Consider the following 60,948-nt stretch of genomic DNA (forward strand, 5'->3'; position numbering starts at 1 on the left):
ATCCACCTGAAGACAACCAGAAAGTAAAGAACTATCTTGCAAAACACAGCTATCTACAAAGTTTTACTTAGGTCAATTGATTTCAACAGAATGAAGATGTTTATCTTCACATGATACTGTATCACTTACATGGATTTATTTTTAAATAAAATATTTCAATAGGCTGAGAATGTCCACTTCGTTTTAACTCAACAAATCACAGTGCTTCAACTTTCCACTTCAAGTCAGGTTTTGTGGGCTTCTTTGAAAATGTCAGAATGCACACAGGCCCAAAGAAAACATCACTTTTGGTCAAACGGCTATAAGAATTTTTTTTTTTTCCATTTTATGAAAAATGTCATCACATTTCTATATCCTTTAGTTAAGTAATCCAGTCCACATTTTCAAGTGTTAATGAGACACCTGCTTACAGCTACTTCGGTTCCTAAGATTTCATGTCTGATCCTCAAATCATACTGAAAATGGGATCTATGCTTTCAGTTTCCTTATAAAATACCTCAATTCAAGCAAGTAGTCTGATATACTAATTTACAGCTGTCTGATATACTAATTTACAGCCATAAAGATAATTTAAGTTCTCACTGATCATCAAGAAATTCCAGTTCCCTCTTTGAACTCTATTGGTATTTGGGATTAAAACTGTAGTTTATTATGGAGATTTTAATTGTAGTTATTACACAGCTGCCAATAGCTCTTAAAACCCAGCCATTCAGCTCGAAATTTGTTAGATGTCAACAGTTCACATGAGAGCCATCCTGGTTCCCTAACACAGAGCTGATTGATGACATAAGTAGAGGCAGTTTCCCTTGCTATCGTTTTTCCCCCCTTTTGTTACACAGGAGAAGCACACCCCACAGTCAGGTCAGCATTTCCTGAAAGGCTCCAAAGAGCCCATCTCTTAAAACAACAACTTCAGGCTTCAATCAGAAGCAAAGCACGTTTCATGCAAAGTTATGAAAAAATACACACAAAACGAACTTACTCTCATTGTACCACGAAGGTATCTGGCTTGATGCAAACCCAACTTCTTTTTTTTTTTTTTAAGATCAGTTCATCGTTTTAAAGAAAACAGTTTCCTCAAATTAGATGCACTTATAAAGCTTTCCAGAAAACAGAAATAGAAAAAAAAAAAAGTATACTTCCCATAACCTACCAGAATATTTGAAGAAAAGAGATTTCCTCATGAGATGAAGCTCCGTGCTACTCTTTGTTTCTGTTCATATGGAAACCTGCCTGCAAATGATAGCATTATTTTTTATTTTAACAAAGATTGGCTAGAACGTGTGCTGGCACAGCTACGCAAGCTAATGAAATAAAAAGAAGAAATTGCTGCCGTGCCTTTACAGATTTTTCCCTTCCCCTCCTTTTATTACAGTTTTCAGCAGAATATTAAAATCATACCATTTTCAACAAGAACCTGTGGCAGCTTAACTCAGAGGAAGATATTCCCAACCCCAAGCCAATGTCCTCTAGTCTGCCTGTTTTCTAACCCGTGGAAAAAGAAATGTGGCTGCTTTCTGCAGTCTCCTCCAAGTGTATATTGTCCCATTAATGTCTCTGAAAAGTTTACTGTAATCATGCAATGCATTCTGGATTACAGGTCTAAAGATTTAAAGTCCTTACACCGATAACTGACAAATCCTGTCGATTTCATTGTTATTAAGCTGTAACACTCAGCTGAGGAGTAGATATGAATAAAGATTCTACAACCTCACATGTCAGAGATGGAAATCCTGTCACACTAATGAAATACCTGAAGGATTCCATACCAACTGGCTGAGACCTACATTTCTTTTGTCATTACACCTCCACCAGCTTCCTTCTGTATATTGATCTGTTATCACAGAATTAGTTCAACAAGGGCTATTAGAAACAGCAACGAAATGTTTCACTACAAGTATTTCAACAGCCCCTAAAAGAGTAACAGCTATTCTACCGATGGGAAAGCATCTCCTTTTCCCAGCTGCAGTCAATTTAACAGGCAGAGTTTTCCAAGACTGGCATCATAAGAAAAAATGACAAGAGAATGTAATGCTTTCTTGCCTAAAAATGGAAGGAACTTAACACTTCCTTGCCTAAAAGAGGTGGCAGATATGAATTGGACAACAACAGCGGAAAGATCCTATAGGAAAGAATGAAACATGAGCAAATGGTGTCAGCATGTGGACATGGAGACAGTGAAAAAAGACAACTCATGCATGGTTTAAACAAAACTCCCATAGAAAAAGAATTTTAAGTGCTAGGTAAGAGCATGCAAAGGGGATTTTGGCAGTTTGACTCCCTCCTCTAGTATGTACCTTGACAACAAACAGCTTGACTTTGCATTGAAAGCATGATGAAAAACTCAACAGTAAAATTGGAGAAGCTGAGGGAAATGCCTGTGTTTTTAAAGGAAAATATAGGTAAGAGAAGCTGCTCAGATCAGCCATCCATTTAACGGTCTACATTGCCTCTCACAGAGGACACCAAGCACTTTGGAAGGTGTGAAAATAACCTGTATAGCAGAGAAATATTTCTACCCTTTGTAATTTTGATGGTCAACCTATTCCCTAAACCTAAGTTTGTATTTTATAATGGATATGCACAAGAAACAATTATCCTATTTGGGAAATGTTACATCTCTTCATTACCCCTCTGGATTTTTAACGCAGTTTTGACCCTCCACTGTTTCAAAATGCTTATTCTTTCATCTCCCCCCTTCTCAGAGAAGCCACACATTTCTAGCTGTTCAGGTAGTGGTTTTAGCTACTTCTGAAAGAGGACAACCATTTCTAACGGTTGCTCTTCTTTGTTAGTACTTCAGCTGGTTCTATTAAGTTGCAATCAAAGAGGACAAAGAAAAGTGCATTCCCTTAAAAATACTGGAAAATTCAAATAATGTCATTATCTTAGAGATAAGCCCACCAGGACAAGGAAACAATCATAGGCAGAACTCTCCCATGTTTACCGTAAGAGACATGTAGGCTGAGAGATCTACTTACACTACCCAAGGTCAGGCTCCTGCGCTTACCTACTGAACTATCTCCCTGACTCCATCTACATGCAGCAAGAACCACATTCCTTCTGGGAGTCCAGGGGAATTTACCTGGCTAACCTAACCATCTCACCTGTCAGATGCCCCCGCAGATGGTTGGGGCAAATGCTCCCCCAGACCACCTATTCCACACGATGATTTCGCTGAAGAGCTATGCATAAGCACCATTACACTAAGCCAACTAACTCATTTTACATAATTACAGTGCAGAAGACCCAGCTCAACAGAGGGAATGTGCCAGGAAGTGGGAAACCTCCTGACTTCGACACACCAACTTGCCTCCTCTAAGGCTAGTCCAGTGTCCTACTGTTTATTCATTTTATTTCTGACTTCGGCCACTTGTATGGGATTGCTGGACATCACACCACCTGTGCAGTGTAACAGTACCGTATGTCTCCAGCCAGCCCAACACACCCAAGATGCACTCGGCAGAAAACGGAAAGAACGTAACAAAACCCAGATGTTCTTGACACACCCTCCCCCCTTTTGGTTTTATACACCTGCTTCTGCTTTATCCCAGATATTCTACCTCAAAATGTATATTGGAACTCAAAATACAAGAAATGTAAGAACCAGGCACCAATCTGAGTCAAGAAGCTGCTTGCTAGCTGAGGAGTCATGCATACATCCATTATTGCAGGTTTAAAAATAGCAATCCTTTAAGCTATTAGAACAGCAAAATGTGGCATATGGATATAAAAGTAATCTGTGGATAAAAGAAAAAGATTATGAGAATCTATTGCAAACAGATGGTTAAATAAATAAAAGCATTTAATCCCAACTTCAAGTAGCAAATATTGCCATCATTATCAGTGATGTCAGAGCCAACTGCTCCACGTGGGATCTCGCTGCATTCCCTTCAGAACAGCCAGGCTCCCAGGCAGTGGGGTCTGCTCCAGCTGAGAGCCACACAGATTCCTAGCACTCTTTGAACAATCTTCAGCTCTTTTTTCTGCCCATTTTGTATCTCTACACAGTAAACCTCTCCAGAACAATGATCTTCCTTACTGTTCCTTACTTTGCGCAGTGGAAGTCAGGTTCAGCTGGGCCCCCAGTGAGCCTATTGCAACAGCAAGACACCAGATAGTGGCCCATAGCTGCTTCATTCTCCCTAATGGATTCACAGGCTATTTCAGAGGCCCTACAAGAACCAGCCTGGCTGGTCTACTGAAATGACGTACTAGTGCTGGCAATCAGCCCAGAAATTTTAAATATGGCACAAACTATGGCTCCAGTCCAGAGGGAAGAAAAAAAAAAAAAAAGAGTAAAAAACCAGTAAATATCTTGAAACTAGGACTCCTCCAGAATCTCATCTTAGCCTTCAAAATTAGAAGCCTAAAACTAAACACTCTGCACATATTGCAGCTACACAGCGAGGTTCCTCAGCTGTTGGCAGATCTGGAATTTCACATGACTCTGCCACACAGGGGCAGAAAGAAAGAATTTGAGGAGCAGATGTGAAGCAAATACCTTGGTCAGGACCTCACAGCATCCTTTTGCATTTCCCTCTTTTAAGAAGTGCACGCCCTTGCAATCACTGTTTTGATGTGTGCAGCTTTTGCTGGTTGGAGGCTCTACGCACTCCGTGACTTCCAGAGGAGACGCCCCACGAAATTCACTCCCTCCAGGCACACTCTCCTTTATAAGTGGGAAACTGTGGTTTAAGTAGTACAGCTACAGCCAAAAAACCCAGGCTGCAGTAATAGGATGGGCCCTTCTATATCCATCAGCGCAGGAAAAAAGGGATTCACAATCTACAGGGAATCCAGAGGAGCAGCTGAGGAGCGGCTTCCTCAGGTGCTGAACTGCACACAGAGGTCCTTATAGAGATGAGTCCCTAGTATCCAGCCAAAGGGAGACAAAAGTAAAGACAACTCACTGTAATGGGTAGGAAGACTTGCTTTTAGGCAATCTCCTTTTCCAGAGTAATTCAAGTTGAGAGTAATTCCCTGAGAACACACTCCAATAGAGGCTCATGCAATAGAGCATTTCTTACCAGCACACTTTATGGCGTGCAAAGATATAAACAAAGTTCAACCACTCATATGCTGAAGCACTGGCAAAACACAGCCCTTCCTCAGCCCAAATCCACACTGTGCATAACACTGCAGAACGCAGGCCATGCTCATCAGACAGGCCAGTCCTCAGCCTTGATCCGTTTCAGCCTGCAAAGCTGTCAAAACAAATCACAAAATGACCAGAAAATGCTTCCAGCATACCTGCGCAAGACAGCCCGGCTTGTGCAGTTTAAAAACTTCCTACACCAAGAGCCGGGATGTGAAAGCCCCCAGCAGCCCACTTCCTGCTGTTACAAACACCTGCTCAGCCTCACCTGGGGAACACTGTATCCACCACTGGGAACACGAAGAAAGCTTTCTAAGCAACACATCACTTTTTTCACCAGTGTAGCAATGACGTGACTAGATGAGGTTTCTCACACAACTAAATTATGGCACAGTCAGGCTACTTGAAACACAGGACTTGCTAAAAGGAGACGGTGTGCTGTGAAAGCACAATTTGCATTTCATTAGAGACAGATGGAAACATGCAACAAAAAAAAAAGTCATCCCATGAAAAAGGATGTTACAGGGATGGTCACTGCAAATTTTTTCCTTTGGAAAAGGGAAGCTCCACAAGGAGTTAAGGTAATGATGACACGATACTAGAAGAGGAACATTTGTAATGGGTGGCACTAGTTCTACTGTAACACCAAACCATCAAGTCACACTTCTCTGTTCCGTAGCTAAAATAGGCTGGACAAAGTACCTCTGCCCCACTATTCAGAGAAACATAGCGTCAAGAACACAGACACTACGGCTTATTAACACCTGTCAGATAACATGAGGATGTCACGCAGGTGGCTTCAGTAACTCCTGACAAATCAAATGAGAAAGAATTTTCAAACGATAATTTCCTACTGAAAACAACAGTCGGCTGTGTGATGGAAAGCAAATCTTTTCACACCTCTGATTTTATGTCTCCTAGGTAGAGTTCAAACGCACAGCAGACACAACATGGAAACTATTTTCAGAGCCTAGCAGCTGGATACATTTAGTCACCTTTTGCTACTTTTTTCCTGTAAACACAACTTTCTCAATAACTTTTCCCATTTATTCTGGAATGCTATCAATCTAATCAGGCACCAGGACACTTTGGATTTGTTTTATTTGCCAAATCACTTGGAAGAAAAAATACAGAGAGTATGTATGTACGAGGTAAACGGAAAAATTAAATTATTACTAATGTCATAGTGATTTATTGTGGAAGTTTTAAATGAATTTAAAAGAAAAAAATTATTGAAGTTCTTTCTAAGGCTTTGAACAGTATTAACTGCTGAATATCAACCTGTTTTTCTGGTACTGATTCTTTGTAAAGTATTGTGTCAGTCCAAAACATCAGTACAGTTGTTGTAACTGCTGCTAATGAACATTGCAAGTAGAGATCATCTGACAAGATGCCACAGCCAGAAGACATTATTTAGACCAGTCCGTGCCCTAACTTCATCGAAAATTACAATAACAATTTTTTTCTCTTTAATTCATCTATTCAATCTCAAAATGTCAAATCCCTCTGACTAGCTCCACACATACACTGTAACAGAACACCCGAAAGCAGTTTCAAAGCACACCAACCTGCTTTGTGCCTTTGCATCACGTGCGCACGGTCATTAAAAAACAGAAACACAAACTTTAAAATTCGTTACCAAGCCTATGCCATTGAAGCTCAGCAATGAAACTACAAACATTATGTATGTAAGAGGCGAGATGCAGTGCCTGCCAAGGTGATATTTATACTCAAAGTAAACAACCAGCACAGCCTAGATTTCCTAACGCGACAGGCTGTTCACAGGCTCTGATTTTCAGGTGTTGAACGCTCAGACCGCATACATGCAAACAAGCCACACACTTGTGAAAACACAACCGACACGCTCCAACCTGAAACCTTCATTCCAGGAAACAGAAAGGACCGGGTTAAACTGTACATCATGCTGTCCTCAACCATTCCTCTAATCTGGCCATTAGCACTGATATACCTGAGTTGGGGACACACATCTCCTTTTGCTTTGCTGAAGGGATGGAAAAATGTCTTTAGAAGGAAGAAGTGAGGAGTAAACAGAGACAAAAGATGAGAGCATTCGTGGGAACCATTTAGAATCATGTTGTTGCTAAAATAACCTTCCAATGAGAAGAAATTGGCTGCAAGTAGGTGCACACCTACAAAGAGCCACAAAACCTCAACACGGTTTGAAGCGGTTTTGCTGAAGGGAAGGAGTTGTAGCAACTGGCTTGGATTCTGAAACGTGTTTTGGGAAAAAAACAAAACAGACCAAAACAAAATCAACCACGTGTTCAAGATGTACATATCTGCAGAGAACATCAAGAGAGCCTTGGAGAGCACAACAGGGCCTGGACCAGAACCATACCTCTCCTCATGAAGGAGTGAGGAGTGAACTGGGAACCTGACTTAGGTGAGTCTCCTATTTTCCCTGTGCAGCCTCTACCAGCAAGGGACTCTGAGCTTTTGCTATTCCCAAAGGCAGGCTGGGTTAGGAAGCTCTTAACACCCCTCTTTCCACCAAGTATATTTATCTCAGCAAGTCCCAATGGGCCTGAAGCCAGCTACAACAAACTTTCTGGGCACTTGCGACTGTTATGAAATGGAGTGACTCAGTCAAGCTACATCAGAAAGAGAACATCTTTTATTTGTTCACAGAAACTTAATAAGCCAAGGCAGCAAAAAAGCCAAGTGTCAGAAAAGACACATCCCTACGTATCTTCACCTTACAAAGCCTAGCCCCTCTCTCTGACCTTAGGCATGTATAGCTATCCGGCTTGCTGTCTCCCCATAGAATTCCGACCGTTCTGCCTCCCTCCCCAGATCCATAGCTCTGTGCTTCAGAGACTCTCAGCCATCTGTCCGGTGATGCAGTTGAACGAAAGGTATCAGTGTTTATTTACCACCAGCATTTCCCCACTTATGTTCCCATTACCATGGTGAGTGGCAACAGAGACTGAAAGATAAGGTCACAACATAGCCTAGATATCTCCCACAAGCCATCTGGAAAAATAATTTCCTGAAGAATTCTCTGGCATGAATTTGCATTTTCTCTGTGACAAAAAGCCAACCTCAAGTCAGCACTCCGGACTCTTAACTGAGCTCCTGGGACATCTGGGAATAAGAACCATCCCTAAAAACCTTGAACCAAGATTTCTCTCCAGGAACTGGAGAGGAACTTCCCAATTCCTTACAGGTTATTATCACTGTTTCCTCTTCGGTCTGTGTCAGCCTCATTCTGTATCCTTTCAGTGTAGGAGTCCTGGTCCCTGACTGCTCTGCCAAGCACCCCAACATCACTTCATAGAAAGCAATTATTGTTTTCCATCTTTTGGAAACTTCGCAGCCTATCCTTGCACAAATTACAATGGTAACGTATGACAATGTATGTTGCATCTAAATATAATGTTTGTGAAGATGAAGCAGATCTCTTCCCTAGTTACTACACCACTGAAAATCAAATGTCAATCTGCGTGTCTTGGATTACTCATAGATAATGCAATTAGCATCACAGTACAGTTACATAAACTGTTAATCAAAAATCAAGACAGAGGAAAAAATAGGAGATGTCAAATGAACCCTGCAAAGAGACTCAAAGTACAGGCTGTCAAGATGGCACATGCTGAAGTGCTGCAGAAAAGATGAAAATTATTGTGGTATATGATTCAGGCCAACCTAAGAAGAAGGCTATCCACTTGGTGAAAACCTGGACCAATGCAGATGTTCAGCACGAGAGATTGTGTCCTGGGGACGGTTGTGAGGACACAAAGTATGGAGCACCAAAAAGTCTGAAACAATACCGACATACAACTCTGTCCTGTCTCAACAGAAGTCAAACTTCAGTCACTAGGACCTATCAGCAAATGGGATTTCAGTATAAGGTGACACTTCTGAGCATTAAATAGGATTATTTAAGAGATGAGAACACAAAGTGCAGTACTGTCAACGGTGATACTGCAGCCCAGCCTGGCATCCTAGACTTAGATGAATTATGCACCGGGCAAGACTGAAGCTTTTCACTTCTGTGTTATCTCCTGTATCACCTGAGACACCTCTGGATTAATTTTAAGACAGCTATTTTGGGATCTCTGTGCTACATGAAAGCAAAAGCTGCTTCATGTCAGTTTTAGCCTCGGAGACTGGCTAAAATCCAATTCTAACTGCAGCCTACGTGGAATCAAATGCACACTCAGGCCTTAATTTTGACTTGGGTATCACAACACAGACATCAGCTGGTTTTCCCCTGTGAATTGCAACAACTCCTCTACTGCTAAGTTTTGATGTCCTAGCTGCTTTCTGATCTGAAAAACAACACAATTTGGAAATTCTTCCCCTCTGTCTTGAAACACACTCTTGAAGAGCCTAAGCAAAAGGTTCATTTTAATCTGGATCACCAGCAAGATGCTATATGATCAAAAAATAGATCAAAATTAAGAAAAAAGACACAGTGTGCTGAGGAAAACAAAGATTTAGCTAGAAAACAGGCTGTATCGGGTTTGCGTAGCAAGGTTTTGCTAGCTGGGGGGCTGCAGGCGTGGCTTCTGTGAGAAGCTGCTAGAAGCTTCGCCTGTGTCAGATAGAGCCAGTGCCAACCGGCTCCAAGACAGACCCACCACTGGCCAAGGCTGAGCCCACCAGTGGTGGCGGTAGCGCCTCTGTGATAACATTATTAAGAAGGAAAAAGACCCTTGCGCAACAGAACTGCAGCCAGAGAGAGAAGTGAGAACATGTGAGAGAAACAACTCTGCAGACACCAAGGTCAGTGAAGAAGAAGGGGGAGGAGGGGCTCCAGGCACCAGAGCAGAGATTCCCCTGCAGCCCATGGTGAAGACCATGGTGAAGCAGGCTGTCCCCCTGCAGCCCATGGAGGTTAATGGTGGAGCAGAGATCCACCTGCAGCCCGAGGAGGACCCCACGCTGGAGCAGGTGGATGCCCAAAGGAGGCTGTGACCCCATGGGAAGCCCGCGCTGGAGCACGGTCCTGGCAGGACCTGTGGACCCACAGAGAGAGGAGCCCGCACCGGAGTGGGTTTGCTGGCAGGACTTGTGACCCTGTGGGGGACCCACGCTGGAGCAGTCAGTTCCTGAAGGACTGCACCCCATGGAAGGGACCCACGCTGGAGCAGTTCATGAAGAACTGCAGCCCACGGGAAGGACTTGCATTGGAGAAGTTCTGGAAGGACTGTCTCCTGTGAGAGGGACCCCACGCTGGAGCAGGGGAAGAGTGTGAGCAGTCCTGCCCCTGAGAAGGAAGGAGCAGCAGAGACAATTTGCGATGAACTGACTGGAACCCCCATTCCCTGTCCCCCTGTGCTGCCTGGGGAAGGTGGTAGAGAAAATCAGGAGTAAAGTTGAGCCCAGGAAGAAGGGAGGGGTGGGGGGAAGGTGTTTTTAAGATTTGGTTTTCTCATTATCCTACTGATTAGATTTGTAATAAATTAAACTAATTTCCCCAAGTCAAGTCTGTTTTGCCCATGACAGTAATGGCTGAGTGATCTTCCTGTCTTTGTCTTGACCCATGAGCCTGCTGTTCTATTTTCTCTCCCATGTCCAGCTGAGGAGGGCAGTGACAGAGCGGCTTAGGTGGGCACCTGTAGTCCAGCCAGGCTTAACCCATCACAACAGGCATAACTCAAAGGAAACTGCCCCATGTAATAGAAAAAGTGTCAGTAAGGAGCTGTAAATAATTCTTGACTGCTTTTCTCACTTCAGATCAAAACCACACTTCAATGTTTGGTTGCTTCAGTCCTAAGAGATCTGAAATGCTTGCCTTGAGCTACTGCTCACCATACAAATCAGTTCAATGAAAAAGACCAAAAGTTTAGTAGAAAGACATACCATGTGCTTAGGAGCAATGACTCGAATTGTGTCATTCAAGGAGGCAAAGATTACACTACAGCCCCTCACACTTGGAAATAAGCCCTCTTCGGAAAAAAAGACCCATGGAAGTAAACACATCATAAGGAAGAGCAAAAGCGCTCTCACTGTATTGAGGTGACCAGTGTGCAGCACATCAGAGCCTTTCCAAAACATTACTGTACATTCTAGGTCACCATGTGCAGGTTCCAATGCCTCTCCCAGGGTAAAAGTGTCTGTAAACTGGTCTGGAAGACAGCCCTGATCAACTTGTAGCTGACAGATATATACATCATTATGTTATAGGACTGAACACCAGCCTATGCAAGTAAAGTGAGGCAGTATGATCCTGTGCAAGTCATTTTCACTGTCTGCTTCTTGATATTTCCAACCGCAGCAAAAACAATAATGATGATGCACACTGTAATTATGGATTTAGATAAGATAGTGAAAAAGATCAGAAGTGGATATGTACTTAAGATTAAACCACTCTCTGTGGCTTCTTCACTTCACTGACTGTCATGGAAACTCAGCCAAGGAACTTTAACTAGACACTGGACTTAAAGACACCTGGAACTTGACCACCCAAATCCAACCCTAGCAGTGTAAGAATTAGCATAATTATTAATATGCAGAATACTACTCCAAAAATTTTAATGTGAAATATCAGAATCCTCCAGAAGGTGGAGGTTTTTCCCTCGCCACTGGGTACGTTATGATAGATATTGATAGGAAAAAGGATATTTACTTCAAATACGAAGGAGGGAAAAAAGTGCCAAGACTGGAGTTGCCCATGACAGTTGCAGTCAGAAAACAAGAAATTAAAGAGGCCTATACCAACGTGAGAGCTTTTAACATGCCACTGTAAATGCTGAAGTATCACATAGATAGATTTCTTGAAGAGTCAGATAATACTATCACAAACCACCTTAATGGTGGTGCACACTCAGCTGAGAGAAACTGTGGACAAAATTTGGTTCCAATTCTTTGAATTCACAGATACTTTTTAATTATTTAAAAAAAAAAAAAACAAAACAAAAAAAAAAAACAAAATAAAGGTGAAAACAAAACTCTTAAAAAGAAGCAGCAGGAAAGTGTTACTGAGGAGGTCAGTTTTGCAGTGGCCCTCCCAGCAGGTGATGCTCAGCTGATCAAGTGCGATTCCACCAGCACAAAATCATGCCCACCAGCTCACAGTCTGGGCCAGGGACTCCAAAGCAAAACACAGTTGTCACCTCAAGCTGACGTTCACCTAAATAATAGCGTTCAGCAGCAAGAAATAAGCACAGCAGATATATTTATTTCATGAGGACTCTGTGATTTGTCTCACCCCCACCTTCTCCCTTTCCTCGGTAACTCTGGAAAAGAGCTTACCCTTCCCTTGGACTTCCCTTGATAGCAAGGGACATCTTGTTAGATCTTTCCAGCAGAAGGATATTCTCATGGACCTAAGGTTCCCCATAACAGCAAAGGCTCACCTGTTCTCGCTGGTTGTCTGGAGAAGAGCACAGCATTCAATCAAGATGAAGATTATAATGGATGCAAGGACTCCCTGAAGACTTTCCCCTCACAGCCAATTCTCTCCTTTGCTGTTTTACAAAAGTTGAAATAGTTCAGTGGGAATGTACCAAAACCAAACTTCCATTAAAGATTTTTTAACTCTAGGATGGAACTCTGGAGGGAAACTAAAGAAATAGACTTAATCTGCTCTGTGAGTACCAGCGCTTCTGTAAAACAAATATGCAGTGATTAAGGATCTCACAGGACCCAACAGCTTTGAAACTCAATCTCATCCAATATAAATACAGTCCCATGACTCACCCATCCTCTTCTCTACACCTCCTCTGATTACATTTGAATCATGCATATTAGAAAAAACATCAAGACCGTACCATTAGCTGCACTACAAGTTGCAGAAGCAGAAAATTGCATGAAATGCCTATGCCTTTTTAATAATGATGCTGTTCTCTGCTGCAGATCACCTGGCATGCACAGTTTGGCGCTCTGAAAAAATAATGCAGTCACTCCCTGATTAAATTACTCCTGGAGTGGAAAAGACATTGAGCAGCCTGCCTGTTTCAATTGGCTGCATAGTGACTGAGCTCAATGAATATGGAGATAATTGGAAATCCTAGACCAATACAGAGGAGGAGGAGTATGTGACCCACATACAGGGCACGCTGGAGTTGCCTGAAAGTAAAATCATAGTGTTATACCAAAGAAGTGAAAAATCCTTGGTATCGGGGATAGGGGTTAAAAAACAAAGCAAGATGACTTCAGTAAGACTTCAGCCAGAGGGTTCCAACAGAGATGCAAAGGCTTTTCAAAAGTTCTTTACAGGCTGTCATCCTAGGAAAGAGGTGAAGCTGAGAATTTATTAAATCCTAATTCCTAACTCTAATCTAGACCTTTGTGTCTCTCTTGCTGTTGAGGTTTAATAGGTTTACAAGATTTCTAAGCAGTGGCCAGCCAAGTTTCTTTGACTTGGATTCTGAAGCTATGACCTTTTTAATAGTTCATAGCCAAAAAGATTCTAATCAGAATATAACAAATGGACAACTACCTTAGAAAAAGCTTTACCATCAGATGAGCCTGTTTTCACCAACTCAAGCAAATGAACTGCAAAGAAAGTAAGAAAATTACAGCCCTGCACTTACTGGAAAAAACCTGTAACATACCCCCCTTAAATCTCTAAAAAACCCCTACATTTTCCTTTGACATGGCTCACTTGCCCACCTGTGCTAACCAAGAACAACCAGCACCCCAGTGTAAGAGGTGCTTCTGGTGAAGCAGAAGTGGTCTGCTTCCCACATACTCCCTGCAGCTGGAGTAGAAGGCATGTTCAGGCATCCCATATAGCTCTGGCCCTCCTGGCACACGTACCACTCCCTGGAATTGCTGGCAAACAAGGGATGTTACAGTAACCTTCTTCAGCTTCTTCTACCTGGCTGTCATAGCAAAATGCAGATCCAGAACCAAGGGGGGAAAAGGAAGTTAAAACCACATTTGGACAACTGCACACGTACGTGCACGCACACTTCTGAACTCTTCTGGCCACATTTGAAAATTAGGGCTACTGACTCACTACAATACTTTTAAGAGGTTCTGGGACGTGCTCTCAAAACACACTTTTGCATGTTCTTTACATTTGCAATGATCTAGTTTCTTAGCATTGTCAGTTCCTAAGGATTTTAGAGTGAAGCTTTATTTTCCTTTCTCTAGTGCTAAGAAATTTTCCTTTCATTCCTTTAACATTACGTAAGTGCTTTTCATTTCCTGAACAATTCTCAGAGAAAGCTAGGATATTTCTGGAAAAGATTATTAATTCATTCATAAATATATATACTTGGTTCACTTAAGCATGAGAAAACTTCACCACTGGTTTTTATCTCATAGGATCACCTTACACTGTCCTGCAAATTGGAAGGTAAGTGACATGTTCTTCAGGCTGTTTTCTATCCCTGTGGCTCAAACAGATCTCTGCATCAGTTTCTGAGGTAGTAACCACCACTTTCATAAATGCATCTAGAATATTTCTGTTTCAATTTGCTAGGATTTGAGTCAATATTCTGATGTATTATATATTCCCCTCAGATATTTTTTTTTACTTAATAGCAGTCTGATGAGAAAAAAACAGCGCAGGTAACCTGATTCACAATACACACTACTGTATATTTTGCCAATAGCTTTTTACAAGCCTTCCAAAAGTTTATTTAAAACCTCTTCCCTGAAATCAAGAGGCTTCACCTTCTCACAAATAGAATAATAAAAAACTTCCTGTAAAAGGGTGTTTCAAAACTGTTACCTCTATTTTCAGAAAATTCTAACTGAAGAGGCATGGTTTTCTTAAATACTGGCTCCACATTAAAAGTGCATACAGGAAAGGCTGTTTGCTGTGCCAGAGTAAAGCTCCTCCTTTCTAAATCAATACAACTCTTAAAGTTTCCCACTGTGAAGGATGTCAGTACCTATGTGACCATCCTACGTGTTAAGAAAACATCAGTTGCAGGATACACAAAGGCAAAGAACCCAAATACAGACATAATCTGGACTGGGCGAGGTGAACTCTAACAGCCCTATCAGGGGTCAGGTGACTGGTTACAAAAGACAAGAAATCAAAATGCACACAAGGCATCCTTCATAACTGGAAGCCCCTTTGTTCTAACAGTGAGTGATTACCATTGGTCCCCGGCACATGCAACTCCATCTAACTCTGTTATGATCACCATGGCCAGCACTTTCACGGTTATCTTCTCTGAAGTAAAATCATAGGGGAAAATGCTGAAAAAACCTCTTAAATTATATAAGGACTAAAATCCCATTTTTAAGACTGAAATGTTCTGCCTTGTAAGCCCTCCCAGATGTAGCTGAAGTACCACCTTGGCAGCAGAAATGGCAGTACAGGTGACATAATGTCTCCTTACCTTTCACCACTCACATTCCAGCAAAAAATGCGAGTGAAACACAGACCAGTGACCACCAATGCTGGTCTGAGTAACATGTGAAAGTCATTGAAGCCATCCATTTTAGTGCATGTGCCTGGGAGCCCTTTGGAAATTCAATCACTCCTGTGGTTTGAATATTGTACTCTGTAATTCTTCATCAACACAACTTTCAAAAGCAGTGATCACTTAGTAAACCACGTCCAAACCAGTTACACATGGCTCAAAGTTTTGAAAATTAAGTAATCTGATTTCTAAATATGGCTATACAATATAATCTAGTAGGCAGAGCTCTGAACTGAAACGCAGGAGGCTTAAGTCCTGCTTCCAGTGGGCCATTGGCTCACTGGAAAGACTCTGGGTGAGTCTTTTCACCATACACAAAACAGGAACAATGAGAGAATTCCCTTAAAATCTGAGCAATATTACAAACAGATGAATAATAGGGATATGTGGCTGCAGGCTTTTGGCTTTGAGAATCTTGATCCAGTTTCTCATCCTGGAGAGGAAGAGAGGATTATTCAATTTAAGAACTGTCAACTATTTATAGCCTTAGCTATAAAAAAACCCCAGTTTTGCAGAAACAGCAAGCCAGAAACTTATTGCTGCCTCAACCCTCTCCAGTAGAAACAATTCCCAAGGGTATCTGCACATTGTTCCAAGGTTGCTGGTGTGCATATTGTTCCGTGTCTTCATGTCAGGACTGCTTTCAGTCACACAATGGAGAGGAAAAAGGAAAAAAATATTTTCCCCCCAGGATTTCACTTCACTAGTGTTTTTATCCCTGTTCTGTTATCCTTTTATTTCTGGAGGATGATGCCCATGTGCAAGTGCCTGGTTTATGTTTCTCTGTTATCAAGGCCATGCAACATGAAGACAATGGCTATTCATGTAAATGGAGGTGTAGCCCTCTTAGTCATAGGCACAGACTTGGAAATGAAAGCTATCATCACCTCTTCTATTCCATATTGAAGATGAAAACTTCCTGCAAAGTTTTTCATATTGTTTCCCCTCATCATCTTTGCTAGGTTTTGCCCATAGCTATCACTAGGAAAAATTAACTTAGTTGGATGTTCTTGTTACTTCATGCAATCCAGTTGTCCCTACTATGCTCATCCCACCTCTGCAAGCCCCTTCTCTTGAGCTGGAGGCACGCCACCAATTAAACTGGCAGAATGGCTGTATGGCTTCAATGGGGCAGCAGAACTGCAACTTCTTAGAATTTAGGGCAGACTGAGTTCTGTGTTCAGCTCTGGGGCCCCCAGCGTAAGAAGGACATGGACCTGTTGGACCGGGTCCAGAGGAGGGCCACGAAGATGATCAGGGGGCTGGAACACCTCCCCTGTGAGGACAGGCTGAGAGATTGGGGTTGTTCAGCCTGGAGAAGAGGAGGCTTCAGGGAGACCTTATAGGGACCTTCCAGTACTTAAAGGGGGCCTGCAGGAAAGGTGGGGAGGGACTCAACCAGGGAGGGTAGTGATAGGACAAGGGATAACAGTTCCAAACTGAAAGAGGGGAAATTTAGATTAGATATTAGGCAGAAATTCTTTACTGTGACGGTGGTGAGACACTGGAGCAGGATGCCAAGAGAAGCTGTGGCTGCCCCCTCCCTGGCAGTGTTCAAGGCCAGGCTGGATGGGGCTTTGAGCAACCTTGTCTAGTGGGAGGTTTCCCTGCCCATGGAGGGGGTTAGAACCGGGTGATCTTTGAGGTCCCTTCCAACCCAACCCATTCTATGATTCTGTGAAGATCCCAACAATGTTTAATCATAATGTACTCTTAAAACACTCCCACTGGCTTTAATGGTGCTTGGCATAGAACAGAGTTAGCATATTGCAGTTTACCCTAAAAACCATAGACTTGTCGATGATGAACCAGAAAAAATAATCCAGAACTGTAACTATTCTAAAACTGAGGAGCTAAGCTTGTGCCTTTAAAAAGAAAAAAAAAAAAAAAGCTATTGCTTTCCGTATAAGGAAAAGTACTAATTTTACAGTACTGAATATTACATTTCTTCCATAGGTTCTAGTAAAGGCAAGAAGCTACATGGTCTGGGTTACCTTTGACAGTCTACAGAGGAGATGTAAATTATCCGCAGTCCTCTCCTTCAACCCACGTAGTCAGAAGTGCCGACCCTTCAAAGCATGGACTCAAAATTAGTACTTCTGCTAAAAAAGCAAAAGAAACCTGCAAAGTCTCTATAGCCTCATAATTGATTTCTCTGATGCCTTCCAGTCACTAGAAACTTAACAGGCATCCATACAAAGAACATCACAATTAAGAATTCCAAACTCAGTGCCTGGAAGATCAGGCTGCCATGTCTGTTTCCTAATGAAGGTGTGAAACACCAAGACAGGTTTTCTGTACCCCTAAGCAGTTACTACTTATAGCTATAGCCTCAATGAGTAGTTAATGAACCAAAACAAGTGGAAACCTGCTATCAAGGCCCTAACTTTTGATGTTTTGCTGCAGCTGAGGTAGAACACAAGGAATAAAGTTCTTTCAGCTTGATCAACAGTCTCGTGGCATTTCCTAAAGCAGCTGGTCAAGATCCCTGGAGGCTGTGGGAGACTTTCAGTGTGTGGTATTTTTACCCAAATCTTTATTCTTGAGCCTAAATGCAATCAAGTCACAATGAAAGAGTCCCACTTGATTGCATGAATAAGCAAAACCACCGGGGTTCACTCAAGCCCTCCAGCAGCATGGCATTCTGCCCACGGCCTCTCTTCAGACCAAGACATGACTTCAGACATGGCTCCTTATTAGTACCATTATAACAGTGCTGAGAGGCCCTCTCAGAGGCTGCAGCCCCACAGTCTAAAACGCACACTTGATGAGACAATCTGGGTGAAATGTTTGCACCTTAAAGAGTTAGAAGGAAAGCAATTTGCCAAGTGCACCACAGATCCATTTCTCTCCAGCCCTTGGTCCTTAAACTCTTCAGTCCATGCCCCCCAAGTCTTCTGTCACATACTTCAGTGGGCCCATCCTTAAACAGAATCTTCTATCTTCTGTCAACCAACCTTCTGTCTCAGTGTCAGGAAAAAGCCAGTCAGAGCTCTGAACAGTGTTGAGTATGTTAATATACTCATTCGTAGAGAATACAGCTCACCATGAACATGTTGTTTTTCTGACAACTAAGTCCCAAAGGGAGGTGAAGATATTTGCTCCCTTTTTGACTAACCAGCCAAGTATAAGAAGGTAATGCATACAATAATAAAGTTATCTTTTGGTCTCTAATAACGAAATAATTAAGAATAATGATGACACCTTGTCCGGATAGACACATACAAAATGGGTTTGGGCACGAATGACTAACACCGCACTATCTGAAAAATTTTGTAGAAAAGATTGAATAAGAAATGAGACGTTCCTCAAGAATCGGAAAACGGCCTGAGGTATGCTCCCAAAGACGTGCTGTGATGGAGGCTTGCAAACAGGCTTTTTCCAATAGATGTGACCTGAAAGGAAGCTGTGTGTGAACCAGAAAACCTTGTCAGAAGAGGACCAAATCAGTAGGATGGGGTAAAAACTTTTCTAATATAAGCTAGGTATAAATAGATCAAGCATTCATGCCTCTTATTTTTTGTCTGTATCTTGCATAAGTGTTTCTAAGTGCATTGCCTATTTTAACTGTTACAAATAAAAGTTCTTACTGCATTTCCTCTTAGCCTGGCTTGAATTGTGCATGATTTAGACTAACTATACAACTGCTAGACTTTCCTTACTAAGGGCATGGCAATCCATATACCAGGTTAATAAAACAAGCGCCCAGTTAAACTGACCCGCTCAGGGCATGCAAGGAGAAATACAGCAAGCCACAAGCTCTGCCACATTGGCTAGGTAGAAAGCTGGCACCACAAACGTCAGAATAAATATCTGCCAGTAACTGTTGGTAAGCAAGAAGGATGGAATCCAGTAAGGTATTGCAGCACATGCTTCAACTCCAGAGATTCCAAAGAACACACCAAGGCACCCACATCATTTATCTTTCTTCCCCATTCATGCTTTCTGGCAAAGTAATGTCAGGAGAAATGTCAGCACATCACGGTGTGTTACTCACGAGATTCCCTTTGAGAAGCAGGACTGACTACCTCACAAACTAGAGATCAGAAGGGAAGGAATGCAGCCCGATACACATTCTGCCACTGACGGTGGATCAGAGATGGTATCTAATTTGTTGAGAAAAGAGTTCAGAAAACATGTTATATAAAGACTGCATTAGTTTATCATCCTGCTCTAATGTTAAGGTCTTTAAGGCACATTCAACTTGAGATAACTTCAACAGTAGGGAATAAGCTTTTTTTTTTTGGCAGTAGAAAACAGCTTGCAGACATAAGTTGTGTATTTGCACCGTGACAGGATATGGATTTATAACTCCCAAAAATACATGACAGAAAATGCTAAGAAGATCTGGTGTGATGTTGATTAAGGAAAGTTAAGCCTCGTTGGGTTTTTAAAACCACTTTTGAAAGAATTTATTAATTTGAGTATTATAAATGCTTATAGTAAATATTTTTTGCTCTATAAGATTAAAAATAGTTCACTGCAGCTTTGTAACTCTACCCTGTGTCATTCCCTACCCCATCCCAAGTGAAAAGCCTCTTGACCAACCACTAAAAGACAGATCTCTTGAATGCAGCCAACACTATTTGGAATTCAGACAGTGAAGAGTTCAGAGATGTGAGGAGCCAAACAAGATAGACTTAGAACGTTTTTCTAAATTAAAAATTTATCTGGACCTGCGGTACAACATGTCAGCATTAAAACATGCTTCTGCTTCTAAGACGTGCCACAAAGACTCAGAGCGATTGATTTAAATAACAATAAAATTATAGAAAGCATGTGTCGAAATCTTGAATTATAAATACTGTAACCTTGCTACAGAAAAGGGTAAAAGAAAAATTAATCTCCCTTCAATGGCATATTTCTTGAAAAGAAGTATAAACAAGAAGTAGTATTTTCTGTTTCCCCAGGCACTAATCGTAACTCACCAACAGTGGTATCCCATACAAATTCCATTTTCAATGCAGCTGCATATGGCCAGTGTTGCAGTGACACCTTTCAGCTGTACTGATCCTCATAAAGAATGATTCAACTTTTTAAAGCCATATACTTCCCGTAACAGGCAACATTAAGTGGAGAAGGAAATAGTCTGATATGAATCATTATTTTTCTATTTTATTTTGGAGGGCTGTTAAAAAAAGAATACACCAAAAATGCACTGTATATGTTCGAAAACAATTCTACTCAAGTTAAACATTACCATAGAAGTCGTCATCTTACAAGGAAAGTGATTCACAGTGGAAACAATTTGTAACTCAGTTTCACAAAGTTTGCATAAGAATTGCCTATCCAGGGCAAGAAACCCACTCACACACCTAATGTGATAATAGTAAAGGAGAAAACCAAAGCAATTATAAAACTGATCTAGGGTACACAAGCTAATAGAAACGTGCAGATATGTAGTAGATATTGTTGAAATCAAAATACAGGATTTTTAAGTGTCACATAGACAAGGAACAGCTTTCTGATAAATATATTCATATTTTATCAACAAGAAAAACAAATGGCAACAGGATAATCTTAGTAACTATACATGAAAGAAATACTGCATCTATTTCATATTTTAATTTCAGAGATAGGGAAAGAAGATATTGTCTTACCTCAAATATAGCTTGAAGAGAGACATTAACAACATGTCTACATCCTTTCTTAGTTCCCTTGATAGCAATCTAACAAGAAACACAAAATAGCAAATAACTACCTTCCCTGCAGACAGCGTCTGCCCAGGAGTAACATGCTTCCCATTAAACTGTGCTGAAAAGAAATGAAAAAAAAAAGTAACTCAAATAGACAATCCTTGTAAAATAAAAAGACAAGAACTTTATACTTTAAATTCACAGGAAGGTTTATTGCATTTTGAGGGAGTAGAGACATTAAGGAATTAAATAATAGAGACATAACTGTGATGTCACCTCAATTCCCAATAAAATATTAATTCGGTACATTTGTCTACAAAAGAAAGATGGTAAATACATCTGTGCAGAACTCAGCCAACGAAGACCTGAAAAGATTCCTATTCCAGTAGTAGGCACACAGGGGCTCACATGATACAACCTTGTTAACTCGCTTTTTCCTCCCAAACTAGTGCTTGCTAAAGCTACACTCAAATGTTAAATGCTTTGGTCAAGAGTTCATCCACTGACCTGCAATGAAAGCCTTGTGTTCAGCTCCAACATTTTCTAAAAGCAAAAAAGAAAAAAACGGTTTCACAGAATGAACTGTTAAAAAAGAAAATCCTCACATAAGCTTTCCCCGAGGGGGAAGAAATATCCACAAGCCTTAAATTGGCCAGGCGGATTTAAGAGGAAGCAAAAAAAAAAAAAGGCAGCTCTTTCTGTTGCGTCAAAGAGCCCACTGTGCAATAGGAACAGTGAACAGAGTTGTTAAACTGGCAAGCTTTTGCTGAAGACAGCTTTTCAATATGCTCTCAGCATCGTCTCCCAGGGCTGGCTGGAGACAGTCCCACTCCTCTCATATGAGCTATGCTCTTTCAAGAGGCCACCGCTCTGACGGACAGCTTCTATAAACACGCTGCTCAACTGGTTTGGCTGCACCTCACGGGGGTGATCACACGCACACACACACGTACCTGCGCTCGCGGGTCAGAACCGCACGCTCCTGGGGGGAAGTGCAGGCATATTCAAACTGGTGATCCCTGCCTCGGCTGCAGAGCAGGATGCTCTTGGTGACCGCCTGCCCGCTAAAACGCTGCTTTCTGCTTACACCATTCAGTATGCTGTTGGAAAGCAATTCTGAGAGGCGCAGTCCTTACAGGGGAAACCTCCAGTGCAATTCCATTGGGATGTTGTAGTCCAAGCAGCGCTCACTGGTTAAAGGAAATCAGTAGTCACATGCTGCTGACCAGCTTTGTGTTTAGGGCAGAGAGCTTGGATAGCCACCAGAGACTGTAGCTATGAGGGATGCGTTAGCTGTCCCTCCTGGGAACGACCGCTACGTGACTGAAGACATCTTCCGAGGCTGAAGCAGTGCAGCTACTGTGAACAGAGCAAGGAAACTGAGCGACCTGCTTAAACATGGATAAAGCCACGTTCATCACCACAGGCAGGGAATTACTACACAGATCTCTGCAGCTGAGGAGACCACCCTGCACCCCTTTTACGAGCCACGGAGACCCAGGCAAAGGCATTCAGAGCACATTTCAACCTACTCCAGTCTGTCTCTGGTCAGCTGAACTGCATTCTGGGCTTCGCTGCCTACAAAGGGAACCCACGATGGCTTTCTCAAAAGAAGGTTGCAGACAGACACCAATATCATTTAAGCTGAGTGCCACTCCAAGTGACGAGGCAATGCACACCTGCGAGATGGGCGCAGAAAGAGCCTGCAAGGAAGAAGAATGGGATTGGTAAGAGACAGGAATGAAAAAGGGGAAATATAAACCATGGAACGCACTTTTAGATGTGACCGCAGGACTAAGAGTGGGGACAAACATATGCAGCTGGTTAATTTAGGATTTCTTTTCTATTTCTACATCTTTCAGAGTTGCCACAGGGACATTATGAGCCTGAATACGTGGGAAGGCAGCAGGAGGAAAGGAAGTACATCCAGGAGATAAATCCTCCCTAACTATGCTCTTTCTCTACTAAGAAAACTTCTAGAGGGAAAAATTATTTCTTTAACTGCTTCTCTTCAAATCCTTCCAGGTGAAAATGAATTTCTGTCCTAAAAAGTGTTTTCATAAATAAGTTTCTGGATAAAGTACACCCAGTTTACAAGGGAAATACAGCATTTTCTAAGCTTTTAGCCCTGTAAACTGAATGCAAAGTCCTAGTTGTGCACCAAGCAGTGTGCTGCTCTATTATGCTCTCACCACACCAGACAACTCACTGTGTTTAAGCTCCAGCTGTAGTGAAACTGGAGTCCTATGAGCGTAGCTTTGGCCATATGAGAGTATTGTGATTAATAATTCTGTACCCGCTGTGTGGAAGATAATTACAATCTGGTTCAGTTTCCCAGATGTAAAAGCTAGGCAAGTATTTTAACACATCTCCTAATAATAGTACCCACTCCTAAGACTACCTAAATGTTTCCCCCATAAACACTGACTCCCCACTGTTCATCACTGCCTGATGAAGGAAACCGATCACATTTGCTCTTTGCTTGAAATAGATTTCTGGTTCATCTTAGGACCATAAAAGAACAGTTATTTGCACTTTGAGCAGGTGGCTGGACCAGATGATCTCCTTTCAAGCTAAATTATTTTATGATTCTGTGAAAACGAGGTCGATTATTAAAAGCTGCCTTAGGCTATTACAGAAATGCAGTAGATTGTGGCCAACTCTAAGTGTTTTGAAGCCAGAATTTGGATTCAGCTGTGAAGACTACGGACAACCCCAGCGTCAAAGACCTCCACCCCGTTGTTTCATAAGAAGCTACCAGATCTGCTGAAACATGCACATTTGTATTGACACTGCCACCTGTGAGGTCATTAACAGATACCGCTCTATGGAGAGGGCTGTGTCAGATCCCACACATCCCATGCTGCTCCACACCGGGAATCCCAGTCTCCTTTTGTTTTTCCTTCTGGTACAATCTACCAACCTTCAAACCCAGATGCCCAATCTTCTGTCCTTCAGCTCCAAGGGACAAACAAGACACTTGGTCTCAGACTCAAATTCTCAGTGACTGGCAGCCCACAACTCACCTCAGCTGTAGCAATTGTTCTGCAGAAAGCCCAACAACACAGAATTTGTAAAAAAAGATCCACAAAACAACAAAACCTGCCGCACAATCACTAGTTTTTGTGTAGACCACACCTCACTGCTAGTGCAACGTAACTCTCTTCTCCATGGCCTCACTCATAAGATACCAAGGAGATTTATGATCTCCAGAGGTCCCTTCCAACCCCTACCATTCTGTGATTCTGTGATTTACCCTTTTCAGATCTTTTCGGTATCTATGCAAAGCTTTAGAAAAGAGAGTTGCTTCCTTGTTACCCGTACCAGACAGCCTCTCCTGGTCCCCAGGCCCACCGAATGGCTAGCAAGCCAGGCTCTCAGCATGCAGCACAGCAGTTACCCCAGCCTTTGCACCTCCACATCATAGACCGCTTTATCCCATACCAGAAACCCGACTGACCTGCCCCTAGCGCTTGTTGTTAATGCACCAGTCCTGTCTAAGCGAAAACAGCCTCTGTGACCAAGTCGGGAAAGTCAACACAGAATGGAAGCTGTCTGCTAGGATTATACGGATCCAGAAATTTAGAAGGTGGACAATGACATTCAAAGCCCTCTGTCGCTGTTCAGTGCCAACCTAATGCCTTCCGAACTCTCTCTGTATCGGCTGGAGTCACAGCTGCCCCAGTGGAGCCCCTCAGCTGTGGCACAGAAACAATTTGGTGTGCTACAGCCCAAGGTCTGCAACACCGCCTCTGCGTGCACCACGTACCTCTGCCCCTATGCTGCACCAACTGTACCGCCTGAACCCACTGCACGTGTTATCTCTGTTACTCAGAGGCCCTCCTCAAGAAACAGGACAGCCCTCCCAGTGAAAAATCAACCTTTGCATGCAGCATCAGATGACTAAACTGCCTCGAGGTCAACGCTGCCTATTTCCTGCTACAGAACGTTACAAAGCCTCTTCCTGAAAAACAAGGCTCATGTAGGCATTTCAGCTGGGTCCTGAGTTCCTGCAGGAAGGAGGCTGTGTGCATTTCTAGTTGGCTGGCTAAAACGTTGAGACCTTCAGCGTGCCCTGTGGAAATCAAAACAGCACGATCTGTGCAAACACTCGGGAAAGCCACTTTAGTGGAGAGGAAGCTTCAGACCCCAACATAACCGGCCCCACCATCACCTACAAGCTTGGCTCCTGGGACAGGAGACGAGGATGCAGTGCCATCAGCGGTTCAGGTTTAGGAACAGCTTTAAACAGAGCACATTGACCTGCTCGGCTAAAATCTGTAGTTTATGTTCCCAGTACCTTCAAATACTACTCCTGTCTCACCTGATAGAGACTCAGTACTCATATTCTCAAAACCCACAGTGCCCCCCTTCCTCCTATCCACAAATAAAAGCGGTGTTTCCCACGCTCTCACTGACATCACTTGCCCCAATCCCCTGCAGTTCTGCCGATCCTGCTACCTGTCCTGTATCTATGAGATTATCACAGTGCAGTTTTACTTCCTAAGTCGGGGGGTCAGGCACCCTTAATGTAAATCCTCTGTTAGGTCTGTCAGCAAACTCTTCCAAGCCTGAACACTCCCCAGGTGCCTCCCACCTTCATGTATGTCCCCTTCAGACTTCTTGCCTGGTGTTAAGTTACACTGTTTGTATGATGAAAAACTTGGACTCTCATCTCCTTCTTGTCTAGAGGTGCTGAGTAGACTGGCAAACAGGTGTAGCTCTAGGAATAAATGCAGAGGCAAGGATTCGACAGACCTCTGCAAGAGGCATCAGAGTACTTTATTTGAAAAAAACATTATCCACAGCTCTAAATGAAATAAAAAACCTGAAATGCCCAGCTAACACACAGTCACCCAAAAAAAAAAAAAGGAGAAGAAAAAAAAAAAAGGGGGTGTTCCTAGTGCACTGGAGGTACTCCCCTTTGCCTAGTGGGTTAAATACAGCTACATCTTGCTTCCAGGACACCTTGTGAAACTGGTTCAAAACCTCTAGCTGGTGTCTTCGGGGTGATTCTGCACCAGAAATTTTGCAGAAGACTCCCCATGCATCCATTCCTCTTCAAAAGCAACTTCTGATAACCCACTGTCATCCATTTCACTCTTGTAGCATCCTGCTCCTGGCCTCACAAGCAGCACATGCAGAGCAACAATCAGCCCACCAGTCCTTACTGGGCAGTTTCTGAAGTGACAGAATACACAACCCTGTTACCGTGTTCAGCCCCACAGTGCAAAACTCTTAAACTTTTTCTTAAACTCAAATTTGGATGTACGCATTTAGGGACGAGCTCCAGACAGACCTACACACCAGCCTGCGATTTACATTGCTGCATTTGCAGGGGATTACAGAGCTGTGAAGTAATTTCTAAAGACCTCTGCCATCCTATAGCGGTTTGTAGATTTGATAGCAGGAGCAGGAGAGGGAGAAGCGGAGGCATCTGTTTTACAAGGGACAGCTGAATTTCTGCTGTGGCTTTATCACCTCTCTGAACAGCAAGTTAATCACGTACTTTGTGCTCCTTCAAATTGCAACTGAGCAGTGCCTGGTGCGAGCCCTGAGAAAGGGGGCAATGAAGAGGATCCTGTTGCAGCCAGCACGCACTGCTGGCTATTGATAGAAAGGGTCAGCCGCTACCAACGAGGAACTTGCGCAATAGTTGTTATTGCCATCATTTGTCATGGATCCCTAATTAGGATTCGGTAGTACAGGAGAAGGAAATCAAAACAGGGCATGGAATTATAACAGTTCAAAGCCAGTCTGGACAGCCCCCTCCCTCAGAAGGCAGAGCCTTTGAAAGCATAACTCTTGCTGAAGTCTGCCAACTTCCACACAGCATCTCTGCCCCAAGGATGGTCCAACATTGCGGCCACAGAGTGAAATCAAAGTAAGAGTCCCACCAACAGAGTGTGGGAAGTTCCTCACATAACACTGCTGGTGGTTTTGGAATAGTATGAATTGACAATAGTATGGAGGGGCTGAGAAGCCAAGTTCCCAGCCCTCACAAGGACTCTACAGCTGAAAATCTGTGGCAGCTTAGCGCCATGAGAACACACTTCCACCTGCACCAGAACAAAGACAGGCATCTGTGGGCCTTGTGAAATAACTGAGAAAGAACAAGGCAAAAAAATACTACAGTCACCTCAGCAGGAAAATAGGACCTTGCCCCTTACCTATGAGAGTTTATTAAAATTATTTTCTAATCCAATTATTACACTAACTCCTAGATGTGGAGATTCACGGATCTGATCTGTGGAAGTTCCCAAGTGCAAAGTCGATACGGTCTGTTGCTAAATCAGAAAGGAATAGCCTACTCGAAAGGAGTGAACAAAGTGACATGGAAAAAAGCAGAGAAATTTACATTTTAGGTAAGTAACAGAAAGAAAAAGAGACAAGCTTGTAATCAAGCATCTTAACACTGAAAACTAATGATAACTAGCAAATCTCAGTTAGAAATTGTTGAAGGCTAGGTGCATTTCTGTGGTGAAAGGTCCTGCTTTCCCTTAGCATCTGCTGTCAGTGACCTTGGTACTCAGCTATAAAAACCTTTGAGAAGCAGAAGCCCCGCAGCAGTAGTATGGCCTTGGACTTTTGAAGTGGGCTTTGATTTGCAGCACCAACTGCAACCCTCAGTGATTCATACTCAGTTGCTGCGAAGTGCCATTATACCCATGACACCGCCCCCAAAGCCAAAAGGCAGGTTTTTCGTGTATAGCACGGCAGGTCTCCCACCAGCTATCGTACCAGCTGCCACGGGCTGAAGAGCAGGCCCCTTTCACCTTTGCTCCCAAAACTCCCTAAGGTCAGTCACAGGCTTCGGGAGCCCTAACTATTGCCTTGGGCTACACAAAGGCCGTAGTCCTTCCTACCCACACAGGCCCTCCTAACTCCCAAACCTCCTGCTCCACAGACCCTCCTCAGCCGAACCCCCGCCTCAAAGCCCTCGCACCTACCCCCTTGCCACTCCGGGCTCCTTGCCCCTCACTAGCTCCGGCCCAGCGGCCACCACAGAAGAGACACACCCCGGGACCGAGACAGCGGCAGAAGGACAGGAGACAGAGCAACATGGGCCAGGCGGAGCCGCCCCCCCAGCACCCAGACCCTGCCAGCGCCCACAAGCGACAGTCCTCCTGCCCGCTTCTACAATGGCGGCGACCGCACGCCCCCTCAGCCGCGCGCCGCCAGGGCGGGCCGGAGGAGCGGGAGAGACCGCCCCGGGGCCCCAGGGCGCATGCGCGCCGCCCAGCGGCCAGGCGGAGCGCAAGATGTCGGCGCAGGGGGATTGCGAGTTCCTGGTGAAGCGGGCCCGGGAGCTGGTGCCGGGGGACCTGTGGGCGGCCAAGGCCTGGCTCATCACGGCGCGGAGCCTCTACCCCGCCGACTTCAACATACAGGTGAGCGCCGCCGCCGCCGCCCCGGAGCGATAGAAAGGCGCGGAGCGCCGGTGTCCCACAGGGCCCTGCGGCGGCTGCTGCCTGACTGACTGGCGCTTTGGCCAATGGGGACGCTTGCCGCGGTGACGAGGACCGGGCAGCGCCTGCCATGGCGCTGTGTCGTCCGTCGCTCGCAGGGGCGGCTGCGGCGGGGTCCTGCCGGGGGTGCGGAGAAGGGCGGCTGCCCTGGCAGGGGCCAGGCCCAGCACCCGCGGCAGGGGCCGGGCACAGCGCCCTGACAGGCGTCCGGGCCTAGCACCGAGCTGGAGGCCTGGCCCAGCGCCCCCGGAGCTGTCCGGCCCAGCGCCCCGGCAGGGACCCGACTCTGCCCCCGCGTTTCGCAGCCGAACGCTCTTTTGCAAACTTTCTTGGTCGCATGTCCCTCCCCCTCGAACACCCAGGGCGGCTGGGCGAGACGGAGCCGTGCGGCGGCGGCGCCGCAGGGGTCTGGCTTCCCGCTGGGGTGCCCAGTGGTTAACAACGAAGTGGCGAGCTGGTGGCTGTTCCTTGGGTTTCCCTGAAGGGAAGTCGCCGCTGTGCGCGCTTTGCTGCGGGCCGGGTCCTGCGGGCTGCGAGGTGGAAGTGTTGGCTCTTTAGTGACTGAGGGGAAGGTCCCTTTCTGCCTCTTGTGTTTGCATGTAATGAAACGTTTGGGTTTGCTGTTGAAATAAAAATTAAATAGTCCTTTCTAATAGAAGTTTAAAGTAGCTCCCTTGCCAATGGCTTTTGTATGGGTTTTTGCATTGCATTTGACTGGAAACAAACCCTGGGCAAAGAAGTCTTTGAATTTTCACTAAGGTTTTTTTATTTGTGTAAAAATAAAGCCATCATGCTAATATTAGAGTACTTATCATCCAGAAGTTTATGCCTAATTTAATGTGTGATTAGATGGTCAAAACTCAGCTCCTAATTCCTACCGCAAATGTTGCAGTCCTTTCATTTTCTGTTATTCAGACTGCTGTGGCAAACTGGGGACAGTTTGCAGACTAGGACTAACGTGGTTCATAAATGTGTTCTTCTGTTTTGCAGTATGAGATGTACACTATTGAGAGGAATGCTGAAAGGACAGCATCTGCAGGCAGGCTGCTCTATGACATGTAAGTAATCAGAGCTGGAACTCTAAAATTATGCCAGGTGCTTGCTTCCATAAATGTCAAGAGTTTCCAAAAATATAACGTGAGTGTTCTTGGAAATCCATGTGAATAAATTAAGCTGAAAAGGTCTTATTAATTAAAAATAAACAGTAAAAGGGAAGGTTTTATTTTCCATTTGCCCATGCACATTCGTTCATAGGAAGGCTTTGTCTTGGAAACAGATTTTTGAGATCTCTGTGCATTTTTCATCTCAAACTATTACAGGTTTGTGAATTTTCCAGACCAACCTGCTGTATGGAGGGAAATCAGCGTTATTACATCAGCATTAAGGAATGACTCGCAGGACAAGCAGACACAATTTTTAAGAGGTAAAGGTTCTATTCAATAAAAAGGGAGAGTCCTGGAGGAATCTAAAGACAAGCCCTCTGGTTACATATCTAGCAGGGCAAATAAATGTCAATCTTTTTAACTTTGCTTGTGGGCTGCAGATTTTTTTTTCTCAGTTCAACCTTAGAGACTTTGTTCAGTGTGTTAGGCTTAGGAAGCACAAAGGGACATGAGAAGCCGATTCCCATTGCTTCGTCTCTGATATGGGTAGACTAAGTCTGCCAGAACAACAGGCACTTAGAAAAAGGATTGCATAGGGAATAAATGGAATGGGACTTGTGAATCATCATTGCAGAGACCAATGAATGGTCATAAAAATGGGATGAATTTGTATGTATGAAGTGAGGGTTATGAAAATGAACAGGGACCCAGGAGCTTGGCATTCACCTCTGGCAATCGCAGGCAGTTTTGAAAGCAGGATTTACACTTGACAGATTATAGTCTGCTATTTGAATATGTGCTTCAGAAGCTCTAAGGATAAGCAGTGTGTTAACTCTGTATACAGGCTGTTCCGGTTAAGGAAACATTTGATTTTTCATGGGGTGTGTTTATTTTTGAGACAAAATACATAGAATTGACGGGGAGAATATGTTGGTTTCTTTTTAGTATCTTGTTGGAAGTTTAAATGGAAAAAAACCTACCGTTTAGTAATCAAAGTGTTAATTGTAGAAGTGGAATGTAAGTAAAAAAATTAAATTAACATTCATGAAAAAGTACCTTAAAATGTCACATATTTAAGTATTAGGATTTTCAATATTCAGTCATTAGCAGTCTTGTTAATGCAAATTGCATGCACCCGAATAAGCACAGATAAATATTCATATGGTCTTGTCTGAAAGAAACAGCCACTTTTTTCCAGGCATAGGTACTAAAATCAGAAAAAAGTATAAGGAAATCTCTTTCACTCTGCATGGCAAGGTGATGTTGACTAGTCTTTTACCCTTTCTCAGTCACCATTAAGGTTCAGACATAGCAAGTTAAACTTTTTTTTTTTTTTTTTTTTTTTTAAAAAGGATTATTTGAAACCCTTCCTGGTCGGGTCCAGTGTGAAATGTTACTGAAGGCCACAGAGCAGTGTTTTAACACGTTAGAAAGGGCAGAAATGCTACTACTGCTACTGCGACGTTTCCCAGAGACTGTGGTGCAACACGGGGTAAGAGAAGAGAAGCTCATAGTAACTATTCAGGATATTGGCGTTCTGTTTCTTGGGATTTTGCTGAAACATTTTCCTTTGCCTAGTGAGAGGGTGAGTCTCTTTATTCATGTTTAATTGTGGTTAATAGCTCAGATTGCTGTATCTTGAGGTTATTACCAGGAAAGAATTGCGCAGAAAACAAATGGAAGCAGAGAAAACAATTTGGTTTTGTTTTGTAAATGCAGAGAATATTCTGTGCTTTTTGAAAAAGTCGAATAGCACAAAGAAGAGTGTAAAGGAGTATTGTAGCCTAAGAAAGAGTATTGCTTCAGCTTTTTGTTGGTAACCTCTCATTGGGGGCAGAGTGCTCTGAGGTTATAACTAGATTCTAACAAGCAGCATGTTTGCTTGGACTTACGAAACTGCAGCTGGAGCTGTTTAAATGATGACCTACTTTATTTAAGGACAGTTTAAGAATAGTTTAAGGACCGTAAAACCTGTTAGTTCTGAGACTAACACTAACATATTCTCATTCACACTAGCATCAGGCAGAGCGCACAGTCAGTTACTACAGCTTAGGTGACAAGCTGCAGCTTTCAGGCCTGGTACCTCCAGTGCTTTCAGCTGTCTGTGCACATCTCTACTGATACAGTCATGTGCACGGTTTTTTCTCCTGGTGTTGTTTTGCTGCCTTCTAGCATTGCTTTTCATCTGCTGTTAAGTAGGGGTAGTTTAACGATATATTTAGAGACTAGCACGTGCAGTTTCCATGTAGTGAATTGCCGCTCATGCATCCATTAAGTTATTGTTCAACTCCATTGACTCGCAGTTCAAAAAGTTTCTAAAACCATTGGTCCAGTGTTTGATTCTCAGCTCTGCTTACCCAGGTTGGCCTTGGAGAAACGTTATTAGATGCTGAAAGTATTGAAGACCAAGAATCCCCAGTGAATTGTTTTAGAAAATTATTTGGTAAGAAAGTATTAATGTTCTTGTTTTATTATACAACTTTCTAGTATGGCCAGATTCTGACTTCAGTCAAGATATTGATTAGAAAACCACTTTAGTCAGTAGAGGCTCTGGCCACATTAGGCCAGTCTGACTGTATGGTACAAACTGGTATCGGTCTTTCATGTGAGGTTCTTTCTGATCTTTTGGGCTGTATGGTCAGCCAGAGATGGAGGCTTACATTGCTGATTGAGAAACCTTACTTAGGACAAATAGAACAAAGAAAACTTCACAAACCTAAAGGATTTTTTTGTTTGTTTTCTATTTTAGTTTGTGACGTTCTTCCTCTAATAATTAACAACCCTGATGTTCGACTTCCTGCCAGCTTATTATATAAATATCTGAATAAAGCAGCAGAATTCTATATTAACTATGTAACTAGATCTACACAGACAGAAAGCCAATATCAAGGTGAGCGTATTTTTATGAAATTAACCTTTCTTGGGATGTATTTTAGTATTACCGAAGTGACGTACATAAATGAAGAATGCATTGCTTTTATGTAATGTACACTATAGACAAAGATTAATATTAGTATTGGATGCTTCTTAGTTCTTTGATACCAAAATACTTCACGATGCTTCAACTACTTAGTCATGATGCTCATGATGGTTCAACATGTGTACTGAGAGCTAGGACAAAAGGGCCAAGATCTCCTTATCCGGCCTAGCAGCTCTCTTGTATGAGGAGGCAGAAATGCCTCCTGCTCCCTCCTAGCCTTCTCAGTAAAGGATGGTTACCCCAAAAGCTCCCATGTACATTTTAATGTGTCTCCTTGAAAGTAAATCAGTTGGTTTGATTTCTTTATGAATAGAAAAATGTGCTGTTTCCTAGGTTCACAAGACTCCTCTGATATTATGTCTCCAAGCAAGCGTAGCTCTCAGAAATATGTGATAGATGGTCTCACAGAGAAATCATCCCAGATTACAGATCCTTGGGAGAGGCTATTTAAAATATTGTCTGTGGTGGGAATGAGATGTGAATGGCAAATGGACAAGGGAAGAAGGTGAGAAATGTGTACTTTTCTGGGTATTTGTTCTCAAGGAGAATTTGGCTTTTTCACTCTTAAGGAGATGGGTTGAAGAAGGATTTTAATGTGAGGACGTTCTGTGTAAACTCAGTTGCAGCTTTTCTTTCAAGACTGTACCCTGTAAAGCAAAAACGTAGATCCAGGGAGCACTTTCAAATTAGTCTCTAAACTAAATCTTTGTTGATGAAAGTCATGCATAAGAACTATGGTACTGTGAGGTATCCTTCCCTAGGTGCCTCAGCAAAGAGAAACATGGTGAATGTTCAGTGAAGTTTCACTGGTGTGCATTCCCAGCCTCCACTGACTTGCAGCTAGGGCGTTTCCTCAGCCAAAACATTCAGGTTTTCGTATTCATTATGCATTCTTTCCTTTAGTTTTGGAGTCTGTGTAACATCCTGAATTCTTTTTGTCTCTCTTCCTCAGAAGCTTTGGTGATATTTTGCATCGAATGAAAGACCTCTGCAGATATATCAGTAATTTTGACAGTGATGCACACGCTAAATATAAGAATCAAGTGGTGTATTCCACAATGTTGGTCTTCTTTAAAAATGCATTCCAGTATGTCAGCAACATCCAGCCATCGCTCTTCCAAGGTTAGTTGCTAGTATTTCAGCTTTTGCGAAGAATTCTTGGTGATTTCATTGATAATTGGTCTTTTGATACTGTCATCTTACAAAGGGAAAGGGTCTTTTTTAAAATTCCCCCTGGCCATTAGTCTTGCCAGCAGAAGTAGTTCATGACAACTGCTGTAGTGGATCAGACCAAAGATCAATCTAACTTAGCATTGTGGTTTCAGCCTTGGCCAGCAGCAGTTAGTTGTCTAGCAAAGAGAAAAGTAGCAGACCAGATGTTATGAGAAACATCCCTAGGGCTGATTCCATCAGCACCATGTTTGTTTCATTTTCTCCTCTGATTCTGTTTCTTTGAAGCTGACATTTTTCTGGCTTCCTTAAGTCAAAAGATTGTACAAAAAGCTTCCGCAAAATAAGTGAAGATATTTTTGCATACAAACACACAACAAATTTATAGTTAATGAAATAAAAAATGAATAGGAAAAGATTTCCTGAAATTCACAAGCTTCCAACTTTGCTTTCTTTGTATAGTTTAAGCATAATGCTTAAGGTGTGTGTTGCACGTTAAGCCTAATTTGTAATTAATTTGTAAATTGAACATTTAGAGTATGAATGTTACCTGTGCTTTTTCCTACCCGCTCACATCTGCATTTGGGGCATATCAGATTGCTTGGAACACCTTGGATTGCTACTTTAGGGATTGACTGGACTTTTCAGGGATGGCCCAGAAGCTGAGGGAAGTTCTTTAACCTCCGGTTTGTTTAGAATTTACTGAAATAAACAGCATCACAAAGAGGAATTTTCAGCTCTTAACAGTGTGCATTTCCTGCTTCTTCACTGTGGCCAGGGGATTCCTTGCAACAATAACAATTGTCACCATAGGTCATTAGTACTTATTGACACTACAATTACTGACTCATGATAAAATTACAGTTTTAATTCTGTGTGTTGTGTTCGTAAATTTCATCACAATTTCCTGCGCACGGAGCAAATGGTCATTGGAGTAATGAAGCACTTAATCCAAATGATGGGTTTTAAACAACTTTACAAAAAGTTGGGTAATCAGTCAAACAATGCCAGTAGGTAGCTAAGCTCAGAAGACAAATGAAATGGCAGCTTGTCTGCAAAGAACATGTAGTCACTTCAGTAAACACAGGAACTAGTTGAGTTGAGTTTTTTGTTCTCTCCAGATGAAAGAATACTTATGGTGGGGCAATGAGGTGCTTTAGCTGCTTGATTCTGAGTTGAGGAAGAAAGGAAGTAAACCACTGGTGAATATGTTCCTTTCTAAGTTATACAGTTGAGTATATTAAAGCTCATGTTTTCAGGCTGAGCCAGTGAAAAAAAGAACGTATGCTGAGGTAGCAGAGTGCAGTCCCTTTGGTGCAGCATTTCTGGTAACCTCTGTCATTTCCTGATACCAGGAAACTATTTCCAAGACGTCTTTTACTCATTCCTGCTTTAGCATTGAAGTCCAGTGGTACCTAGTGTCTTTCATATCCTTTCTATCATTGGGGTTTTTCCTCCTTCTCTTTGGAGAGCTTGCTGTAGAAATGTAGTCCCATACGTGTTTTGGAAACATAGTGGTGGGGAAAAAGGCTGTCTCCTTAATCCAGTAGCTCTGAGCTTTGATCTGTGACTTCCTTCTCATGTGCATGGACTTGCAAGAAACCTCTTGAGAGAAAACTTTTCAGTGCATTTCTCTTGCATAATTCATATCTGCCTTGCTGGAGGCTTGAGAAGTGAATGAGGCAATTCACACCTCTCATAACTTGCAGGCTTGCCTGCAGGCTTGGCAGCAGTTGCTATTTGGGCTGATGCTTTTAGGGGTTTATTTATAACACTCTGTGCTAGAAATCAGTCAAAACCTCTGTAAGCTTAGATTCTAGTGTTCGGTTAGACAGAAGAACACAGCATTGCTCTTCGTGTGGCTGTGTAACTTTCAGTAATGTCAGAGAAGTTTTGCAGCCCAAGTCAAGGGTGAGGTTAGGTTTGTTTTTATTTTAGGATTGGAGGTTTCAGAATAAAGTCTGCAGTGCGCTTGCCTGCTTCTGAGGAGAGAACATTTCTTTGGAGAGCAAAGCACTTAACTGGCATTCATTCAGATCGGTATGAGTAAAAGAAAAACCCACTCTTTTCTTCTCAGATGTTAGAAGTAGGCAGCTCTGGAGAGTCTAGTGATAAAACTCTTCCAGCATCCCAGTTGTGGTCCTTTCCTACCTGTTGGATGCTATTTTCTGCATTATGGCTTGACTCTTTTTTCGGTTCACACAGGTTAGATTCTGTCACAGCGGAATACATGATGGTACAGGAGTGGAGATTTCAATGTGTTGTAGCCTTTGTGTAGGGCACGTTTCAGTGGTGGTATTTAGTTTGAACTTAGTCAAAGGTTATTTGTTAATCCTGCCAGGTTGGTTGTTGCTTGTAACATTAACTTCTGTTGTGGTGGGCTCCCTACACATCACTCTTGAGTAGATGGGAAAAGCTTAATATAAGTTCTTGTTTGTCAAGAGATGAAATGGACTGTCCTTATACTAAGCGCTCAAGTTAGTTCTTAATGAACTAACTAATGAACTAAGGCCATCATAAATGAGGCCTTAGCTTCATATCTGTCTGCAAATAGAAACAGAAGAAATGCACATACTGAAAATACTTGTCCACACTACTGTCTTGTCTGGTGGAGATTTCAAAAAGGATAAACAGTTTAATGGATTTCCCCTTTCCTTTATATTTTTCTTCCCTGAGCTTTGCACATCTATATACAACTTGATTTTGCAAAAGGAGAAAATGTTTTCAGAAGGAAATCATTCTCCGTAGTGGCCATGTACCATGTTGTTAGAGATTAAGAAGTGTTGTTCCTATTTTATATCCAATGAAACTTAAGTACTGAGGTCTGAAATAACAGGTACCAGATCCCACCAGATGTTCTGTGACACCAGTGGAAGTAGAAATTATGTCTTCTGTGCTTCAAAGTGAGGCTTCTCTGGAGGCCTTGGGGAGTGATGATGGGCTCTGGCAGTCAATTAAAAGTTTAATTCTGTACACTGAAATCAGTGGGGGGAAAAGCTGATGCTGAGTGATCCTACCAGGGAAATCTTGTGATAAAATACACTCACTTCTTTGAGGCATCAGTCAGCATATTGCTTTGGTTTCTCAGGTGAATGTGTTGAGAATATTTCTGTGCTTCGTCACGTTTGTGGCTGTTAACTTCAGAGCCGTTCGTTCTGCTCACCTATTGAATAGTGGTACTTGTATGAAAGCAAATAATGCTCAATGAGAGAACACCTGCTGCCTGAGTATATCTTGTGGCTGCTCTGTACGAAAGGGATTCAAAGAGATTCTGAAGCTCTCGGGCAAACTCTTGTGACATCTGTTAAATTCTTTCTGACCTTTACCGTAAGGCTGCTTTGAGAAAACCATAGCTTTACCCGCATAGTTTAAGCTTATGCAACTTAAGTGAATTAATTTCACCTTGTTTTCTCTAGCATTATAATCATTACTTGTGAAGGAAACAAAACCAACTTGATATAGGCATGAGACCTTTCAGATCAGTTTAGAACAATCCTGAATTAATTTATCTTTAAATCCAGGTCCAAATGCTCCAAACCAAGCCCCACTGGTTCTTCTTGAGGATGTGGCCAACATCTATGGTGATACAGATATTGATCGTAACAAACACATACACAAAAAGAGAAAACTTGCTGAAGGAAGAGAAAAAACAATGGTAACTTTTCTAGACTTTTTTGTTCATAACAAGAATGGCATTGGTACTGGAATTTAGACAATAGTGGTTTTGACACAGATGTAATATTTTAGAGCTACCCTGGAATAGCTGTTTGACCACAATTTGCAAACAGATTTTTTTTGCTAAAGACAGCAAGAATAAAACAAATTTTGTAGCAGTTGCTGGAGTGAGTATTTTAACTTGAAGGAGTTGAACGGAGACTGCAGAAGCTGTTAAAAATGGTCATGTTCTACAGCTAAACCTCCCAATTAAGTGACTTTTTGTGATTGGAACTGTGAATACATCTGTTTCTTTAATGGTAGAAAATCACCATTTGATAAAATTTCTCTGCTGGTAGAAGTATGCACTTATACAAGAATTACATTTCCTTTGCGTTATGCCACTGTAGGCTTAAACTGAGTGATAAAGTGTGAAGTATGTATGTGCTTTAACAGATAATCTGGCTGAAGCTCCGTGGTGGTACGCCGTGTTTAACAGAATGAATTCTTCTGGATGCTGTTTATCACAACATACCACTGAGTTTCTTGGTAGCAAAAGAAATTGTTCTAATATTAAAGCAAGCCAAGCAAAAAGTCACTTAAAGGCACTTAAACTAGAGCCTTGGCATCTCTAGTACAGAATTGTTTTCTTGTGTTCAGTGGAACTTCTGTGACTTTAGAGTCCTTTGAAAAAATTATAAATCAAGAAGTGAATCTTTTTGTTTTAAACTGACTCTTAAGCAGAGCTCAGATGATGAGGATCCTTCTGGGAAGGCGCGAAGTCGACATATTACAGTAAACAAGGCAGATCTTGCAAACTCTATTGAAGTATTGGAGAGCTTTAAACTGGCAAGAGAGAGCTGGGAGCTGCTTTATTCTCTGGAATCACTCGACAAAGGTAAGGCAGAGTTGCATTTACGCTTTATCGCTGTGCACAGAAGTCACTTTACTATTGTTAAAATAGAATTCCTGTCATTGTGAATCCTTAAAATTGAATTTACTTTGGGTCCTGAGTTGTTTTTTTAATCTAAGTTCCAATAAGAAGCTTTATCAGTTGTTGTATTTATGAATATTTTATTCCTAGATTTCATTTCATTCTTTGTGGATCTTTGCTTATTCACCCCTGCATCTCTTGGAAGCAGGTTTTACTGAAGGAGCAGTTGGTTAGTAGTAGTGCTGATAATACTCAGTGAGGGTCTGCTGCTAATGGCTGCTTTAGTTCATGCTTAAAAAGATGTGTCATTACTGTCTCTCTCCCTTTCTGATAATATCTGGTATGATAATCTTGAAAACAAATTTCTCTTCTAAAAAGCAGACAAATAGTACCACCTAGCTGCTTTTAGATTTGTTGGACACTGTGAAGAGAAGTATAATCAAAATACGTTTGTATAGGAAAAGAGTATCCTGTATCTGAAAGATTTCACACTCTTGCTGTTTTGTTTTTTCTTTTTTAAATTCAGCTTTTTTATTTTTCTAGATAATTGACTTTTAACCCAAAGCTGTGAAATGCTTTGTTTTCTCTTTTACTTTTTCTCCTCTGACCACGTACACAGAGTTTACCAGAATTTGTTTGGCGTGGAAGACAGACACCTGGCTTTGGTTAAGAATCTTTCTTACAGACATGATCATCTACCAGGTAAAAAAATAATGTAAAAACTAGCAAAAATGACACCATTGCATTGCTCTTCCTTCTAGTGAATAGCTGTTCTCATTAGCCAGTTTGACTGCTTTAAGGGTCTACTGATTTCATCCTTGGAAGCATGACCCTTTTGGGGATGGCATCATACCGTTCTTACCACAAGCTAGGTACCCGACTTAGGATATTCCTGTCCCAATAGCTGTTTGTTGAGTCCAGCTTGTTTTGGCATATGGAAAAGACCTCTGCGCTGGCATTTTGACCAGTCTGTCAGTTCATTATATTGGAACACAATCAGAGAGAAGAATTTTCAAACAGCAGGAGACTTTAGCATGTCTCAGTTAAAATTTATCTTTCTCCTCAGGAATTAGGCTGACTGTACTCTTTCCAAATACCATCTCTAGAGCAAAGCTTGTTCTTTTATATTTTTGCTTTGGGCATCTCTTATTTTTGCCTGTACTTGTACCTGAACAAGAGCTATTTCAAACTTTGTTAGTCTAAATAAAGTAGTGATTAACTGTGGAGAGCATGATTATTTGTTTCAGTTCTAAATGCAATTTTGTAAACAGGCTTTTTAGAGCAGAATTCTGTTTGTCTTCTCCCTGCCTTGCAAGTGATCGATCCGCACTCCTGTACACAGTACATCACTGGAAAGTGTTGATTAAACGCTGCTGAATTAAAATTTTGAAGCCCTGTTAATTGGAAATGCTCTGTTTTTGAAAGCTTTCTGTATGGGTAGAAAGACAGAAATAAAAATTCCCGTTGTATACAGAAGACCCTAACACTGTCTTTTTATACCTTTTCTTTTTTAAAGGGGCAGTACAAAAAAGCCATTAGCAGCCTACATCACTTGGCAGCTCTTCAGGGCTCTCATTCTCCACAGCAAATTACAGGACAAGGATCACTAGAAAATCAGCGAGCGCTGATCCAGTTAGCATCGTGCCACTTTGCCCTTGGAGAATACCGGGTAGGTACAGTATTCCACACACTGGTCCTTCATCATCTGGCCCTGTGGTTCCCGTTTGTCATCTTCCTTTGAATTTTCCCGTTAGCCTGCTTTCGGCAGGGTATCGCACATAAGCCAGGGTCCACTGAAAAATCCGTGCTTGACAGGGAGAAGAATTGCCCTTCCTGGCACATTAACTGGCTGTCCATTAGCATCTCTCTTACCTAGTCTATTTGGTGGTTATGGTTTGGGGGGGTTTAGGTAGGTAATTAGCTTGTGGGGTTATAGCTACAAGTGTTTGAGTTGTCTGTAAATGTAACCTTAAATCTGAATCCCTTAACTTTACTGAAACAGTTTTAAATACTGAGGGAAAATTCTTAGGTACAGACTTCATGTGGCAGGAGAAAGAAAGGGTTTGTAGAAAAGAAACTGATCACCTTAAAAAAGAATTAGTTATCAGCTGACAGTGTGAGAGACTCCAGAACAATATCGTCTGGCCTGACCTCTGAACTTGTTTTACTTTTGCCATACATATTTGTGTTTTTAATGTTAGAGGAGTGCATGGTGGTCTGAGGCCAGGCAGTGTCAGCGCTAATAATAAAGGCTGGTTCTCTTAGGATCTAACGTCATCGCTCTACTGCTGGAGAAGTCTTTTTGTCCCTTCCAGTTTACTACTTTTTATTTGGCAATGTGATAATATATCCCCACAGACTTCTTACTGTCTCTAGGAAATAGCATTAAAAATTCATTGCATTTCTGTCATGCTGTCAGATTGCCATTTTCCTTTCTACTTTTACCATGGACAGAAGAAGCTTTTAAAAACTATTTGAAGAATTAATCTGAAAAATTAATCCTTCAAAATGAAATAGGTTTTGATTGCAGTTGTATTGATCTTACACTCTTGAAATGAAGAATGCCAATATGTGTTTTTCACAATTAAAATGATTTATGGAGGCTTTTGGAGATCATTTGATGACAGCTACGTCTTTTTACTCAGCCAAACTAAGTTACATGTTAAGTCCACTAAAGTTCTAACAGATAATTCTGTGATTTTTTTTTTTTTTTTCTTTTGTGGTGTCTGAAATTTTTAATCATCATTAACATATCTGAATTTTAAGAACTTTCATTTAGACTTAGCATTATCATGTCTCTCTTCTTTCTGTAGCAAACATGTGAAAAAGTGCTTGACCTCATGTGCTGTATTTTAATTCCAATACAAGAAGGAGGTAAAGTACAAGAGGAGCAACCTAAAGTCAAGTCTAAATTCAGGAAAGGTATGGAGTTGCTACTACCCTGAGCTCAGTGTCATCTCAGTTTTAGTTCACGTGTTTCAGTTGAGTGTGTAATTCTTCTCTTTTTGTATTACGAGAAGGGAGGAAGTTCTTCATCCCCTCTTGGTTTTGTGAGTGGTTTTCCTGCTGGTACCTATTACAGTATATTGGTGACAAAGTCCTACCGCAGGAAAAGAGAAATGAAGAAAAAAAATTTAAAATGTGTAACTTCATGTTCTGAATCATTGGTAACTTACCTTCAAAGCTTTCCTCCCTACCTGAGATTTGGCAATTGTATGTTTATCTTGCTCCATTTTAATTTATTTCAAACTTATATAATCATGAGACCCCTAAAGAAGTGTAAGCTAAACTGTTCTGTTGCAGGGTCTGATTTGAAGCTTTGGCCATGTACCAGTAGAGCTATCATGCCTTACTGCCTTCATCTGTTGTTAGCTTGTTTCAAGGTAAGCTGTAGTCAAGGCTTCAAATTCTGTTGTGTGTCCAAGGCCTAGTTTATGTATCGGGGGTCCTGAAACTGCATGGCCTTAGTCATGTGACTAGGTGTGAGGGGCTGTGCCTAAATGAGTTTGTGGAGGGTCTTTTTTTGAGGGGGAGGGTTTGGTCTCTCTCTTTTTTTTTTTCCTCTTCTATCCATTTTAGTTTTGGGCAGAGGACATACAGTTAATCTCCAAATATTTTGTCTGTATTCAAACTTCCCACAGGTCAGTGGAGAGAATTTGGTATTTTGGCTGGAAATTTTCAATGTATTTTAGATGTGTGTATTAGGGCAGAATGAAATATGCTCCTAAAGAACTTCTTTTGTATTTGCACAGATGTAGGTGAGATGAATCCCATGTATTTATAAAAGGAACATGTGTTTCCTGATTGTGTCAATGTCAATTTTTTTCCTTGAAGCTCAGAGCTTTCACAGACAGCAGAGATGACATGGCCCTGGGCCACGTAGTTGTTCTGCTTCAGCATGAGTGGCCAAGGGGTGAGAACTTGTTCCTGAAAGCCATCAACAAAATCTGCCAACAAGGAAACTTCCAGTATGAGAATTTTTTCAACTATGTCACAAGTATCCTTTCTCTAACGAAGTATGTCTTTCACATCCAAAACTATGTGCTGGGGTGTTGAAAAAGCTGTTAGATAGTTTCAGCAGCAGCTCTTTCTGTGAGTGATATTCAGTATTTATTTCCATACCACACAAGCCTCTCGTTATAGGTGACAGTGCACAGTGGACTACAAATACGCCTCCTGTCACCTGTTCTGGCACTTGGAAGTACCCCTAAGTGCTGCAATTGTACTTCCATGCAGAAAAACAGCAGCAGCTCAGGCTGCTCGTGTGGGTGATGGCAGTCTTTTCAGTAAGATACACAGGGCATTATACTACAGGGCTGTTAACAAAAACGATAAAGTGGTACCTCTGCTTCAGAGTTGAACAATTTTGGCGGCTGTTTATGAAATGCTTTGTGTGGGTAACATTTTTGGGTTGAGTAAGATAATGAGGTATGTCAGAGTTCCTGCAAAGCATGTCTTGTTTCTGTATTCAGGTATCTGACATACGCTTTGATCAGCATATATGCACGTGGGCAGTTTAGTGTTCAACCTAAGTAGGCATCCAGCCATGGTCCCCAGGAAGCAAGGGGTCTAACTCCCATCTGAGACAACTGAAAAAGCTGTGAAGGAAAAAAGAGAAGAAAAGCTAAATAAGGCACCAAAATAGAAAACTTACAAGAGTGGTATGTGCCGCCATGGTGGAGTTTCCTTCAGTCCCAGCCTCAGTATGCACTGCTTTAATAACCTGCAATGCAGGAAAAGGAAGTAAAAACAAGCAGGGAATTTGTTTGGAGAGATGAGCTTTCTTTACCCCTGTCTGACTGTACATATGAAGAAATGAAGAAAGAAAAGAAATTGACTGGTGTGTATGTGTTTTGTGCTTTAAAAAGCCATTTCTTATGAATTTGTGGAGGATTAGGAATACATGCTGTGATCTTCTTTGTCACTTTTAAGAATGAAATACTTTAATAGCTGTTCATTTTGACTGTCCTTTCAGCAATGTGGCTTCAGATGTGAGGGATAAGAAGGAATGTTCTGTATCATTTTTTCCCCTACTTAAATCTTTAACGTTTTCTTCAGATATTGATATGTTGGAGGAATTTGCTTATTTAAGAACACAGGAAGGAGGGAAAATTCATCTGGAACTGCTGCCAAATCAAGCAATGTTGATCAAGTAAGGATAAAATTGCATTTGCTGTTTTCTTCGGGGGGAAAAAAAGGGAGTATGTTCTGGTTATCTTTGCTTTCATGTAATCTTCTGGATAGCGAGTTTGTCATGTCTTTGAGTTTAAATTTAAGGAGTTGGCTAAAGAGTTCAAACAAGGCTGAGAGTTTCTTTTTCTGATTCTCCTGCTGATCTGTGAATGCTTTTTTGGGATTCTTCAACTTTAAACTCCTGCTTTTACAGAACTTTATTTTTAAGTGTGGCATTTGCTTTAGAATGATTCATACTCATTCTGCGATTCTATTTCTTCCCTGTGAGGGTGGTGAGGCACTGGAACAGGTTGCCCAGAGAATCTGTGGCTGCCCCCTCCCTGGCAGTGTTCAAGCCCAGGCTGGATGGGGCTTCGAGCAACCTGGTCTGGTGGAGGTGTCCCTGCCCATGGTGGGGGGGTTGGAACTGGGTGATCTTTGAGGTCCCTTCCAACCCAAACCGTCTGTGAGTCTGTGGTATTAACGTGATTACAGTATTGCTCTTTCAACCAGACACTTACTTTGCAGGAATTCTTAAATAATCAGGCATGAGTGCAAGGTGTTGTTAATAATTTTGCTGAACAGTATTGCAGCACAGAAAGCGCTATTCGTTGTAAACAAAGTTATGAAAGACCGCTGAATGATGAAAACCTTAGGTATAAAACATAAGTTAAGTTACACTGCAGGCACACTCTAATAACCGTTCTGTCAGAACTAGCAGGTCATCTCTTGCTATGTACTGAACAAGCTTATTCTGCTTAGCTTATTACAAGATGCTGAAGGAAATTAATAATTTGGATTAACTTCCTAGGTGTTAGTTTTGAGTCAAGACTGAACAAGTATCTGCTACAGGGTTTTAGTTGCAGAATGTTTTGGAATATCCTGGCTGTTTATTAGAACTTGTGGTATTTTCTTTTATAAGAAGGCGACTGCTAAAGTTTGTTGAAATTCCAGCTTGGGTCAGTGTATTCTGGCTGTTCACTAACTAGAAATGGGCTAAAGTTTTAAAATAATGGGAGCCTTAACATTAGACAACTGGATCCAAATTTGGACTAGTGAATAGACTTTCCAGAGTTCTAGGTAACTGACACAAAAATGAGATACTAGGTGTAATTAAAGAAAAGAAAAGAAGAAATATAAATGTTTAATTATGTGACAGAGAATTCTCTCTTTTAAGCTCTAGATTTTCAAACTCTTACCCTTGCTATATCTCACTGCTTGTAACCAGCTGTATGAAAACAAGAATCAGGGTATGCTGCACTACGTATGATGTTAAGTAATAAGCTTTGTCAGGAGGAGGGCTTAGCACTGAAGACTACGCCTAGTTACTTCTTAGCTGCTATCTCAAGTTAGTTACAATAGTTCAGCACTTTCTCTGCATCACAGCTTTTATTTTGATTGGCGTGGTAGCTGTTACTTGCTGTTCTGACCCTGCCAGTCAGGAATTAGGTAGCAAGCAGCGTTTCTAGCAAGACAAAAATCTCTCTTTGACCGCCTTTTGACCGGTGTTATGTTTCCTGAATGATGGAAATGCTTGTAGAAGACAGGTCCATTTCTTTGTGCTTATTGAGCTGAAACAGTCAAATATCCTGTCCAGCAGGAGAAGCTGTGTATAGTGTCTTTTATGTGGCTGAGATGTGTAGGACAGGAACCATTTCATCGGAGAGCTGATGGGAGGGGGAGCTCAGGTCATAGTTTGCTCATTGGAGATGACGTCTACTCCCCGAGTACCCCAGATTTTTTTAGCTGGACTGGCTGTGAGGCTTAGGGATGGTGTCACCCAAAAGCGTTGACCTCAGAAGCACTGGTTAGCTCATGGCCTTCTCCAGCGAGGTTTTTAGATAGTGTGCCCTGTTTCCTGGGATGCTGGTTGGTAGGCTCAAAACCTGTAGACTGGCTTTCATCGTTCAAAACTATCACCAGTTTTGGTTGAATGAGCTGCTGCACCATCCTCCCGATAATTAGCAGAGGCAGCTGAGATACTGTTCAGTCATGCCCAGGAAGACTCTTGAGTTTGCCACAGCAGCCCAAAGACGAAGCAGTTGCTCCTTTGCCTGATCTTTCCTTGCCATAAATGTACGTAGCAATCCTGCATCTTAATTGATGTGAAACGTATTACAGATACTGTATGGTTTTTATAAGGACAGCTTTTTGGTTTGTGACTTACAGGACATTTTCGCCCCAAGTGACGTCTACAATCTTCTTCCAGTACTTTTCCTTAGTACCTTATACTTTATAGGCCATTAGATTCATTTTTCTGAACGCAGGAAAGCAAACTGCAATGTGGTTTTCAAAAGCTGAAGTAAGATCTTGGTAGCCTGCAGACTTACAGTTGGCTCCTGCAAAATATATATAGAGCTTGTAAGCTTTCCCTTTGCTTGTGTCCGTTGTGGGAATATGAAGGTCCATGGTTTTGGTTTTAAGTGGTGATATAGTCAGCTCATTCTGTTTGAAGTGTCAGCAAGACTTCTACAATGAGCCCTGAATTCAACCACTAAGTGCTTTTGAACCCCATTCCAGACAAGCCAAGTTTCATAGTTTTACTGATTATACATGTCAGTAGTGGCAGCGCTAGCTAGTGAGGTTAAAGAGGAAAAGAACAATATGCAAGAAATGAGTGATAAATATCATGCTTCTCTTTTTTTAACAAATCTTACTCAAATTAGTCTAATCTTAGACTACCAAACTGTGTAAACTTGATGTGAAAGCTGTTGCATGTTCTGCCTCTACTCACATTCCCATTGCATCTGCCCTTGGGGACAGAGGAGGAAAGGTTCAGTTGGTTTGAAGTGAAACAAAGTATCTTGAAAGTGTAATTTTTATTCTGATTGCGCACTTGCGTCTGTTTAGTTCTGACTGCAGATTCTTGCAAACAGTAACAAAGACACAGTTGCGCAGAATCCCTTTTTGCAAACATCTGCAGCTCTGGGACCAGTAACATCTTGTGTTCCTTTCAGTTTCCCTGTCCATTTTTGCAAGTACTGCACTTATGCCAAGAACTCTTGAAAAATTATCTCATTGGATTGAATAATTCTTGTGGATATTTTCTTTCAGGTTATTGTAGCTGTATTGTAGAGTGTTTCTGTACTACTAAAATGTCCCATCTTTATTTGACATTTATAAGCATAGCACTCGCTCCATCCATATTCATTAATATATTGTAGATACTAACCAACGTGCCCACCTGTGAGATCCAAAGGTAGGCACCTAACTTGGTATTACAGGTATGTCAGTGCGAGTCTTGCTTCTCTGCTCCCTCCTTAGCATCGGTGGGGGTGAACGATGGCTCAGTACTCGGGTGCCTCCTTAGGTGGGGCATTGGATTTGCTCTAGGCCGGACGTGTGAGGTGGTTACCTTGTGTGATAGATAGCGTCACAGGTGTAAGGACTTGGCGTCACAGAGAAGACAAACTGTCTTTCAGCTGAGACATCTTTTGGTGGCTAGTTCATGTGGCCCTGGTCATAAATGGGAGGTTGCTCTGAGCGGGCATTTGTGCTCTGACATTGTGCCATCCTCCAGCAGCCATTTTTGTATGCGGTTTGAATTTGAAAAGGTGAAAAAGGCCATGTGTGGGTTAATGAAAAGATACTTAGGCAACCTGTGACAAACACTGTCATGTACTCAACTTGGCCAGTACTCGCTGTGCATGCACTCGGCTTGAGCTCAGCAGCAAATCCCTTAACTCCAAGTTGTGGGCTCTCCCAGTTCGCTGACACGCTCCTGCCGGCTCTGCTGTGGTATCTGCAGTGCTCCTCTGATGAAATCTTTTCTGATTGACACGCTTCCTGGGAAGAGCTATGACAGTTCATCATAGTACAACTGTGAATTGTTTTTGCACCTACTGCTGTCCTTTCTCCTGGTGTAACTGTCCAAAAATATGTGTATATACTTAGACCACAGCTGCAGAACAGCCTTGCAATGAAATCTGGGGATACTTGCATGTCTGATGCTGTTAGGGTCCTGCACCCTATGCCATGTGGTCTCACCCTAGTTCTTTGTTGCTCCTTTTTCTGGAGAGTTGCTTTACACCAGAGGGGGAGTCGGTGTGTGGGTGTTTGAATGCTGCTATTTGCTGTTTTTTAAAGGACTTCTAGCCCTCCCATGGGGTTACTGCAGCAGGAATTCATACCTGTGCTACAGCCCAGCATACAGACTGCTGACAGGTACCAAGTGGAAAAACCCTGCTCATAGTGTGCTGTGTTTTGTCAACATGTTTTACTGCCCATGGTTTTCAGCAATTTGTTACTCAATATTTATCTTTTTGTTTTCTCCATTTGTGCCTACATTGCCTGGCATACCATGTTGTTCTACTATAACATTTATTTTTCTTTTTCCCATAAGTTGCCAGTATCTGTGTCCTTTCAATTTAATAATCACTGTTGAATTTAAACAAAAATGGAGAAATCACCCCAAATGATACTGATGTTCAACCGCGTATTAGCAAGAGTATAACCCCCTTTTTTTCAAGATACTGTTTACTGGATCCGTTTGTAGCTACTTTTCTTCATTTAAGTTGTTCTGAATTCTGTTTTCCAGCTGTTACATGACACACATCTTCAAAAGCGCTGCTGGCTTGCTCAGTAGCTGTAGGTTACATATTCTCCTTTAGGTTGTAACTGACCATAGCACTCAGCTGCCAGCAGTGTTGAAGACAGTAAAGATGGAAAAAAGGGCTTATCCTGTAACCTCTGAATAAGCTGGAGTATTTTCAGTGCGGTTTTGCTTCGCTCTGCCTAGCTCATCAATGAATTGCCCAGTAGTCTCCAGGCTAGTCTGTTCTTTGCCTTTTCCACGTGTTACACAGGTCTCTACTGTTTTGGCAGAGAAGTCTCTTCTCAAATGCTGGACTTGCTGATTTAAGTGAAGGTGGGGTGATACTGTTGGTGACAGTCATTCCCAGACTTTTCCCTTTCTCGTTTCCAGCATCTCTGGATAGGCATAGCGGGCTTGCTGGGTTTGGTCCAGCTCTTCCCTTCTTACCCATGACTCGGAACTTGTCTTATCGTTAGCATTATGCTTTTCTCTCTCGTTTATGGTGCTCTGTTAGTACTGCTCAGGCTCTCGTTTCAGGGCATATCTTTTGCTTCCCTTCCCAAGCAGGGCTTGCAGGTAGATGTTACAAAGTCTTGATCTTACTTACCCAGTTCTGGACCAGTGCAAGTAAAGTGTAGTGCTTTGGTGCTGCTGTTTTAAGGACAAGATTTAGGTATTGAGTGCTACAGGCCAGCGTGAGGACAAAGAACTGTTCGTAAGAATGGCCTTTAACAGGGCAATAACCCAAGAGTTTCCCCAGCCAGCATTGCTTTAGCTTGCTCAGTAGCTGGACCTTTGTTCTGTTTGAAAACAAGTCCTGAACTTCTGCTCAGAATAAATGTGATCCCTGTGTGCTGTGTAGTATCTCCACAGAGCTGGCTTCTACTGATGCAGACTCACAGCCTGGCTTGATTTGGGCTTTGTGTTGGCCTGTGAAGTGTTCACTGCACCTTCCTTTACTCAAAGACTTACCAGTGCCCACAGGACTATATAGCTCCTTCCTGCACTCTCCTACTGGTACAAGATGCCCTCTGCTCTTTATGGGGGCAGCCATCTGTCCCCTTCCTCCAGAGAAAGCAGGTTCATCTTTTCACTCTTTCCCCAGCCATTTATAGAAGTGATTACAAGGATGAAGTGGCCTGGGCAGCAAAGGTAGAAAGAAAAACCCAATTCCTTTCCCTAAGCAATGTACCTGCTGGGTTAAGAGAATAAACTTTCCTGTTAGCCAGAACAGCAACATTTCCCTCTGCCCCAGTCATAATGAAAGCAGTGAGAACATAGACTTTTATGAAACTTCTAACTGTTGAAAGACTTGTAAGCTACTAAACGCATCATTTTTAAAAAACAGCATAGCACAGGCTATTTCACTCTCCTTATATAAACTCAGGTATGGACAGCAGATACATAGTAAGTGACATGCAGCACCTTTCAAATTACTGTAGTGCACCAAATAACCATTATTTGACTTTGTCTCTCTCTCTCTCTCTCTCCTTCATGGCTTAAGGCATCATACAGTTACCCGGGGTATAACTAAAGGAGTGAAAGAAGATTTCCGCCTGGCCATGGAGCGCCAGGTCTCGCGCTGTGGGGAAAATCTCATGGTGGTCTTGCATAGATTCTGCATTAATGAGAAAATACTGCTGCTTCAGACTCTTGCTTGAATGGACTGGATCATGATGCAGTGTCTCTTACGGAGAGAGGGGAAGGCTCTTAATCATATGAACAGCAGTATGGCAGTGGAAAATCACTTGTCCAGAGAGTCCAAGAAGTTCCCTGTGAGTTACAGGTTCTGCAATACACAAACACTACTCAGTGTTTGTTCACCACTTAGTTTTTTTATGTGGGTAGATCAAACTTTATAAATAAAACTTTAAGAAGTCTTCTGTAATGTCCTGTGTGTTTGGGTTTTTTTTTCATAGGATTATACTAAGGTATGGGTCTTAGTTCTTTCCATCTTTATACATACACAGAGAACATGGGGTATTTTAGGCTTTTTATTAGCACTAGTTTGGAAATCATAGCAAGAGTGAATTTTCTGAGTTTGCAAAACCTGTAATCTTACATTGAATTGGTCTGCACTCTCTTCCTTTTTGGCTGAATTCTACCTCTGTTGCTGGTTTTCAGATTCAGGGCCCTTACGTAAATTCATTTATAAAGAGGATTGCTTTGATGGAACTTTGGTAATATCCAAGTGATTAGACAAAGTCAATAGAACGGGCCTTTCTGCACTCTTAGAGTGTAGCACAAGAAACTCGGCCCTCATCGATGTTGGAGGTCTGTAACCCAAAGGCTCAGGACATGCACAGACGGGCTGCTAAACCTGTAGCAGCAGCATGCTGATTCATAAGCCGATAGAAGACATCTTTGGCAGCAGGCTTCAGCAGGAAGGTTTTGATCTAAGACCAAAACTCGAAGAACAGGATGAAGAATGATCAGTTGAGTCACCACTTTCTGCAGCACGCTGTAGCTCAGAGGTGTCCCTGAGCCTTCCCAGACAGTCGCTGCACCGCCGACCCAAGTGCAGGGCTGAGGATGCTCCGGTGCTCCCCAGTCAAAAACATGGCAGAGGTAAATGTGTACTAGCAGCCAGGGTGGCGCAGACACGCGGCAGGTGCCAAGGGTATATACAAACCCCAGACCACCTGAGTTGGGGGGTGCCTTGTCAGATGCAACAACTGTTACCACAGTCCCCTTCTGATAACCGTCGCAGCCACCACCCAGATCCCTTGCAGTTCCTTTTGTCAGCACTGTCAGGCTCTCTTTGACTGCCCAACTGTTGCAGTATGTACAGTTTCTCTGTATGAAGGAGGGAGATCAGTAAAATATTTACAAAATACAGAAAAAGAGCCACAGCAGGCTAGTAAGTTTTAGCTAACTAGGAAAATACTGTCCCTTAAGTCACATAAAAGTCTTGATGACAAACCCCATGGCACTGTAAACTTGAACTAGTATCCCTTTTTCGTAATACAGCCTAGCACTAGTGGCAGTATTTCAGGCTAATCCACCTTATGTACTTGCCCCATCAGATCTAGGCCTGCTACACCGTGACCACCTCTGTCAGATTTTCCAGAATATCCTTCTCCTGTAAAGTAAATACGATATTATGACCCAAAGAGTTGTTGCAGTGAGGTTTTGAGTCAGATGCTCTGCATGGGATTGACTGTCTTGCATCTTCCACTTAAAAGGGAAATAGTTTTCAAACACTTCGTGTCCAATGTAGACCAGGATTGAGTTCATTCCTGAAAGTAAGCACAGGTCATACCATCTGAAAGAGCAGGTATAAGCTTGCTTCAGAGTAAGCAGGCAGAGGCTTGCCAGGCTTATGAAAGTGGCAGCCAGACAACAGCAGCTAATCACAACAGCTAATGTTACTTGCCCAAAGGATGCCACACACGTGTGATTTCAAATACAGTCTGAGGGTTCTCTCCCCCAAAATGTTTATTGAAAAGAAACACAGATAACCTATATGCTAAATTGAAAATTCAACCAAATCAGTATCCTGCAATTGTATTGATAAGGAGAATAATCAGTGTTACTGTCTTCAGGGTGGCCAAGTGCCAACCCGTTTGGTCAGATCTATTGCCATTACAAACACACGCTGACTGCCCTTCAAAGCTCTGGGATTTCTGGTAGGAGATATGATATTGTGCTCTCACCCTACCCATCTTCCTGTCCAGACACCAGACACCAAAGCTGCTGAAAGGTTCCTTCTGCGGTGGGTTTGCATTCTGTACTCAGATGTTTGTCGAGAGCCCACTGTGGCAAAAACACTGTGGGATGCTCTGGGAGACAGGCTTATCTAAAACCACAGAGACAGAACCTATGGAGCTGCCATGGGGATTTCATCTTCCACATCTTCAGAAGTGGTATTACTCTGTTGATAGGCCTTTCCATTAGGTTACCCAAGTCTCAGCAGTGCCTTCCAAAACCAACCATGAAGGAGCTGTGGTATTTTGTTTGGTACTGGGCAGCTGTTCCCTGGGACCTTAACTTGAGACCAAACTGAGAACGGTCATTGGGCAATAGCAGCTTCCAGCCCTCATTTGAAGTCCCTCTCTCCTAAATATCTGGTCTCAAGTGTCACAGTTCTACGCAAAGATTCAGCTCAAGTTAATCATTCTGGCATCCTTCAGGCTACCTCATTCTAAACCACAGCTCTTCTAAAGACAAGTAAAGCACTGGAAACACAAAAGGGTAGTATCAGTGCAGAAAGAATTGGAGGGAGTATGTTGTTTCCTGATGTGATTTTACTGACCTGGGTAGAAAAATGGAGCACCCGACCACAGTCTCTTGACATCCACAAGGTAATACATCAGCAGTAAGAGGATGAAGGCGAAGCAGCTTGTGGTTGTCACATACGATACTGACCTACGCACATTTTCAGTAGAAAGATTATGTGAGGAACTATGCGATACAGATGGATCTCGATGTAACAAAGGTAAAACGTTCTCCAAGGTGAAGTAGTACTTTAAAAAAAAATCATGCTAAAAGTTTATCCCTTTGCTTACCATAAGTTCTTGTTTATGGGAATAAACCCTTCTTCTTTAGAACATTTTGTCAAGATAGCAGAAATAATTCCCTGAAATAGAAAGTTGCTAAAGTTTATATAACCACCGCAACATGTTTCAGAAATAGTAAGTTTGCATTGCATAAAAACACTTGTCTGTTAAAGAGCTACAAAACTATCTGACTTACCATTACTATGCTCCATATGACGAACCGACTCATAATTTGTTTGTGCTGGTCTTTGTAGAACAAGATAATTTTTCCTGCCTAATATAAAAAGAACACAAAAAATGAATTAATGCTGATAAATGTAACTACATTTCAAGAGCCAGATATATTTGCCACTGGCTACCTGTGCTACCACGAATAAGACTTATATCAGCGAAGCAGCTGAAAGCCTCAGAATGGGAACTCTTTGCAAAAAACGGACACAGATGGAGAAAACATGTAAATGTGACCCGCTCAGCAACAGAGGTGCGCCTTTTCTCCCTTCCCTACTACGTTAACACTGAGGAAGGAGACAAGGAAAGAGACAAGGAAGGAGACAACAACTTTGTCAGGTTAACACAGTGTGACTTGAGCTCCGTCTGCCTCAGCAAGGACTGCATGAAGGAAGAACGCCGTGTCAACTCCTCAGCCAGCCCCAACAACTTCTTCACAGCACCACGTCACACCCTGGCCTGCTCAGAGCACACGTTCCTTTTCTCATGCCACAGAGAGATGTGTCCTGATGACTAGTTCCTCAGCATCACACTTCTGTTCCAAGCTCTGTCTCGCAGAGATTCCCAATCCATCTTTACCCAGTGCTACATGAGGTAACGTTCCCTTCCCAGCACAAGAGTTTCAGTTTGATTAACAACTGCTGCACAGACAGAAAAGCCAGCAATGACTAACCAGAACTGCATCAAAAAGCGTCACGATCTTTTAAACACGGTGGTGAGCTGTGAGCTTTTGAAGTTGGTAACACTAAGGTGAACCCCTGCCTCCCTGGTGTCTGGGAAGGTGGGCACACCCAGAGCACCCATACGAGACCACTAACACTGCACGTCAAGCGGAAAATTAGCAAGGGGGAACATGTACAGCTGCACCCTTTCCAGCTGTATGTTTGAAATGAAGCTGCGAAGTCTATGTGTTTCTTGGCCCTATTTTCCAACATGCAGAGCCAGCCTACTCCCAGCATAAGTCCAACCTTAAAACAAGCAAAGGAAGTTTCCGGGTGGATATTTTGCAAACCTCTTGCATCCATCCCTTACAAAAACTGAGAAAAAGTCTTGGTTTATGTAATGCAAGCTACTGCTAGGTTAGATTCCACTTCTCTGACACTCAGCTCAGGCTAAGTCAGCCTGAAAGCATTGCTCTGGAAAGGGTTTTGTTAGAAGCAGTCTCAGCCTTAAATAAAGAAACCAAGTTACTTCCCCACTTCCAAGATTCCTTCAAATCTTCCCATTATAGCAACAGCCAGAAAGCAAAAAGGTACCTGCAGTCCCAGAAACGCCATAAAAATGGTATTTATGGTCCCCAGGATCCCTTCAGGATCATACGGCATTGTCGTTTGGTAAATCACCTTAGAGGGAAAACAGGTGTTAGAGGGCACCTCAGCAACCAGCCTCCTTTCTCTTCCACCCCCCTGCACATGTCATTCCCAAGCCCCTCCTGACAGCTGTGCTCAGTGCTCACTTGCGGCTTCATACTGCAAACCAAAAGCTACTTACATTTGAAGAGGGATGCTGATATATATGGTTTTCCCCAAGAAGCAAACGATCAATGTAACCAGCCGCTCCTCCAGTGCAGTTGGGATAGTTTCCAAAGTCTCCAATGCCCCCAGGACCAAGATAGCCCCTAGGCCAGAAGCAAACAGGGTATGGCACAAAGTGTCCGTACCCTCCACCTGAATAGTAGCTGGTCCACTGGCCCAGCGCACTAAATGCTCGATGTTTTCCCTGGCCAGAGGCACGCAGTGAAACGCAGGTTCTACACAACAGCTGTCTGGTGGCCACCTGTTTTGATCATCACAATGCCGTGAGCAGCTGTGTCGTGAGAGGACAGGCAGTACTGGGAACCTAAAGCAATGCCTCGGTTCAGCCCTGGCTGCCCAGCTGGTGGCTCCACCTGCCCTGCAGGTGCTGACCCTTTAAAGGGGCAAAGATAGAGCCAGAGTTGGCATTGTGATGATCATGTGTCGCTGTACAAAGGCCGCAGGGAGACTTTAATCCTCTTCTTCAGACAGAAAGGAACAATGATGTCACATTTATAACACCTGGTACTTTAGTATCAAAGCAAAAAAAGTTTTTTCACATAATGAGTGCTTCTCTTAACCCCGCTGGTCTAAAAGGTCTCCTCTTCATTCTTTCCCGATGGCTAATAAAATGTGTTTTCTGCTCAGTAGAAGCAAAACAACGTGTTGCCCCATACCAAGTAGACTGAGTGCACAGTCTTACCTGGGACAACCTGGCACTGGTAACAAAAAGGTCAGGCAGAGCCAAATCACTTCTAACATCAGAATGAAAATCCACTGTGGCCAGTAGGGGAGAATATCCTGCAGAGCAGGACATGGCGTCTCCTGCGTGAGATGGAGAGAGGGGGGTATTAGCTGGCAAGTAAAAACCATCCCCCTGGGGACATCCTGTACTTCCTGGCAGGCAGTCCCCCAGATACAAGAGGGAGCTGTTGTCATTACAAAACTGGGTTCTACCAATAGACCTTTCATCCTTCACAAACGATTTCCAGACACTAGTTACGTGGGGGAGGGGGAAGAGACAAACCAAAACAAAAGCCCACAATGTTTTTTAGCTTGGAAAATGTCAAAAAAGAATTTTGATTCATGAGTAGAACAAAAGCCTTTTGGGAAAAACAGACCCCAGAAAGGCCAAAAAGCAGTATTACTTTCCCCTGCTGTGAAAAAACACTGCCAAAATTAACCAGACAAAACACAGGCCACAGGACTTAGCACAGAGATGCCTGTCCCTAGGGTCCCTTGGCGGTGGAAAGTCATCAAAAATGCCTGGGAACGCCTGCTTCTAAGCACCATCTGAATGGATCAATGAAATCCTCAAACACAACAAAGCTAGATGTGATAAAATGCAGACTGAGGCACCGAAAGGTGCATGTTCCCCAAAATTTTTGCCAGGTCACACTGCGCTTACACATCAAGTAGGATGCCACATGTTTTCTCGTCATGTCTTGTGTTCTTTGTGCCCAAACAAGAGCACAAAGCTCCCAAACTCTACCCCAGTATCACTTGTCATCTCCCCACGTAACTCACCAAGGTCCCACTCTCAGCCCCAGCTCTTGTAAACAGGAGTTCAAGAGCAGCAACCACCAGGTACGTGAATCCCAGCCTTTGGAGCACCCCAGGAATACGCAGATTATCCCAGGACACTGGAAGACATGCAAGCAATGTGGGAAAGGAGCAGACATGGGTTCTTTTGTATATACAGAAGCTACCCTTCTCCAGGAGAGCTGAGATGTACTGCACCTGCAGGTACAAGGAACACCTCCACTCTGCCACCCCGCTTTCTGTAAATCATAACCTTGGGAAGTCACCACTAAGGTGGTAAACAGTGGTTGGCACAGGGGAGAGAACTGCGTCAGTGTGGAACTGAACAGCACCCTACAGGTGCCATCCAACTACCCACGTGCAACCGGTCAGTACAGCAAGGCTGACACTTTCTCAACAGCCCAGCCAAGGAGGCAGGAACAACAGCTGCAGAAATACAAGGAAGAGAGTGAGTTCCACTCACGTGGCCCAACGCAGTAATTGGGATTTACAACTATGATTCCCAGCAGGATTAGCAGAAAACTCCTCCAGAGGATTTTGCCAAGCACCTTCCGCTTGGAACTTCCCCACCTCAGCACAGAGCTCAGTGACAACGATATCGATGTCCCCATGATGAACACAAACCTGGAGAACAGAGCAGATGGGAAATGGAGCTGACAGATGTCTCACCACACATGTGAGCAACAGCAAACACTAAAGCTAACAGAGTGGCCTGCCTTGGCCCGACAGAAATGTGTGCATTGAGTGAAATTGGGCAACTATTTCCTGTGATTGCTATGACTTTGCAGACAACTGAGCTTGCACTATGGGACCTTTCCACCTCTTTCAGTGGTCAGTCAAGGCAATAAAGTTCAGGGAAGTAATTGTATTCTGGTCTTTTTGCAGCAATACATATGCCACCAAAAAATTGTATTACCCTAAATTAAATTAGTATCTTCAGAGCAGTAAAACAGGAGCTGCAAACTTATTATTCAAATTCAGAACTGACCCACTCCTCCCCTCTAGATCAGGTTCACAGTCCAAGTCCAGTTCCCATCTCCAAGAGTAACCACAACTGGTGTGTATTTTAGAGAAGCATGCTAGGGGCAGATGGGATAACTGGCTTCCCAGTAAGACCATTATAGAGAGATGAGCTTAATCCAAAATTCCCCTGGCTATTTTATCTCTGGGTACACATCAGGCTTAATCCAAAATTCCATTGGCTAGTTTGTCTCTGGGTACACATCAGTCCAGCTTTGAATCTTGCCAGACTGCCTGCCTTCAACACACTAGCGTGGCAATGAGCTCCTCGAGGACACGGCACTTCCACTGGCAGGGTAACCTTGGGCCTCCCACTGACTGTGTGTGGGGGGAAGAAGGAGGATGTGGGGCAGCCAAAGCTCTTCTACTGGTTCATAAGGGTGATGCTGTTACGTGGAGGGGCAGATTCCTATCAACCGTTTAACACAAATTCACCCCTCCAAATGCATTTCCACATGGAGGCAAGGTGCACACAATGTTCTCCTTGCAACCCTTTAACAAAAAGAATCACTTGACCCAAGAACTGTTCTTCAGGAAGACTTACCATGGAAACACCAGATCCGCCACTGTTAATCCTACAGAGAAATATGAACAAACACATTATTTACTTTGAACCCTCACTAAATTTTAACATTATTGTTGAGTTTCCAGAGGAATTGCTGCTTCCAATTATTTGATGCCCCAAAATCTAAAATATGTTACAAACAAAACTTACAAAAAGCTAATTGTTTTGCTTCACTGCTTTTACCATTCTTCAAAATAGGGTTAGAACTGATTTCTGTGTCTTGGAAAGATTTCAGGGACAGGATCCTCACTATTCTCCACGAGGGCAGCACAATGCCCAACCCCTTCCCCATCAGCTTGCCAATCAAGGCATCATGTTTGCATCAAGCATCAACCACCACCAGCTTCACTGAGGTCATTAAACGACAGAAAAGTTAAAGATATGAACCTGTGTCAACAATGAAAAGGTTACACACAGACTGTGATCTGAAACCATCCCGCTGCTGTGTGACGAGCAGGACTATACGCTGCTTTGCCCAGCAACCTCCCAGGCCAGATACCCTGCTGAGGCAAACTGGCACAGCGTCCCAGCCTTCAGCTGAGCAGCAGCTCGCTGCAGCACCTGCAACGCTAACCATACCGAGCTTCTGCTGCAGTTAAAACCCATATTAACTGTCGTCTCGACTGTACTTTACCATTCCAACTCTCATGTTTGAAGAACCAGTATTTTCCTCCTCCATAGTTAACAAACACCATAATTATAAGAGAGAGCCTAAAAAGACAACAACAAAAACACACGCAAAGTATCACATGTTGATGAAATACATACATATGAACACACAGTTAATGTTTACCCCCACTAAAACATTTCTAACTGTGAGATCTGCTTCATTTTATTTTTAAAGCAAGATTATGTACAAGGTTTCCAGCTTTGCCAACCAGGAAACAGTGTTTCAAAGATCATGGGTGGCGCTGAACCAAAGTAGGTTCCTTCACACAGCGTTTTCACACTGAACATATGTTGTTCTTTTCCACCCTCTGCCACAACTTTAATGTTTCCTCAAACTTGATCAATGCAAAGTGTTTCGGAAAATCCAAGAATTAAACCCTTGATCATCTTCCAAGTAAAACAGACCCCCTTGAACCGTCCATCTGCTATGTATTTCCATACGCTGTCAAACCACCATTAGAAAAATCTCATTCCCCTTGGAAGAGCTGCTTTTGAGCAAGGTCTTACACTCACCCTCGGAACGTGTCCAGGGAACGCAGCCGCTGCCGAGAAGCTGTGCTCCACAAACGCGGGGTGGGATCACTGCTAACGGAGTCTGTCGTGTTCGGGGACCCGAGCTCCTTCAGAAACAGACCAGACACAGGAAGGGCAAGTCAGCAGCTGCATCGGCTGCCTAGGCAACACAGGTCAGCAAACTGCAAACTTTCGCATTCGGTGTTCGCCTTTGTTCTCCCCATCTTACTCTGCTTTTTGTTTCCCCACCTGCTACTTCTAACCCTGTCATGGCTCCACCATATTGCAATAATATTTGTGGATGCTCCACGCTCCACCTTTGACCAGGGTGGAAACAACAGTGCAGTGAAAAGAGCTTGTGTTTGAGATTCATGAGAGTTGGGTCCAGGCCCAATCAGCCATGGACTTGCCGTCACTGTGAGCACTGCTCACAACAGAGCTGAGTAGATCCAGTTGCTGACTCTGAATCAGGATTCACCCCATCGGCACTTGTCCGACACCATTGAGGGACTGTTTAAAGAGCTAAACCAGCATAAAATAAATCTTTTCAAACACAGGCGTAGCTTCTTTCCAATCAAGTTCCCTAAATCACTCTGATCAGCCCCAGTGACAGCAAAAAGCAGACATCACTAACACAGCAATGGTGATGAAAAAGTACAAGAACAGCTGCAGAGCTCTGCTCACAAGTCTTCTGATTCTAGACAGGTTTGGACCTCCTAGATGTGAAGCCCAGACTGTGATGATCTATCTGTATTCTAGTACAAAACACAGCTCATCCAGAAATGCCAGCTCTAGGGCTGCCAGAGAAATCTTCACTTAAAGTGTAGATCCTGCTAAAATTCCTACTGCACTGGAAGCAGACCTGAAAGCTGGCATTTCGTCCCTTCCTTTACATTGTCTATGTCAGAAGGGGACAGTATTTTCACCAACACGTTTGTTTCAAGGGAATTAAAGAGGGCACAAAGCTGTATATTCAAGACTTGCAAGAAGAACTCTGCTGAGAATCCACCAAACTTGCGTGGAAACCCAGTCTAACACTCTCCATTGACATAAAATTACCTGTCTGACATCAACACAAGATTTGCCAAGGGGAACATGCACAAGGGGAAGATGATTAGTAATAAACAAGTCCCCAGATGTCCGGACAGTGTGTGTTGCTCAGAGATGAAAACACTACAGAAGGCAAATCAAAGATGCTGTGGTCACTCACAGAATTAATCAGACGATCAGTCTCTCTGGGGTTCAGTTTCTTGTAAACACAGTTTCTGACTAGATCAATTCTGAAAATTAGTAACAGTTTAAAACACCAAACAAAACAAGAAGTATTTTACAGCCAATTTCATCTTAATAGCACTATTCAGCAGCATAAATCAAAAGTTGGGACAGTCACTATCTCTGTTTTCCCAGCTCACACACGTAATACTGAGATTCAGCCAGTAGCTGGGACCTCAGTTAAGTCCAGCTGTGTAATTCACTGCCACAAGCTCAGGTTCAGGGGCTTTATTCTCGGGTCGTTTACAGGCAGGGATGACTCTCGTACACAGAATGGAAGGCTGCATACGCTACACAGGCTCAGGTCCCACTGACCTGTACTGCCGATTCGGGGCTAGACCCAGGAACAAGTCACGGGAGGGTGAGACAGGGTGCGTGCCAGCTTCCAGCAGACACCAGCTGCTCTGCAGCAACCGCTCTACACACAAGCTAACAAGGCTGCGAGGCAGCCCTCGCAGGAAGTCCTACCACGCTGGATTTATTATCATACGGACAGCTACCAGAGCTTAACTTGTACACGGCAACGTGGTACCAGGATCTGATCTGCAAGCAGGGCTACAGGGGGACTCTGAAGCACCACCACGCTACAACGCCTGTTTTTAAACTGGGGGCCCCACTTCATGTGCAAGGAGGTATTCAATGCTGTGCACTTACTTCATAAAAAGGCGCCCAACAATCAGGATAGCAGGGATCCCCATGTAAACCAGGAAAGCAAAGAGAATAGCTAAATGAAAGAGAGAAGAACACAACTATATAAATGATCTAACAAAACCATTCAGCAGCCTGGGCTTGGCCAAGCGTGACACAAACATGACAAAAAGCCCAACCCACCAATCATCACACCACCTTCTCCATGCAATACGTATGCCCAGCCTTAGTACCAGAGGAAAAAAAAAAAAAACAACCCAACCCCAACAAAATCCCAAAACAACCTAAACCAAAAGCAGAGTAGTTTCAAAGTGCAGCTCAGTGACCGCACACTTCAGCATAAAAAGGGCAAAATAAAACTGCACTGCATCAA

General features: G+C 42.8%; 2 protein-coding genes across 8 annotated transcripts; one reads left to right on the forward strand and one right to left on the reverse strand.

Moving 5' to 3' along the window:
• Nucleotides 1–28,317: 28,317 nt before the first annotated feature.
• INTS10 (integrator complex subunit 10) lies at nucleotides 28,318–49,993 on the forward strand. 7 transcript variants are annotated; one of them, XM_086463761.1, is made up of 19 exons: nucleotides 28,447–28,480; nucleotides 29,549–29,616; nucleotides 29,878–29,981; nucleotides 31,014–31,246; nucleotides 32,023–32,104; nucleotides 32,411–32,551; nucleotides 32,975–33,146; nucleotides 33,594–33,763; nucleotides 37,333–37,466; nucleotides 38,207–38,363; nucleotides 39,019–39,101; nucleotides 39,916–40,068; nucleotides 41,213–41,321; nucleotides 41,703–41,782; nucleotides 42,234–42,396; nucleotides 43,458–43,551; nucleotides 47,658–47,735; nucleotides 48,377–48,438; nucleotides 49,610–49,687. In XM_086463761.1, exons 2-19 carry the CDS (start codon nucleotides 29,555–29,557, stop codon nucleotides 49,633–49,635), a joined length of 2,103 nt encoding a protein of 700 aa, XP_086319887.1. In that variant the 5' UTR covers nucleotides 28,447–28,480; nucleotides 29,549–29,554; the 3' UTR covers nucleotides 49,636–49,687. The 7 variants fall into 7 exon arrangements, with proteins under 7 accessions (XP_086319881.1, XP_086319882.1, XP_086319885.1 ...); XM_086463755.1 differs by lacking the exon at nucleotides 48,377–48,438 and having other exon boundaries at nucleotides 28,318–28,480; nucleotides 31,014–31,153; nucleotides 49,610–49,993; XM_086463756.1 differs by lacking the exon at nucleotides 48,377–48,438 and having other exon boundaries at nucleotides 28,352–28,480; nucleotides 31,014–31,153; nucleotides 38,210–38,363; nucleotides 49,610–49,993.
• Nucleotides 49,994–50,097: 104 nt separating this feature from the next.
• HGSNAT (heparan-alpha-glucosaminide N-acetyltransferase) lies at nucleotides 50,098–58,705 on the reverse strand. The gene is made up of 12 exons (XM_086463888.1): nucleotides 58,656–58,705; nucleotides 58,108–58,184; nucleotides 57,453–57,483; nucleotides 56,352–56,512; nucleotides 55,898–55,989; nucleotides 55,050–55,201; nucleotides 54,324–54,450; nucleotides 54,089–54,175; nucleotides 52,801–52,878; nucleotides 52,614–52,684; nucleotides 52,361–52,473; nucleotides 50,098–51,344 (listed from the first exon to the last, which is right to left on the reverse strand). The coding sequence occupies exons 2-12, from the start codon at nucleotides 58,166–58,168 to the stop codon at nucleotides 51,163–51,165; spliced, it is 1,155 nt and encodes a 384-aa protein (XP_086320014.1). The 5' UTR covers nucleotides 58,169–58,184; nucleotides 58,656–58,705; the 3' UTR covers nucleotides 50,098–51,162.
• Nucleotides 58,706–60,948: the final 2,243 nt, after the last annotated feature.

Source organism: Leptosomus discolor, chromosome 4 (genome assembly GCF_034619465.1).
Source record: "Leptosomus discolor isolate bLepDis1 chromosome 4, bLepDis1.hap2, whole genome shotgun sequence".
Classification (NCBI taxonomy): Eukaryota; Metazoa; Chordata; class Aves; order Leptosomiformes; family Leptosomidae; genus Leptosomus; species Leptosomus discolor.

Bases quoted from the DNA above. Each gene is read 5' to 3' on its own strand.
- INTS10 (XM_086463755.1), top strand. From the start codon at position 28,352: ATGTCGGCGCAGGGGGATTGCGAGTTCCTGGTGAAGCGGGCCCGGGAG. The intron at 32,105-32,410 runs GTAAGAAAGTAT...TTTCTATTTTAG, and splicing joins TTGTTTTAGAAAATTATTTG to TTTGTGACGTTCTTCCTCTA. The intron at 40,069-41,212 runs GTAGGTACAGTA...TTCTTTCTGTAG, and splicing joins TTGCCCTTGGAGAATACCGG to CAAACATGTGAAAAAGTGCT.
- HGSNAT (XM_086463888.1), bottom strand. From the start codon at position 58,168: ATGGTGTTTGTTAACTATGGAGGAGGAAAATACTGGTTCTTCAAACAT. The intron at 54,451-55,049 runs GTAAGACTGTGC...CTTCTGGCCTAG, and splicing joins CCAGTGCCAGGTTGTCCCAG to GGGCTATCTTGGTCCTGGGG. The intron at 52,685-52,800 runs GTAAGTCAGATA...TTTCTATTTCAG, and splicing joins TCATATGGAGCATAGTAATG to GGAATTATTTCTGCTATCTT.